The 60,948-nt window shown below is 45.0% G+C and overlaps 1 protein-coding gene and 1 long non-coding RNA gene across 6 annotated transcripts; both read right to left on the reverse strand.

Moving 5' to 3' along the window:
* Positions 1-18,197: 18,197 nt before the first annotated feature.
* Positions 18,198-23,688, reverse strand: LOC310693414. 2 transcript variants are annotated; one of them, XR_014519151.1, is made up of 2 exons: positions 23,650-23,688; positions 18,198-18,637 (listed from the first exon to the last, which is right to left on the reverse strand). It is a non-coding gene; the product is annotated as an uncharacterized lncRNA (long non-coding RNA). The 2 variants fall into 2 exon arrangements; XR_014519152.1 differs by lacking the exon at positions 23,650-23,688 and adding an exon at positions 18,745-20,131.
* Positions 23,689-28,906: 5,218 nt separating this feature from the next.
* On the reverse strand, positions 28,907-58,005 carry SLC30A4 (solute carrier family 30 member 4). Of its 4 annotated transcripts, none has more exons than XM_083475357.1 (8): positions 57,855-57,977; positions 55,686-56,230; positions 49,573-49,719; positions 43,729-43,882; positions 40,657-40,861; positions 36,849-36,954; positions 32,571-32,705; positions 28,907-31,751 (listed from the first exon to the last, which is right to left on the reverse strand). In XM_083475357.1, the coding sequence occupies exons 2-8, from the start codon at positions 56,065-56,067 to the stop codon at positions 31,597-31,599; spliced, it is 1,284 nt and encodes a 427-aa protein (XP_083331483.1). In that variant the 5' UTR covers positions 56,068-56,230; positions 57,855-57,977; the 3' UTR covers positions 28,907-31,596. The 4 variants fall into 4 exon arrangements, 3 of the variants coding, with proteins under 3 accessions (XP_083331483.1, XP_083331485.1, XP_083331484.1); XM_083475359.1 differs by lacking the exon at positions 57,855-57,977 and adding an exon at positions 57,690-57,801; XM_083475358.1 differs by lacking the exon at positions 57,855-57,977 and adding an exon at positions 57,143-57,628.
* Between the last annotated feature and the right edge of the window lie 2,943 nt (positions 58,006-60,948).

The following is a 60,948-nucleotide window of genomic DNA, read 5'->3' on the forward strand; positions in this document are numbered from 1 at the left end:
TCGCTTTATTGGTCGAGGGAGCCGGTGTACAGCTTCCAGGTCATATGGCCAGCATGACTAAGCCGCTTCTGACGAACCAGAGCAGCGCACGGAAACGCCGTTTACCTTCCCGCTGGAGCGGTACCTATTTATCTACTTGTACTTTGACGTGCTTTCGAACTGCTGGGTTGGCAGGAGCAGGGACCGAGCAACGGGAGCTCACCCCGTTGCGGAGATTCGAACCGCCAACCTTCTGATCGGCAAGTCCTAGGCTCTGTGGTTTAACCCACAGTGCCCTGCATTCCAAACAAATACATGATTATGGAGCAATATTTTCATATCCGGATGGTCAATACAATTTTCCCATCACAATGTTTTTGGTTCCAAAGGACTCTTTGTACCAATCAATGAAAGTCGGTAGCAACTGATGTACAGAAAGAAAGACTGATAAAGAATGCAACCATGTATTTTCCAATGACTGTGGGCAATTTTGGAAATGTTTAGAGGAGTTGTGGTTTTTTTAAGAGAGAGAGAGGGAGAGAGAAGAACAGAGATAGCAAGACTGATGGGAAAGATCAGAAACCAGGAAGATCAAGTATTTCTAAAAGACTGGAATAACTTTTTAACATACTTAAAAGACCACTGTAAACTGTTAAAATCATTGGCAGGGATACGACACTTGTAACGTGAAAAGAACTTTGGAAACTATGAATATAAAACAAATAGACAATGGTAAAAGATGCAGAAAAATTATATATTTTCTTTGAAAATAGAACCCATAGAAGGAGGGGGGGAGGTCCGAAGATTCAATAGAACCTTTTTATTTTAATGTTTTGAAATGGTTAAAGTTAAAATGTATAAAACTATGTAAAGCCAATAAAAAATTATTGAAAAAATAGAACAGTAATACTAGTTTCAGATGCAGGAAGTCATTTTCAGACAGATCTATTACACTCTCTCAGCATTATAGTCCAGTCTCTGCTTTTTCTGCTGCTTTGCTCCCCACCCTGTGGCATTATCTGTACTTTTAAAAACAAATTAGAAAAAGATGAGTATTACGGCCAATTCTCAGAGAGCATATGGCTCTGAAAATATTGCATTATTTGCCTGATAAAAACAGAGTCACCACAGCAAATGAAGCCTGGGGAAAATTACAGACACAGTGAACTGGCAATTTTTGAATACACCACATTTTTACAGCTCAGCAATATATAAATGATGAGCTATTAGACTATAATAATAGTTACTGAAATGGAGGAGAAATTCAGTTCAGTACACACTTGAAGCCAAATCTGTTGACTTTGCCCTTTCCAAAACACTATGTGAACCAAAACAGCTTTCCTTTGAAATCCACTTTTCCAAATTTTGCAACACAGCTCTCTAAACAATGTTCACAAAAATGCATATATTAGGGGGGAGTGTGCATTTAAAAATGTAGGTATTAGTGAAAATAACCTACAAGCAAAGAACAGGAAGGGTTTAGGGCAGAGGAGTGTTGTTGTTCCAGTTCAATTCATGAAACAACGCAGTTTTGCCTTCTGGTATCTAGTAGCGTCTAGATTTTGACAAAAGAGTTTCTGGAAGCCTTGCAACATAGGTGGATCTGAAATTCGAGATGCCAAGATCTGCTACTGCTTGCAAACAAATAATAATAATAATAATAATAAAATTCTGAAGGCTATTATAATGTCAAATGTGGAAGAAGCCATATTTAACATGTCAAACCTACTCAAGTCGTTTAAGACTGAATGATATTTACCCCACCCTGATCACAAGGAAAAGAAAACCACAACCCAAGTTTCACATGGTCAAGCCCGGTGCACAAATTGTGCAATTCGATTCTTCTGTGCAAGGTGTGCTTTTCCTGTAACAGCCTTGGTTTTCTGCAGCGGGGTGAAATCCAGGGTTGCTCAACTTCTTGAACTTGAAAGAAGGAAATGAGACAGAGGAAGGAAGCTACCGTTTTAGAGGTTCCTAGTCTGGTATTCAGATGCTGTTTCTGAACATGGAATTGGTCATATTTCTCTACACTTTTAAGAATTGGCAGTTCAGAACATTAAGAGCACCTATGCCCATCATACTATTGTTTTTTGGTAAAATCTTGGTGTTTTATTGACAGACCCTTAAGAACAGCCATATCAAGTGTAACTTTTAAAAGTTCCAAAGGATTGACATGAAATACAAGGTTTTTTAAAAATTAAAAACATAGATTAGAACTATCCAACCAGGGAAACACAGTGTGCATTCTCCTGGGTTTAAAAAACAAACCAGCCCTGCAGTGTGGGATAAAGCAGGAGCAAGGCTTCAGCCAGTGAAAAAAATAAATAAATCAATGTTTCAGCAGCTAAAATCAATACTTTTCAGCCAACACACTTTCTGCAGCAAGCAAAGCTTTTTTTGTCCGGCATTCACTGTTATGTTGAGTGGTCTTTTCATGACAGACATAGAGAAAACGTTTGTCAAACTCTTCCAAAAATACAACAACAAAAAACACAGTCGCTGGGTTTGTTTGCTTTTTGTTTAAAGGTGCTATAGCTAAAACCAGTGCTTTTTACTAAAAATAAATAAATGTTTAGGTGTACTCTCATTTTCCTACTCATATTGAAATACTGCCCCTCAATGAGGCCAAGGTTAGATTCACAAAATGTTTGGGAGTATGCGTCCCCCCAGGAAAAAAGCACTGGCTAAAACATAAAGAAGGCTGATCGCCGAAGAATTGATGCTTTTGAATTCTGGTGCTGGAGGAGACTCTTGAGAGTCCCATGGACTGCAAGAAGAACAAACCTATCCATTCTGAAGGAAACAGCCCTGAGTGCTCACTGGAAGGACAGATCGTGAAGCTGAGGCTCCAATACTTTGGCCACCTCATGAGAAGAGAAGACTCCCTGGAAAAGACCCTGATATTGGGAAAGATGGAGGGCACAAGGAGAAGGGGACAACAGAGGATGAGATGGTGGGACAGTGTTCTCGAAGCTACAAACATGAGTCTGACCGAACTGCGGGAGGCAGTGGAAGTCAGGAGTGCCTGGCGTGCTCTGGTCCATGGAGTCACGAAGAGTCGGACACGACTAAACGACTAAACAACAATAACAACACCCGACAGCTGGGTGTGTCCCAAGTCACATAGCCTGGAGAAGACACACAGTAGAGCATGGGTAGGCAACCTAAGGCTCAGGGGCCGGATGCGGCCCAAATCGCCTTCTCAATCCTGATGTTGGGAAAGATGGAGGGCACAAAGAGAAAGGGACGACAGAGGACGAGATGGTTGGACAGTGTTCTTGAACCTACCAGCATGAGTTTAACCAAACTGCGTGAGGCAGTGGAAGACAGGAGTGCCTGGCGTGCTCTGGTCCATGGGGTCACAAAGAGTAGGACATGACTAAACGACTAAACAACAACAAAACATAGGGAAAGGCACAAGCACATTGTTTTTCTGGTTTCTCTGGCAATGGCCATCAGAAAAACAGGATGTGGAGCTCTGGCTCGTAGAGCATGTAGTGAACCCAGCCCTGGCTCTCCTGGACCACCCAGGTTCTGCCACTCTGACTCAGACATGAGGTGGGTCTTTGGGACCAACTTGGCAATGTCCTTGGGAAGCATCCCGTGCCTTTCCTTCCAAGGAGGCCAAGATGGAGCCATCAGACTATTCGTTGATCTAATTCAGTATTAACTACACCGGCTGGTTGTGGTTCTCCAAGGTTGATGTTCTCCAAGGTTGATGTGAGCAGTTGAACCTGGGACCTTATTCCTATAGAAATGTTATGGATAGTAGGGACGGATATATTGAATAAGTTTTATCCTTCCTTCACCCACGTGAGTGAGTGATGTGGCAGGGCAGAGTCCCCTCAATATAGCAGGAAGCTAGTTTGCAGATTCATTTGAATCTCTTTAGTTAAGTAATCCAACCTGGCTTGCCCAGATAATGATGATGGTGATAATAATAATAATAATAATAATAATAATAATTTTTATTTATACCCCGCCCTCCCCAGCCAAGGCCGGGCTCAGGGTGGCTAACAAGCAATAATAAAAATAAGTGGAATGAATACAACTTAAAAACAAAATTAAAATACAACATTAAAATATTGAAACATTGAAATATTAAAATGTAGCCTCATCGCAGGAGGAGAAAGGAAAAGAAAAAAGAAAGAGGGGGAGGAAATCAAATTGACTCCAAGCCAAAGGCCAGGCGGAACAACTCTGTCTTACAGACCCTGCGGAAAGAAATCAGATCCTGCAGGGCCTTGGTTTCATGAGGCAGAGCATTCCACCAGACCGGAGCCAGTGCTGAGAAGGCCCTGGCTCTGGCTGAGGCTAATCTAACTTCCTTAGGGCCCGGGACCTCTAGAATATTGCTATTTGTGGACCTTGAGGCTCTCCGTGGGGCATACCAGGAGAGGCGGTCCCGTAGGTATGAGGGTCCTAGGTCCAGATGGGTTATTCCTGGTGTCCCCCTTGATCACTCTTAAAAAAATAAAGACACAAGTAACAAGTAACAAGAAGTCCTTAAAAAGTAACAAGAAGTTTACCCACATTTCCATTTTTTTGAATAAATATTAATAATAATAATAAATGAGCTATCAATGTCATGGTTTTTGCCAAAATATGATGTCATCCAATTCACTCGGAAATGGTGCCAATCACCAGCAAATTGCCCCCTGCAACGTTTGGAGGTGCAAACACCGTGTTTCCAGGTAGGCCAAAAAATAAGCCCTCAGCGCCCTTACAACTTCTCATTCCATTTTCAGTCTTGGAGAATCCTGGCAATCATGTAGTGCAGGGATGTCCAAGCGGTTGATTGGGATTGACAGATCGATCCACGGGTGACAGCAGTCGATCGCTGGCTATAGAAGGAATTTACCCGCCCCGCCCCCTAGTGGTGTTTTTCATTTTTGCATGATCGCTCAAACAGAAGATGGAGCTTTAGCTGCCTTTTTTGTGTTCTGCTGAGTGGTTCGCCCTACAGTCAACAACTTTGACTTGCTCTCCTAAAAAAGGTCAACAACATAATGCCACTGTAATGGAATGGAAGAGTAAAGATTTAACAATGCAAAGGTGAAGAATGAATGACAGTCTGCTAGACAATATGTAGCACCCTGCTTGTGGTTAACGCTTAGCTGGAATGAAATATTCAACGCAGCAATAGAGAAATTAAAATAATTATTTATTTGTCAGACAAATAAATGAGAGGCACAGTGGTATATGGTTACCAAGCTCTGGCCTGGCTCCTGCCATTATGGCCAGCCCTTATATTCCCTTAATCCAGCCCCCTTTGCTCCTCCTGTGGCTGCCTCTGTCCAATCAGCCTAGTTGGATTTCCTATTGGCTGATTGCTAGAACCAATCACAAAAAGATACACCCATATCCTTCTGTCCTTATATGGAAGACAAACAGCTATATATTGTTACATCTATAAATGACAAATAAGTAGTAATATATCTTACATGTGTCTCAACAAGGAATCTTAATTACCAGCTCACCTCTTGCCCTCCCTGCCCTATTGCCTTCTAAAACAAATGGTTAATCTTAAATTTTTATCTTAAACATATGTCAAGGATCTTGAGTTTCACATCAACATTGAAAGATATCCTTCATTTGAAGGTTTCTAAACAAATGTCTGACAGCTAATATATCAGGACAGCATTTGATGGCGTCTTCTTGTCTGGCAAGAGGCTGGACTGGTGGCTGACTTAATTTCAAGATAAATACAACTCTTCTAGCATTTGTTAAATCCTTTGCATAATTACATTTAAGCCAACATATTTAATACACAACACAGATAGCCTCTTAAAAGGAATAAGGCCTTTTTAAAGTAGAGAGAGAAAGAAAGAAAAGGACTCAGTTTAAAACAGTTTCAGAAGAAGCCTCCCCCCCTGCAGCAAGCTGCTTTTCCCATTATCTGTTTAAGGAAGAAACAGCTTTAAAAAGACTTCCCAGCTAGATGCTTTAAAAAGACTTCCCAAAAAAGCCTCTCTTTCTCTGTCAGCTAGATGTTTTTTCTCCCATTTACCTCTGGCCTTAGAAAATACAACTCAAGGTTTAAGAGAGGCCCATGGTATCATTTTACTATTTGCCCATTCCTAATTATGTTTATCTCTGTTTTTTTATCTTCTGTAACATGTAGGGTCAATGTCCTGCTTTTAGTCTGTAATTTCAGCTTTTACGACTTTGAGAATTGTTTTCTGCTATCAATCAAAAAGGGGCCCCTTGTCTAAGAGGAAGAAAACACTATCAGTGTTTTCTTAAGCAGCTAGCCTTCTTGCCTGGCATGAAACATTTGAAAATCTTTTAGGCTCTCTCTAATATACAAGTCCTGATCAAACATTAATAAAATGCAGGCTTATGCCTGATGCCTCATTCCCCCCTTTCAAGCTCAAGGACCTTCGTCCCAAGTGTCCTTGATAGCTTGACCTTCATCATATTCCTGAGGTAAAGCTCTGTATAGGGCCATGATATGAGGTAGAGTTTCATTTGAAACCATCTTGCTAATTGTACTTCTAAAACATGAAATGATACATGGCATCATACATAAAACCATTACCACTACTGTCAAGAAAAACAAGCAAGACAATAGTATCCCTTTGAGTCCTGTGACATTAGGTAACCAATTGGTGAGCCATCCCATATCCCATCCTTCCCATGTTTGTACTGGGACATGTGCTATATTCTCCATCTTTGTGGCCAACACACGGATTGCCTCACCATTATCTGAAATGTTAAAGCAACAGGCATTCCCTGTCAAGTTCAAGACTCCACATAGGCCTCCCTGCTTGGCAAGTACATAATCCATTCCCATTTTCAGCTGCAAAATGGCGGCTCTACTTTCATCCAATTGTTGTGCAATAAGTCTCAAACTCCGGGCCGTTGCATTGGTTACAAGTTCCACTACTGCTTGCAATCGAATTATTCTGTTTAGATTATAAATAGGATCCCGTGCCCCTTGTATGAGCTCACCAGGATTCCAGGAGGCAGGATCATAATAGGCTATAATGCGTTCTGGTGGCCAATCATCAGTACCGCTCCAACTTTGGGTACTTCCTCCTGCTATATGAGAAATATCAGCGTTTCTTCGTGTTCGCTTGGGCAAATTAGTAGGCATAATCCACATTGGTGGTAATACCCATCCCAGGAAACAAGTCCCACTCCATTTGGAGGGGAGTTTCTTGTATGCCCATTCTCCACATATCCACCACAACCATCGGGTCTGAGGTCTTTGGTACGTGGAGTACAGAAGGCGAAATAGCAAAAGAGGTAGAGAGTTCACAGTGCAGTATGTTAGATTGCCCTTTTCTGTCACAGTTATGTTCCATACCACTTTCCATGCATGAATAAAAGGAGGTGCACAGGGCAAGGCATCCCGAGTTCGATAGGTAGTATCGTGTGCCCAGGTATTCTTAATATTATCCCAAGTATAGTGACAATGAGAAGAGCCTATCATGGTAGAATCAGCTGCATCTGATGATTTATGTACACAGAATTCCCCTTGTACAGGTATAACTCGTAATGGTTTAGTTGAGTTCCATCCAGGGAAATTCTGTACTTCTGTTTGGTGTGGTATTTCGCTTACCATACCAATGGCATCTAATGGTATCGGTAATAAGGGCATACCTCCCTCTGAATCATCTGGCCCAAGAGAGCAAACAAGGCAATTGGTCCTATTTGCAACATTGGCTACCATTTCAGCTAAACCTACCCACATATTGTGGTCATGGTGGAATCCATATTTAGTCAATTTGGCCAGATTCAAGGACCCTTCCCCTTCCCAAGGGATCAGGATTAATAATAGAATCATGTTGATGTCTAGCATATGCATTCCTTCCACAAAAGATTACCTTATAGTGATAGCAAATAAATATTAGTCCCAATATAATTCCCCCAGTGACAGAAATGGGGAACCACCAAGACCAAAACATATATCCCGAGGATCCCCAATGAGTAATATCTCTGATAATTGTTCCACAAGGGGGTGGGCAGTCAATCAATTGTATAAGAGAATCTTTCCTTTCACAATCGCTGGTTCAGATGCTCCTCAAGCTTCAGGCGTGCGCAGGTCAGCCAGCTTCCAGGTTGTGGCTGCAGCAGGCCGGTCGTCTAATGTTGCCCGTGACCTAGCCCGTTCCCGGTAGGGCTAGATACAGGGGTTTTTGGAGAGAGTCAGTTTAAGAGGATTAGAGGGGTCACCTTTGCACGTCCAACTGCCTTCGGACTTCTTCAAACGAGAGTGATGAATCCAGGGGGTCACCTCAGCTACCTTCACCGCTGTTGGAGTAGAGAGCAAGACGGTGTAAGGTCCACGCCACTTAGGTGCAAGTGGATCACGTTTCCACTCTTTCACCCATACGCTATCGCCAGCCTGGAACTGATGAATCGGCTCGGCAATGCTGCACGGCGTGCGCTCGAGGACCCACCTGTTAAGAGAAACAAAAACACGGGAGAGAGATTGCACTTGTCCCTGTGTCACATGGTCTCCTATTTGTTTAAGATCAGCTGGAATATCCTGAACAAAGGAGGGCGGTCTCCCATACAGGAGCTCAAAAGGTGACAACTTAAGTCTTTTTGTGGGTGCACACCGAACACGAAACAGTGTTATGGGTAACACATCTACCCATCCCAATCCCGTTTCCTGGGTTAATTTTGCCAATTGGGTTTTCAGAGTCCGATTCATTATTTCAGTTTTCCCTGAACTCTGAGGCCTATAGGCTGCATGCAGTCTCCATTTCACTTGTAGGACTCGACATACTTCTTGTACTACTTGATCAATGAACGCTGGCCCATTGTCACTTCCAATGCATCTAGGTAATCCAAACCTCGGGATCAATTCAGTGAGGAGTCTCTTAGTTACCTCTCGTGCCTTTTCAGTTCGGGTGGGAAAAGCTTCAACCCATCCGGTAAGAGTATCTACAAACACAAGGAGATACTTGAATCCCTTAGAAGGGACCAGCTCTGTGAAGTCCACAATTAGGCTTTCCATGGGGACATATCCCACATGTTGGATTCCAGGAGGTTGTACCGGTCCCTGCCTGGGATTGTTTTTAGCACAAAGAACACATTTCTGTGAAATGCAAGTTGCTAATTGTGATAGGTTAATAATATACAACTTCCGACTGAGACTCTCTCTGGTTGCAGTACCGCCAAGGTGAGTAGATTCATGATAATTTCTTACAATTGTGCCTGCTAGATGATGAGGTACATAAATCCTATTGTCTGGCAGGATCATCCAACCGTCCTTCACAACTGCTCCTTCCTGTTCAGCCCACTTCCTCTCTTCTGGGGTATAGTGAGGTTTAACTTCTTCTGGAGCTACCTCTGGTATGAGGGCTGCTATAAATCCTCCCACAGGCTTTTGGGCTGCCTCTCGAGCTGCTTTGTCAGCAGCATGATTTCCTCTGGTTATTGGATCCCTTCCTCGTCCATGACCTTTGCAGTGCATTACAGCAATCTGTTCTGGAGCCCATACTGCTTCTAACAGGATTTCTACTTCAGGTCCATATTTCAAGGCCTTCCCGTGGGCTCCTATTAGACCTCTTTCTTTCCATAGAGCACCATGTGCATGCAGGGTTAAGAAGGCATATTTAGAATCAGTATAGATGTTTGCCTTACATCCGGCTGCCAATTGCAGAGCTCTAGTTAAACCTATAAGTTCAGCTTTTTGTGCTGAGGTGCCAGCAGGCAAAGCTTCAGCTTCCACAACTTCCTCATTGGTGACCACAGCATATCCTGCTCGTCTGGCACCTTCATGCAGGTAACTGCTACCATCAGTATAATATACAACATCTGGATTTTTCAATGGTTCATCTTTCAGATCGGGTCTACTGGAATAAACTTCATCCATTATTTGGAGACAATCATGTGATTCTTCATCATCTACCTCTGGTAGGGGCAGCAAAGTCGCTGGATTGAGCATATTCACTACTCGTAGATGAATCCTGGGATTTTCACACAATAGGCCTTGGTACCTAGCCATCCTTGGGTTCGTTAGCCAATAACTACCCTTATATTCCATGAGTGTCAGAACAGCATGAGGTACATTCACATACATTGTCTGGCCGAAGGTAAATTTATCAGCTTCTTTGACAAGGCTTGCAGTGGCCGCTACTGCCCTTAGGCATGGAGGCCATCCTTTTGCTACTGAGTCCAATTGTTTTGACAAATAAGCTACTGGACGGTTCCAACTTCCTAATCTCTGGGTCAGGACTGCCGCTGCAATCCCATTCTGTTCATGTACATACAGCTGAAAGGGTTTTTCCGAATTAGGCAGTCCAAGGGCTGGGGCCTCCATAAGTCGTTGTTTGATAACTAAAAAGGCTTGTTGCTGCTCAGGTCCCCATACAAATGGGTCCTTTTCTGCACCTCGAGTGCTTTCATGTAAGGGCTTGGCCAAACTGCTGAAATCAGGTATCCATAGTCTACAAAACCCTGCTGTTCCCAGGAATCCTCTGAGTTGTTTCCTTGTGGTAGGTTCCTTGATAAGGCAAATAGCTTCTTTCCTCTCTGGCCTCAATGCTCGTTGTTGGTGTGAGATGTCAAAGCCCAAATATTTGACCTTTTCTAAACATAACTGTGCCTTTTTCTGGGAAACTCGGTAGCCAGCTTCCCAGAGCAAGTGGAGCAGTTCCTCTGTACCTTCTTTACAGGTATCAAAATCCTTTGCTGCTAGTATAAGGTCATCTACATATTGCAGAACCACCTTTTCTCCAGGTATTGAGGGGTAACTTGTTAGATCCTTCGCCAAGGCAGTGCCAAATAAAGTTGGGGAATTTTTGAATCCCTGGGGCAATCTCGTCCAAGTTAGCTGGCCTTTTGTTCCTGTTAAAGGGTCTTCCCACTGGAAGGCAAATATAGGTTGGCTCTGTGGTGCCAGCCGGCAACAGAAGAATGCATCTTTCAAGTCCAATACAGTAAAAAATGTTGCTTCTGGTGGGATCAAACTCAGCAGGGTGTATGGGTTTGGTACATTTGGGTGCAAGGTCTCGATAGCCTGGTTTACGAGCCTCAAGTCCTGCACTGGCCTGTATTCATCTGTCCCAGGTTTTCGAACAGGCAAAAGGGGTGTGTTCCATTCTGATTGGCAGGGCTTAAGCAGACCATATTTTAATAGGCGGTCCAAATGTTTCTGGATGCCCTCTGCTGCTCGCCGGGGTAAAGGATATTGCTTTACAGATACAGGGGTAGCCATAGGTTTTAAGGTTACTACAATTGGAGCTATATTCTTGGCCATTCCTGGTGGGCTATTTTCGGCCCATACTCCTGGTGGCACCTGTAGAGTTCGGAGGAGCTTGTTTAACTCTGTATCCAATGTAGGTTGGACTTGCAGGGCTGACATTAGGCGCCATGATTGTTCCTTAGGTACGGAGAGGGAAATTATTCCTGCTGCCTTTGATGGCAGTTTCATTTCTGGACCTCGAGGAGTGAAGGTGATTTGGGCCTGCAATTTGGACAGCATATCTCTACCTAAGAGAGGTATTGGACACTCAGGTATATACAAAAACTGATGGGTTAAACGATGTCCCCCAATCTGGCATTCCAAAGGTTGGAGGAAAGACCTCTTAGCTGACTGACCAGTGGCACTTTTAATGACTACACTTTTGGATGCCTTTTTCTGCAATAGTTCTGGGAGTACTGAGTATTCAGCCCCAGTATCAATCATAAAGTCTATTAAATGGCTTCCTAATTGGATCGTGACCGTGGGCTCCTGGAAGCCTAACTTTATGGAGTCCGGTCTTTCCTAGTCTTGGGTAAAATCCTCCTCTGCCAGTCCAATGACATTGTCCCTACTCCGTCCTTGTCCAGGTCTCTGATATCTTCCATCTCGGATCATTCCCCGTCCCCGTCCCTGGTTTCTTGGGCCGGAGCCTGGGCCTGAGCCTGGGCCTGGGCGTACTTCTTCCAACCTCAGGGGTTCAGGACACTCCCGCTTCCAATGACCCTCCTTCTTGCAATTTGCACATTGATTCCTTCCCAGTGGTGGATTCCTTCCCCGCCCTCTTCCTCCATTTAAGGGGCGGTAGTCTTGCTTCACTGCTGTGGCTAGCATTACCATCTTTTCCTTCTGCCACTTCTTCTTCTCTTGTTTCTCAGCCTCATCCCTATTCCGATAAACTCGGCGTGCAATGGCCATAATTTGGCTCATCAGCATCCCTTCCCATCCTTCTGATTTCTGAATTTTCTTACGAATGTCAGAAGCGCACTGGGCCACAAATGTAGCAGTAATCATTCTGCTGTTTTCAGGGGCTTCAGGGTCAAAAGGAGTCCATATACGATAGGCTTCTTGCAGCCTCTCTAAAAAGTCTCCTGGACTCTCATTTGGTTTCTGTTCTACTTCTGAGACTTTAGACATATTAGTGGGCTTCTGGCATGCCCTGCGGATACCTTGCACAAGCGTCTGGCGATAGGTGGTAAGCCTGGCCAGGTGAATTACATTGTTTGGATCCCAATTAGGATCTTCCAAGGGAAAGTTGTCTTGGAGATGACGGTCAATATTAAAAATATTTCCCACTCTGGCCTGCTCACGCAAATATATCTGTGCCTTTTCAATTATGTCTCTCCTTTCCTCAGTGGTGAACAGAGTATTCAGGAGCTGGCGGCAATCTGTCCAAGTAGGACTATGAGTATTTATTATTGAAGTCACCAAGTCCATCATAGCCTGAGGTTTTTCTGCGAAAGATGGGGTGTGTGTTTTCCAATTCATCAGATCTGTAGTCGTGAATGGAATATATTGCAGGGTCGAAGTTCGAGGTGGCCTTGGTCCAGGTAGCCCGTTAACCAGCACAGGCTCCTCAAGTGCATCAAATACTCTTCTGAGAGGGGCTACTACGTGATCTTTCTCTTCGCTTTGCTCTAGGGGCCTTAAATCATAGGGGATGGTATTTGTCCCAAGGCGTTCTTTTAGCAGCTTTATACGCCTGGCTGTATTGCTTGCTGACCGATTAAGGTCTCCCTGTAACTTCTGTAATAATTCTCTAGGACTTGGATGTACAGGAGTTTGGGGTAGGCAATCAGTTGTTTCACTAAAAGAGACTGTAGATGGAGTTCTACTGGGACTCACAGATGGAATAACCACTTCTGCTTGGGCTTTATTATAGGCCTCCAATGCCTCCTGAAGATATTTATCATAATCTATCAAGGAATCAAGTTCTGTGACTCCAGCCCCATTATTCATTCCACTTTCTTGCCTTGGGGTTACAACTGGTGGAGTGTTTGGATTAGGCTCCCTTCGATGTGGAGCATAGGGTGGAGGTGGAAGCAGCTCTTCCTCTGGTCCCTCAAAAATGGGTTTGAGTTTATTTGGCAAGATTCCTTTCCTAGCTTCGGCTTTTACAGCCAATAATTTGCATCGTTGGACTTTGCATTCCCTTATCCATGGAGGATTTTTATTTAATGTGCTCAGCCAGGAATCTATATATGAAAATTGTTCTGGGCACCCTCCAATTTCTTTGGCGATGTTAGACCAAAGTTTGCTTACTAAATTTATATCAAAAGTTCCCTGAGATGGCCATCCAGTATTTTGCTTCGGCCACTCTAATTCACATAACGTTCTCAGGCGCTCTGGCGTCATTTTGACTCCATATGCCCCTGAGAAGGCTTTCTTAAAATTATTTAACATACATTCAAGAGGTGTATTTTCCCCTTTTGAACCCCCAACTCCCATTGTATGGCCCTGTGAAGTATCCACTCAGTCACTCACACACACGCTTCGTGGATTTCCTTGCCCAGATGGAGTCGCCTCACTGGGAACCGAAGTACTACCCACTCCACACTCAGGTCAGCTACAGATTGCTCTGTACTTTCTCACACATACAATGCGCTGGATACTTCACCACACACTACCTCCCAACTTCCCCTTTTCCCCCACCAGACCACCATCTGATATACCCAACCACCTAGCGTACTCAGTTCCCACTTACTGAGACGCAGAAGTTTGATCAAGACTTCTCTTCCTCCCAATTAATTGGAGGGCCAAAAATCCCTTTGTGCACTTACCCCTGGTTGGTTCCGTTTCCCCCCGGTCCGTCGCCGCCAGTGAGCAGGGTATCAGACAGACGAGACTTCTGCGTTCCCCCTGGAAAAATTTACCAGTGCGCGCTTGGGTAAGCAGTTTAGAGATCCTCTCTCTTGTACCCTGCTCAGTAGAGCGAAGGGGCTGCGTTCCAGCAGACCACTTATCCGAGTCACAGGGCACCATAAAATGTAGCACCCTGCTTGTGGTTAACGCTTAGCTGGAATGAAATATTCAACGCAGCAATAGAGAAATTAAAATAATTATTTATTTGTCAGACAAATAAATGAGAGGCACAGTGGTATATGGTTACCAAGCTCTGGCCTGGCTCCTGCCATTATGGCCAGCCCTTATATTCCCTTAATCCAGCCCCCTTTGCTCCTCCTGTGGCTGCCTCTGTCCAATCAGCCTAGTTGGATTTCCTATTGGCTGATTGCTAGAACCAATCACAAAAAGATACACCCATATCCTTCTGTCCTTATATGGAAGACAAACAGCTATATATTGTTACATCTATAAATGACAAATAAGTAGTAATATATCTTACATGTGTCTCAACAAGGAATCTTAATTACCAGCTCACCTCTTGCCCTCCCTGCCCTATTGCCTTCTAAAACAAATGGTTAATCTTAAATTTTTATCTTAAACATATGTCAAGGATCTTGAGTTTCACATCAACATTGAAAGATATCCTTCATTTGAAGGTTTCTAAACAAATGTCTGACAGCTAATATATCAGGACAGCATTTGATGGCGTCTTCTTGTCTGGCAAGAGGCTGGACTGGTGGCTGACTTAATTTCAAGATAAATACAACTCTTCTAGCATTTGTTAAATCCTTTGCATAATTACATTTAAGCCAACATATTTAATACACAACACAGATAGCCTCTTAAAAGGAATAAGGCCTTTTTAAAGTAGAGAGAGAAAGAAAGAAAAGGACTCAGTTTAAAACAGTTTCAGAAGAAGCCTCCCCCCCTTCAGCAAGCTGCTTTTCCCATTATCTGTTTAAGGAAGAAACAGCTTTAAAAAGACTTCCCAGCTAGATGCTTTAAAAAGACTTCCCAAAAAAGCCTCTCTTTCTCTGTCAGCTAGATGTTTTTTCTCCCATTTACCTCTGGCCTTAGAAAATACAACTCAAGGTTTAAGAGAGGCCCATGGTATCATTTTACTATTTGCCCATTCCTAATTATGTTTATCTCTGTTTTTTTTATCTTCTGTAACATGTAGGGTCAATGTCCTGCTTTTAGTCTGTAATTTCAGCTTTTACGACTTTGAGAATTGTTTTCTGCTATCAATCAAAAAGGGGCCCCTTGTCTAAGAGGAAGAAAACACTATCAGTGTTTTCTTAAGCAGCTAGCCTTCTTGCCTGGCATGAAACATTTGAAAATCTTTTAGGCTCTCTCTAATATACAAGTCCTGATCAAACATTAATAAAATGCAGGCTTATGCCTGATGCCTCAAATACAGAGATATTTGATAGAACTAAGAAACATCTAAATTCATATTTTGAACTAAACTTAAATAAAGGTACTGACATCAATGTGGCATGGGACGCAAGCAAGACTGTTATGCGAAGATTATTCCTGCAACAGAACTGTATTAAGAAAGGTTAAGAAAAGTGATGGATAAGAAGAAGCAAAATGTATAAGGAAACTAATATAACAGTAGTGGTAAATGAATACAGACAAACAAGAAGAATTGTATAAACATGAGGACTTATTTGGTTATGGATACACTATGGACAAAAATGGAAAATGAATAACAATATATAAAATGGAAGAAAATAATGCGATAAAATTAAATGTGATATAAAAAACCAGAAGAAGGAAGGAGGGAAGTCAGCTCTGGAGAGCAAGTATAAATGTAAAATGTAATACAATATGTGTATGCAGCTTATCTAATTGAAAAACTAATAAAGATTATTTGAAAAAGAAAAAAGTCAACAACTTTGACCTGCCCCCCCTGAAAAAAGGTCAACAACTTTGACTCCCCCCCCCCAAAAAAAAATGGTAGCTCACTGGCAGTATTTTTTTCTGTAAGTAGATCGCAGTCCCTTGTGAGTTGGACATCCCTGTTTGTGTTCAGGGTGAGAGAACAATGACACACAGTCATTCTCAGCAGAGCCGCCTCCTTGCAGGAGTAAGGAAGCCAAGGAGAACCAGATGCCCACAAGAGCATCTTGGATGAGATGGCTTTCAAAGAGGGTGAGACAATTGCATGGAGGAGAGGCCTATCCATGGCAGCTATCCGTGATCGCTATGCTCAGCCTCCACAGATAAAACTGTGGTGCTCGAGCGACAGCTATCCTGAGGGAAACTTCGGAGGGAGCTACTAGATGGTTCGAACCTCTAATCATTCGCTTTACCAGATAAAACTGGGTGATAAGAAAAACCCTGCCAATTATAGACCCATTAGTTTGTTAGATGTAGCCTCTAAACTATATGCCAGGCTCCTTCTTGGGAGACTGGAAGAATGAGCAGTGAAATATACTCAGAGTCGCAAAGTGATTTCATGCTCTTTATTCAGCTCATAGTAGTGAGGAGGAATGAATGAAAGTCCCCTCACAGTATCTGCTTTATATACATTATTTACACAATGGGCTGCACATGATTGGCTAATTCCGGAATTCTACTGTAAGCCAATCAGGTTGTGGATTCACTTCTATCTGGAGCAGGATTGGGTGGTTCCTGCCAACCAATCATACTGCTGCATTGTTCTAGGACCAATCAGACTGCTGCATTCTGAATCCTATTGTTCTAGGACCAATCAGACTGCTGCATTTTGGATCCTATTGTTCTAGGACCAATCAGACTGCTGCAGTTTGGATCCTATTCAGCTCAGTACATAACAGGCAGATACAAATAAGGTGATATCTGAAGTCCAGGCAGGTTTCCAAAGAGGGAAATCCACACTGGACCAGTGTTTTGTGATGAACTTTCTGCTATGTAAATACATCCATAATTTGAAGCAAAAATTATATGTCGCTTTTATCGATCTAAAGTCAGCTTTCGATACGGTCCCAAGACATGCATTGTGGCAAAAATTGGAAAAGACAAATATAGACCTCCATCTATTATTTCTCATCAAAACATTATATACTGACACATCAATACAAGTAAAGGTGGATCTGGCTGGCCATCTCACCACTAGAATTAAGACCATTACTGGAGTCAAATAGGGATGCATTTTGGCACCTTTCCTGTTTAATTTTTATATTAATGACATGGTTAAAGAACTGAAGGGCCTACAGTTTGCCCCTGTCACAATTCTCGACCAAAAACTCTTCAGTATTAATGTATGCTGATGACCTAGTACTTGTATCTAGAACCCCGGTGGGCCTGAGGCGGCTGCTTGCAAAATTAAGTTCAGCCTCCACAGTTGGAGGGAGCAATGTTTCTGAAAAGCACTTCCTGGAAGTGTTGCAGGAATTTATGTATAGGTTGGGGGGGGTTGCCCCTCCAGCAGATATCATGCACTTACAGCCCACTACCAAAATCAGCACAATCACTTTTGCGATTTGTCCCCACAAAACACTTCATCACAGTTTCTTCCTATCTATTCAAAGGGCCTTTGCTGCACGATACCAAATGTAACAATTCACTGGCTCGCAGGGAAAACTTCAAACTTCAGAAATTCATATAGACGTGTGAGCTCAGCTACTCCGCAGCCCCACTGCCTGAGTGATAATTCCTGGCATCCTGATACCTGAGTGCCAGACAGGTAGCCATCCCAGAAATAACAAACCCAGATGAAGACAAAAGGGTGTGATTAACTTGGCTGGGAAACAGGGAAATGTAAATATCTCTTTTGTTACACTTGATGAATGTTTGGTGGAGGGCAAGGAGAACCATGGGGCAGGGTCCAGGATGCTCAGATTACTGCCACCAGAGCTCCCCTTTCATGATGTAACCATGATGTATTAGTGATGTAGTTTGGGGGTGTAACATGGGGATTAGCAGCTAATAAAAGTTTGAGGGTTCTTTTGTTCGAGGCTTCCATCTTGTTCCACCTTGTGGCAGGTGTGAGTCCTGTTGTGACAGTCTTCAATAAAGACCAAGCCTACTGCCTGCTGTTTTGCTCTGGTATTCCTGACTGGTGCCCTTGTTTTTTGTCCAAGGGAGCCCTCAGATTTCTCCATTAACAGTAGCCACAGGTGGGGAGAGTGTTCCTACAACTCCCCAAGCGTGTTTCACAAGGACCCCTTCCTTCCCTCTGCCCCAGTTCCTGAGGCTTGTCACGTCTCTCCAGGGATTTGGCCAGAGCAAGTTAAATGCTGGGGAAAGGCTCCACCCTTGCAAAGAAAACAGAGACATCAGCAGGCGCCTGGCTCCCAGCCATGCTAGCACCAGTGGCACATGAGGGTGGGGGACATGGAAAGGAAGCATTCCCATAATATAGGGCACTCAATTGGCATTTCCTCCTACCTGATCTTAGAAGGTTTCCCCACTTTGCCTCCCTGCAGGCATCTCGGCTCCGTCCTAGCCAGCTTAGCTCAGAAGCAGCAGCCAAAGTCTCCTCTTTCTCTGAGCTGCTCTCTTAATTAGAAGAAACTTTGGCTGCTGCTTCTGCATCAAAGATGTGGGGAAGAGGCGCAAGGGATGGCAGCCGGGAACCACTGGGATGTTCTCTGGTCCTTCATCCTGGGAGCTGAAGCCATGGCCCTGTGAAGGAAGCAGGATATAGTATGGGTTCTCATGTGAATGGGCTCTAACTGTCCACGGGTTCCCCAATTATCGCGTTGCCACACCATGCTGCTGTGCAAACTCACAGGGCATAAAATCGCTGACGGCGCCTGAGTTTTGTAATGCTCACAGTTGTACTCTGCGTCCATCTGGGAACTATAGCACCGCACACAAACTGAGACTGGGAAGGTGGTGGAGGAGGCCCTGTGTTGTTACAGAGGTTACAGAACTTTCCTGCATGAGAGCAGAAAGAAGATGCTCTCGTCTGGAAGTGGGTGGGCCAAGCTTTCTTTGGGTGGGCAGGGGCATTGGGCATCCATTCCCCACATCTGCCAGGAGGATACCAGGTCCTTCTTCCTCCACAGGGCCATGCTTCTCCATCGCCACTTCCCAAGCTGATGGACAAGAGCAAAACTCCGTCATCTGTGGCATTCTAGTCCAGCCTTTGTGGGTTGTAAAGTCCTTCCAATTCGTTGAAGGAATCCATGCTACTCAGTGCCTTGCATGTCTTCTGGGATGTCCCGGTTGCTGTCTGAATGTGCCAGTCCCTGACAAGAGGAGAACAACATGACTGGCACATGTCAAAACTAACTAAATAAATTGGAGCAACTGATTGCTTTTGATATGCCGGCGATCAAATAATATTTCGTAATAAACATTGTTAAAAAGGGAAAAATAACAAGCAGTTTTTTTCCTTCTCTGCCTTCTCTGGCTTTGAGGTCTGCTTAAGAAGGCTGCAGCCAGCTGGTTCTCATCAGTGCCTTCTCCGCGGAGTCCTTGGAGCTGCAGGTGAAGTCACTACACCTTCTCCCGGTTCAGGTTGCTGTTCAGCAGGTGAAGCTGATTCATGCCCCATGACGCTATTCCCTGCCCCAAGATGCCCCTCCACCTGCCAGATGGGTGCTGGCTTTCGGGAAGTAAGACGGTGGAAGTGTTGGACCAACTAGGGGGAGGGGGAGTATGCACATGAGAGGCAGATTCCCAAGAGCATTCCATGAAGTCCATGTCCATGAAATTTGCCGTAGACCCCAAATCTATCATCTTCTTCTTTGGTGATCACTTGTAGCCGAGTAAGATTGTCTTCCATGAACATGGTCTTAACAGTGAGCCCATAAGTGACTGTGGAGGCCAATTCTGGATCCACACAACTTTCCACAGTGGGGACATAAGTTTCTGGGCGGGAGTTGGTCACGGTGAGGGTTTGCCAAGCATGCCTTCCTCTTAGCTTGTTTCTTCCTTTCGTCCTGAGTTCAAGCGTCTTCAAAGTCCATGGCACCTTTGGTAAAGGCTGTTACACAATTGGAGCACTCGCAGGCCAGTGTTTCTCGATTGTTGGAGTTTATACTACATTTTAAAAGATTTGCCTTGAGCAGGGGTCAGCAAACTTTTTCAGGAGGGGGCCGGTCCACTGTCCCTCAGAACTTTGGGGGGCTGGACCCACCCTCTCCCGAAAGCACCCCCTCCCAAAAGGACACCCCCCTGCACCACCACTCATGCCGCAGCTGCCAACACCACCTCGTCTTCAGCAGTGTCGTCATTGTCCTCTGCCTTGGCCAGGGATCCACGGGGCGCAGAGCCCATGCCTCTGTCCTGGGTGATGGAGGCAGCCTCCCTGCCACTGCCGCTTCCTCCCGCTCGGCTCTTGGCCATATGCGGCCGCCTCAGCAGGAAGGAAGGGGCGTCACCCAGAGGTGTCCACGGCTTTGGATTGGCTGCAGGAGGTTTGTGCGCCAGCGTCTTGGAAGTCACTGCCATGCTGGTTTAGCACAGGGACTGACCAAGTGGGCGGCAGGTTCGCGGGTCGGATTAACAAGCCTGGTGGCCCACATCCGGCCCCCGGGCCTTAGTTTGCCGACCCCTGGCCTTGAGAGAGCCTTTAAACCTCTTTTGTTTGTTTGTTTTGTTTCCATTTTTAAGTTGCTTGGGAAGATGGTAATCAGGCATAGCCCAGGTCTGCTTTCCAGGGGCTTGGAGGGGGTGGCATGAGGCATGTGGGCATTAGGAATACAAGCCAAGCCCTGGCTCCATGTCCCTCCTAAATCGAGGCAATTCCGTTTCCTGGACAGCTGGCAGAGCCCCTCTTCACTGGGCATGGGACTGCCACATGCCCTGGCCTCCGCAGGAGACTCACAGTCCCTCTCTGTGTCTCCGTTCCTTTTCAGCCACCGTCAAACAATGGCGATGATTACTGTCCTACTGATCCTATGCTGAATAGCTGCCCAGCCCAGCTTCAGGTCCCCCACCAAGTGCCCCCCCTCCAGAACCCACCGCTCTCAACCGACTCTCAACTGCCTCTCCTCTAGCATTCAAACTCCCTTTCCAAGCCTCCTCCAACCTTCCCTCACCACTAGAATTCCACTCTCTCTCTCTTTCCCCCTTCCTCCCTGCATGACATTCTAATAGAATTACCTTAATTACCCTATTACACACACTACTGTTATAGATTTAGGGGGGATCCCACTAAGAAACAATTCAAGCCCCCTGAGAGACTAAGTGGAAATGCAAGAGAACTCCTTCTCCCTTGCCTAGAGGTGTGAACAGAGATGGGGGATTTGCAAGGGGGGCAGGATAACTGGGTGTGAGGGGACAGGAAAAGAGAGGCTTTGAGTAAGGGGTGCTGAGGAGGAGGAAGAGCAGGAGAGGAGTCTGGAATCCAACTTGGGAAGGCTGGCTACCCTGCTGTAAGGCTGCAAGTCCCTCTTGCAATGATTCTGCTATAAGACCTGGACTCCCTCCGTGCAAACTGAAGGTGTAAACATGTGAATAAACCGTATTTCTTAAAGCTACGACAGTCTCTGCCACGTCTCAGTTCTCTAAAGGTGAGAGCCTGAAACCCCATGGGCTCTTGCCACCTCTTCGCTTTGGCCGAATTTCAATTTCAATTTAATCCCAAATTCGATCGGTTCCCCTACTCACGGGTTGTTGCCTTTTAGCCGAATGTTCCCAGGAAAAGGGTCAGCGCTCACCGACAGCAGCTTTGCGGCTTCACTCCACAGAAAGAGCGATCGACTCACAGCACCGCGCCAGCCCTTTCGCGCTCCGGAGCCCCTTACGGGGTTCCTTCAACGTTTCAGGGGGCGCTGATGGTGCCCGCCGAGTCCCACGGCCACAGGCTATCGCTGCCTGTGGTTTTTCAGCAAGGGTCTCCGCTTCGCCGTAGCGGACGACCTGTTTCTGCGGAGCTTCCCCTTTACAAGGCAAAGAGGACCGCCATTGTCGTTCGCGCCGCCCCCGGAATTCGGAGAGGCACCCAACTTTTGGTACAATATTTTATATACCCTGCTGCCTAAAATCATCCTGTTAGAAGCACTGGAGCTTTGCGTTTCTGGTTCCTAGGAAATCAGGGAAAGCAAGCTGCAGGTTCCTCATCCCTGTTGTAAAAAGCAGGTGTCTTCCCTCAAACGATCCTGGGAATTGTGGTTTGTTAGGAGTTCTGGGAATTGTATGTCTGTATGAGGGAAGCACTTTAAATCGTAGGATGATAGAATTGCACAGTTGGGAGGGACCCCAAGGCGGTGGCGAAGGAAGCCTCGAGGGCACCTGGGGCGGTGTGCCCAGGGGCGGGGCGAACTGACCATAGGGGCGGGGCACGATGTGCTGCACGGTGCGGCGCCCATAGAGACTAGGGGTGGGGCGTGTTGGGGCGTGCCACTCCAATAGGGACAGGCAGAGGTGGAGCTAGAGGCAGCGCACGTCCTGGGGGGGGGCACCACCCGTGGCGATGTCACTTTCCCTCAGGGATGACACCTGGGGTGGACCGCCCTCACCGCCCCCACCTTGCTCTGCCTCTGCAACCAAGGGTCATCTAGTCCAATCCCCTGCAATTCAAGAATCTCAGCTAAAGCGTCCATGGCAGATGGCCTTCCCACTTCTGCTGAAAAACCTCCAAGGAAGGAGAGTCTACCACCTTCTGAGGGATTTCTTCCCACTGTCAAACAGATCTTACTGTCAGAAAGTTCTTCCTGAAGTTGAGTTGGAATCTCCTTTCTTGTATCTTGAAGCCGTGGCTTCCGTTCCCAGCCTCTGGAGCTGGAGAAAACAAGCTTCCTCCCTCCTTCCCTGTGACGGCCCTTGAGATATTTACAGGGCTGCATGGTGTGGCTCTAATATCCATGTTCTGAGAGAGATAGCAAAACGTTTCTCTGTCCCCTTTCTTCACCCCATTCAGAACTGCAAGGGGTTGGTGCATCTGGTTCATGGGTAGGCAAATTAAGGCCCGGGGGCCAAATGCAGCCCAATCGCCTTCTCAATCTGGCCCACGGACAGTCCGGGAATTATCGTGTTTTTACATGAGTAGAATGTGTGCTTTTATTTAAAATGCATCTCTGGGTTATTTGTGGGGCATTGGAATTGGTTCGGGTTGTTTTTTTCTTCTTCAAAATATAGTCCGCCCCCCCACAAGGTCTGAGGGAGTGTGGACCAGCCCATAGCTGAAAAAGTTTGCTGACCCCTGATCTGGTTGGTAAAAAGATGGTCAGAGTTTGGAGCCCAGCCAGGGCTGGCTGTGGGCAAGATCCTGGCATTGCCAGGGGTTTGACTACATGACCTTTGGGATCCCTTCCAACTCTACCATGCTATGATTCTATCAAGCAGCTAAGGAAGGGGCCAGGGAGCAAGATGCAGAACACGGAGAGGCCCAACCACATACCACAACAGGACACTCTGACCTGACCCACAGTGGCCTCATCCCAGCACACTTTGGACCCCCCCCCCCCCGATTTTATTTTTCTTAATTCAGCTGCCTGACAAACCAACAGCCTGGCCCCAGTTTGCCAGCTGATGTCACAAAGTGCAAGCAAGCCCTATATTGCCCTGCAATGCCTGTCAGATGATGGTGAGAGACTTACTGAGACAAATCATGATGAGAAAGAACTGTGAAGGTAGGAGGAGCTCCGATGCCCAGAGAAGAGGAGTGGCTGCTGCTGCTTCTTCTTCTTCTTCTTCATTATTATTATTATTATTATTATTATTATTATTATTATTATTATCACCTGTAAGTGGTGCATGTGGCTTGGCTCCCTGGCTTGACTCAGTGGCGTAGCGTGGGTTGTCAGCACCCGGGGCAAGGCAAGTAATTTGCGCCCCCTAACCCGTGGATTTGCGCCCCCTAACCCTAACCCCCAGATGTTGCGCCCAGTGCGGCCGGCCCCCCCTGCACCCCCCACGCTACGCCACTGGCTTGACTTGTCCGCAGCTGTTGAGAAACTTGGCAGGTCCTCAGCTGTGGTCCCCGGACGATATTTTCTGTTGTCAATATCTGGTTGGTGACAAGGTTGAACCATATGGCCTTTCCATGCCTCTATTCTCTTAACTCTAAGGCTGTGTAGACATCACACCTTGAAGTCACGAGTCGTTCCATTAAATGTCAAACTACTTTCCTAAATATGTTCTAGATCATTTTCAAGAGAATTTCCCAAAGTTTCACGATCTTGCCACTGTGTGGGATGGGTTTGAACAGGAAGGAGAGTATATGTTAATTGAAATGTATCCCTCCACATACCCACAAATGTGAGCTGAACATGGTTTTAAAAACCCCTCCTTGACAGCAAAACTAAAAGCTTAGGGATTAGGCTGCAAAACCTTGTTTTGAGCAAGTCCAGCTATGAAGTCAGCTGCCTTCTGTGATGGAAAGGTTTGTTGAGTCACTGTTTTTTCCCCTTCCAGCAAACAGTTACCTAGCAACAGCTTCTGATTGGCCAGAGTTCCAAGGGAGGCAGTTGGAGTGGAGTGAGAAACTGTGAGAGATTCATTTGGTCCATAGCTGTCAACTTTTCCCTTTTCTTGCGAGGAATCCTATTCAGAATAAGGGAATTTCCCTTAAAAAAGGGAAAAAGTTGACGGCTATGATTTGGTCTGTGAGGGGAATTCTGTCAGGAGAGTTCGTTCTGTCAGGGAAGTTCCTGGGGAAAAACTGGGAAAATGGGGGACGACTGTATTTCCCCCAATTTTTCTGGGTTTTTTCCAGGCCTTCCCATCTCTAGTCAGACAGATGGTATAGCTGAGCAGCGCCGATGTCTCTCAGTATATACTCTAAGGTTCTGAATCACAGATCACTGTTAAAATAGACAAGACACAGTCCCACATGGTATTTTACAGGGAAAAGGGTCCTCAGAGGGAATACTCTGACAGGAAAGGGCAGTAGTGATTCCAAGGCCAAGGAGGATTTGGCGGTCTGCAAGGAAACAGTCCAGCTGAAATCCTAAGTTCCTGAAGTGTGTGTGGAGAAGTCTGATCTATGAAAGTTGTGTAAAAGAAAGGAACCTTAAGCCTGAACAGCATATAGCATATATCTTGAGACATTGCAGTGGTACCTTGGGTTACATATGCTTCAGGTTACATACGCTTCAGGTTACAGACTCTGCTAACCCAGAAATAGTACCTCGGGTTAAGAACTTTGCTTCAGGATGAGAACAGAAATTGTGCTCCGGCGACGCGGCAGCAGCAGGAGGCCCCATTAGCTAAAGTGGTGCTTCAGGTTAAGTACAGTTTCAGGTTAAGAACAGACCTCCAGAACGAATTAAATACTTAACCCGAGGTACCACTGTATACGTTCATAATAAGCAACAGCAGTGTTTGTTACATTTCTGTGGAAGAAGAAGAACACAAAACTCCTGGTTTTGTTGTTGTCATTTAGTCGTGTCCGACTCTTTGTGACCCCATGGGCTCATGTCTTCCACTGCCTCCTGCAGTTTGGTCAAATAAAGTTTGCTTGCAAAAAGCTTTCGCCAAACTTTTCGCAAAAGAAAAACCCACCGTGGCTCGTGATTCATTCTCCATTGAAAGATTTCACCTGAGGGAAAGGGAAACAGATAGAAGTTGTGGTATGTTAATTCCATGGGGAATCCATTCCCCACATGTGCCAGGAGGTTGTGGTGCCAACCTGAGCGAAATAGGGCTGGGCTGGAGTGGGGGAGCAGGTCCGTCTAGCCCCAACCCCTTGGGGGCACCTTCCGTGCCAGGGGTCAGGCCGTCGTGTGCCCAGGCAGGAGCAGCAAGCATTGACAACTAGTGGCGATGTGGGCATGGGCAGAATGGCAGAGGTGCTTGTTCTGCCCCCCTCCTTCCCTTGGCCAGCTGGCCAAGCACCCTCAGCAGCAGTCAGGCTGTCTCCACAGTAGTCACGGTTTTTGCCAAAATTCTGACATCCTCCCATTCACTCTAAAACTGTGCCAAACACCTGCAAATTGCCCCCTGCAACGCTTGGTGATGCAAACTCTGTGTTTCCAAGTAGGCCAAAAATGAGCTCTTGGCGACCTTACCCACGGGTCACAGTTTTCGCTAAAATTCCTAGGTCTTCCTATTCACTAAAAAACAGTGCCAAACACCTGCAAATTGCCCCCTACAACGTTTCGCGGTGCAAATGCCGCGTTTCCAGGTACGCCAAAAAATGAGCCCTCAACGCAGTGTGAATAACACCCTGTAATGTTGTTTTTGAAACAATTCACTTGCAAAACAAGTTCAGCCCTGTTTTCCTGCAATTCTGTGAGAAATCATTAACTTCCTCAAGGCTTTGCCTTTTAGCTCTCCTATCGGAAAGAAAGCCAAGTCACCATTTCGGACGGTGTGGATTATGTTTTTTGAGGAACAGCAGAGGATTTCCTCTGGGTGGCACCAAACGCACAGAGAGGCAAAGAGGAATACTTTTGCCACCGTTAAGTGGCAATCGCACATTACAATAGCATCACACATTGTTGTCAGAGGCAGTATGCCTGTATAGAATTTTACAGATCACTCGGGAAGACAGGCGAACTAATGCCAGTGTACTGGAAGAAGCAAAGTTCACCAGTGTCAAAGCAGTGATTTTTCAACATCAACTTTTTTGGACTGAATAAAAAAATTCCTTCCAGTAGCACCTTAAAGACCAACTAAGTTAGTTCTTGGTATGAGCTTTCGTGTGCATGCACACTTCTTCAGATTTTCAGTTTTTTGGACTGGTTATGTTGTGCAGATGTCTGATTATCATCTTCCAAAGCAACTACTCTATTCCGAACTTAAAAACGGAAAGCATAATGATGGTAGTCAACAAAAGAGCTTTAAAGACGCTCTCAAGGCAAATCTTTAAAAATGTAGTATAAACACCAACAACTGGGAAACACTGGCCTGCGAGAGTTCCAGTTGGAAAACAGCCATTACCAAAGGTGTCATGGGCTTTGAAGATGCTTGAACTCAGGACGAAAGGGAGAAACACGCTAAGAGGAAGGGATGATTGGCAAACCCTCACCATAATCAACTCCCACCCGGACACCAATGTCCCCACTGTGGAAGGATGTGTGGGTCCAGAATTGGCTTCCACAGTCACTTACGGACTCACTGTTAAGACTGTGTTAATGGAAGACAATCTTACTCAGCTACGAGGGATTGCCAAAGAAGAAGATATACCTTAACTAGTAGCTGGCAATTGCAAATGGAGAGTGCTGTTGCTTACAGGTCACCTTGACAGGCCTCCTCTGACCTTATCAAGAAGGACAGTTCTTCTTGTTCTTTGTGGGGTGGTTTTGGCATGTTGAGCTTGCCATTGTACTGGCTTTTTCTGCCGTAAACAATGGAACAGGAAGGAGGAAGCTTTCTCTGCGATGTAAATTGCAATAATCTGTTGACCTTGGCTCCCTAATAAGAGTACAGTGGTACCTCGGGTTAAGAACTTAATTCGTTCCGGAGGCCTGTTCTTAACCTGAAACTGTTCTTAACCTGAAGCACCACTTTAGCTAATGGGGCCTCCTGCTGCTGCCGTGCCACCGGAGCATGATTTCTGTTCTCATCCTGAAGCAAAGTTCTTAACCCGAGGTACTATTTCTGGGTTAGCGGCGTCTGTAACCTGAAGTGTCTGTAACTTGAAGCGTATGTAACCCAGGGTACCACTTTATCAGTCTTGGGGGCAGAATATCTGAGGTTCAAATTCCCAGCATCTCTAGGTAGGGCTGGGAGAGACTATTAACAACATGGCCACGGACTGAAATCTGGGAGTCGTTGCCAGTCAGTATAGACAATACAGTGGTACCACGGTTCTCAAATGCCTTGGTTCCCAAATGCTGAAAACCCGGAAGTGTTCTGGTTTGCGAATGTTTTTCGGAAACGAAACGTCCGATGCGGCTGTCAGCTATTGTTTCTGGGGCGCCTGCACCAATCAGAAGCTGAGCCTTGGTTTTCGAACATTTTGGAAATCAAACAGACTTCCGGAACAGATTAAGTTTGGCGCTGTCATTACTGGCCTTGCTGTGGAGGAACCCAAACATCTGTGCACTAGTGGCCAAAATTGTGGAAACCATTCGGGGGCAAAGTGTATTTCTGAGGTTTGATGGCTCATAACACCTGATTGGCTCTCCAAACACTCAGGCTCATTGGCTACACTCAAATGAAGGAAAGCTTACCGCATATCAACCTAAGCAAGTTGTGCTTCCTTTTTCTGGTTATTTGGCTATAACTTTTCATAGAATACAGATAATTCAACAAACGTTGTTGCATTCCATTCTCCATTAAATTATCTTTCCATTGATATATAATATTATGGTATTACTAAAAAAATAAAAGTGGTGTTATGAGCCATCAAGCTTCAGAAATACACTTTCCCCAAAAGTTTCCCACAATTGTGGCCACTAGTGTACGTACACACACTGCACTCTATGATTAAGCACAGGGCCTCACCTGTCCTTTGAATGAAATATAGAAATACTGTACGTAGATTGAAAACAGCAGTTTATGTATTTTTCGCTCTATAAGATGCACCAGACCACAAGACCCACCTGGTTTTTGGAGGAGGAAAACAAGAAAAAAAATATTCTGAATCTCAGAAGCCAGAACAGCAAGAGGGATTGCTACGCATGAAAGCAGCAATCCCTCTTGCTGTTCTGGCCTCTGGGATAGCTGCGCACCCTGCATTCGCTCCATAAGATGCACACACATTTCCTCTTACTTTTTAGGAGGGAAAAAGTGAGTCTTATAGAGCAAAAAATACTGTAACTCTCATTGCACAAATGCACACATACCACTGAGATAAAGAAACAGGGCTTATACTTCCAAGCAACGGTACAATACCTTTGGAATGCCCTCCGTATGGAGGTATGTCTGGCACTGACTCTACAACTGTTTCGGTGCCAGGTCAAAACTTAACTCTATTTGCCCAGGCACTTTAAAGTCTGCTCTTGGCTAGGCAAGCAAAAAAATAAAATAAAAATCATCACTTATCTATTCATCTGCACTCCAAAGTGAGCCCAGAGTTCACAAAAGAGTAATAAGAATAACTCAGACGTGGGCAGTATAATAATCAATTTAATAAATCCACAGTAAAGCAACACATTTGTTTCATTAAACAAATATATAGTATATAATTACAATTAAAAAAAACTCCAAGTACAGTACAGATCTACCAAACCCCCCGTTTCTAATTAGGTGTACTGTAAACCCCCAGTTTAATGAAATATCCATTATGAATATCCATTTGTGTGCAAAAATACCTGACTTCCGAAAAGGTCATAAAGAAGGGATACACAAAAAGTTTCACAAACTGAGATATGGCTTTGCGTTTCTATTGTCGTGTATCAAAACAACAGGGTCCCAAATATGCCAGTTCTTCATTTCGATATCATTTAGTGCAGCTTGCTCATTCTAATACTGAAATTTCGTCTTGGGGTTGAGCAAAAGGGGGGAAAGTTGGCTAGGCCCAAGCGACATAAAATCCAGCAAACGGGCATATTTTTATCCATCAGTGTACCATCTCCTAAGATACTTGGAGAGAGTTTGCTCTTCAAGGAATCGCTTGCTCTCTAGATCTTGTTGAACTCCAGATTCCATCAGTTTTAGCCAATTGTCAATGGGCACTAGAGTCCAATCAAATCTGAAGTCATCCTTCCTTTGAAAGCATTTGAATAATAATTTAAAGTTAAATAACTATGCATATTGCTTTCATGAAGTGTTAATTTTAAAAGTCACCCTTCATGAGAAGATATTGGTCCTTAAAAACAATAACAAGTATCTCTTCTGTGAAGGAAAAAAAAAACAGATTTCAAACTATTATGCTCCAAACAGCGAAATAGTTATCCAATTAGTCAAAACATGCTGGCAATTGTTAACGTTGATACTTATTTCTGTTGTTTGTTGGGATTGAGTGGGCTTATTTTCTTTTTTTGGCTTCTTTAGCCCTATTTACGGGCGATACAAAAACTACGGTGGAAAATAAAATGTGGCAAGCTAAGCTTTAAAATATTGATTGCTTCGAATTTCAGAGTTGAAGATCAAACCTTTCCAAGAAATTATACCATGTATTTGTTACACCGCAATCTTATTCACACCGATAGTTCTGTTTAGATGTAAAGAATCGGAGGTCAAATCCCTGGCATTTTTAAAATATAAATTTCTACCCCACTAATTCTCATGGTATCTGGCTTTGGATTAGCTATGCTCCAGAAGAAACATCTCTTGTCTTGCAGTTCTTTCTCCTGGTTTCACCTTCTCTATACTCAAAAAGTTTTAGGAAGAATCCAGCAATAATTTGGTGCCTGGAAAAGAGTTCTGAAGGCCTGCAATTCAACACAGGTCAAAAAAATGGAACATTTTACTTTTAGACTGCTAGGAGAAGAACGACAACCAAAAAAAAAATGGACAGTGGGTGTCCTTCTGTTTGACTAAAAGGCAGTACAGTTCACCAAATCACTAACATTTCACTGGCACACGTTAGCATATATTACCATGCAAAATCGATATTTATCGGGAGGAAATGTAAAGGTGAAATGGAAACCATATGTTCACAATTGTAAGTTTCGGGGGCTGCAGTGTATCTGAGGCCTTCGTTCTCTTTATTTCCTGAATGTCTACAACTTTCACCAACCCAGTGCCCTCCAGATGGACCACAATTCTGTGCTGGCTGGGGATGATGGCAGCTGTACAACACCTGCAGGGCACAGAGTTGGTGCAGGCTATTCTACAGTACATCTACTGATTGGATCTCTGCTTTAAATGTGGTTTCTATAAGCCCCCCCCCCCTCTCTTGCAAGAGGCAAATCAATCACAAAAAGTCCCCTACAACATATTTATTCACTAGAATTAAGGTTCATGCTTAACCAAACAGCCTCTTGAAGCAGGTTAAAATGTTAGATATCCAAGATGATCGATAAAAATAGTCTCAAAGTAAATTATATATATTTGAAAAGAAATTTAAATATGCTTTTTCTATGGTAAAAGTCCTACGCCGAAAGATACGAGAGAGAACTATTCCTTACAAACGTAGTGGGTCCAGCCCCAAAGTCTTCAGATAAACAACCGATAGCTTGTCCCAGGAAAAGACCTTTTCTGGTTTGGATCGTAGGTTAAAGCTAAAATTTCCAGGACTGGTTACTGCAAAAGCTATACTTCTCAATATGTATTCAAGTTTGAATGAAGAGAGACAACTTACAAAAAAATGTTCTGCTATACCTGCAGCATTGTTTTTTGTTTTAGGCAAGGTAGTAAAAAAAACCATAGCCGTTGGAGAGAGATAAAATACGGTGTAACCAGTTCAGGGATCATTAACCTTTTTGATCACAGACATGATCAACCTTGGCAACTCTTTTTAAACTCAAGTAGTTAATTCTTGGCGCCCTTTAGGAAAGCAGGCAAGCACTGTTGGAAGTTAACAAATGGCAACGAGGAAGTGTGCTCTACGAGGTATCCGCCAACCGCAACGTGATCTGTAAACAATTTGTTGGATATGTATAGATATTGGCATGAAAACCCTGGCCGAAAGGAACGGCAGAGAGAGAAAGTTACAACTCGTTTTCCCGGAAAGGGAAATTCTGACCCCGTTCCAAACCCTTCTTGTTGCAAGAGGATTGCCAATACTAGTCCAGCCCCAAGGGATTCCGTTCCGTTTGCAAATCTTGCATTTATTGCTTCGTGGTCTTTTGGCTGCAAAGGTTAAGAAGAATAAGGCAGCAAGCCCTCCCAAAAAGAAAAATAGCATGGAAAAATTAGGCACTGGAATTCTGGCAGCTTGCGCACGGTTTGTTCTCTTCTCGCCTGTAACTCTGAAGCTGGATTGAACATTGATAGACTCCGAATGTGCTCAGCAACAACCGCCGGGCCTTCGACTGGATTTCCTCCCACTTTGATGAACTGCCAGGAACTGGAAAGCAAGGAAGACACAGTAAGTACCACCAAAACATGGGCAGAGCGATCGTATCGGTGGGTTGGAGGGGGGAGGAAAATGGCAGATATCTCCAAAGCACTTCTGGGCAGGGGGCTGTGGGAAGAGAGGCTACTTTCAAACCACACATCTAAAGCACTGGGATGCCACTTTCAAGAGTGACGGCTTCCCCCAAATAATTATGGGAGCTATAATGTGCTGAGAGGGAAATTGTAGCTCTGCCAGGGGAATAATGGTCAATTGTCAAGGATGATGGCAACTGAAGTGCAGCAACATTTAAATGACCCCAGATTCCCATCCCTGATCTAGAAACAGAACACAGGGAAAAATAAATTAATTTATGGTTAAAGGTAAAGGTAAAGGGACCCCTGACCATTAGGTCCAGTCGCGGACGACTCTGGGGTTGTGATGGGGTTGTGATGCTCATCTCGCTTTATTGGCCGAGGGAGCCGACGTACAGTTCCGGGTCATATGGGCATAAACGCTGTTTACCTTCCCACCGGAGTGGTACCTATTTATCTTCTTCACTTTGACGTGCTTTCGAACTGCTAGGTTGGCAGGAGCAGGGACTGAACAACGGGAGCTCACACCGTCGCAGGGATTCAAACCGCCGACCTTCTGATCGGCAAGTCCTAGGCTCTGTGGTTTAACCCACAGCACCACCCGCATCCCTTAATTTATGGTTAACAAACCACAATTATGAAAAAAAACACCAAAAAATAATTTATTGATTGAATTTAATCACATGATTCTGCTTCATTAACACAACCGTTAGCTCTGACTGCTTCCCAGTTTTACCTAATTGCAAGTGGACTATGGCAATGGTTTTTCCTGCAGTCAACGACCAAATATTCAGGCTTTCCACTGAAAACACATCTTCAATTTTCATTAGCTCCTCTTTAATGCGATCCACATTCAAATGCCTTGGAACTCCTACAAAGGAGGACATGAGTTTTAGATGTTTAGAATTATTATTGATTATTATGTGATACCATTATATTAAACTTAAGCAGAGTATTTAAAAAAGGATAAAAAGCAGCCATTTAGTCACATTGTGATAGTGCCTCAAGGGAAAACACTCGTGTAAACATTTTCATCTTCTGCATTTCTAGGAACTGAAATGTTATCATAAAAAAATTCCTTCCAGTAGCACCTTAAAGACCAACTAAGTTAGTTCTTGGTATGAGCTTTCGTGTGCATAGCTGAGATGAGCCTGTTGACGACTGTATCAAATGCCATCAAATGCCAACAGTGTCCTTCAGCTCTCTATATTGGACAAACAGGCCAAACCTTACGCCAAACAATAAACAGACATAAATCAGACATCAAGAATCACAAAACAGAGAAACCAGTAGGAGAACACTTCAATCTCCCAGGACATTCTATACAAGATCTCAAAGTAGCTGTTTTACTACAAAGGAATTTCAGAAATAGACTGGAAAGAGAAGCTGCTGAATTGCAACTCATTACCAGACTTAAAACCATGGAGAGACCTGGTCTGAACAGAGACATTGGATTCTTATCTCATTATACATGACTAAGCCATTTTTCACCTTCTCACCCCTTGCCTTTTCCTGTAAGACCTATTGCAGTCGTTAAGAGTCGTCAACAGGCTCATCTCAGCTATCTGCCAATCTCCCATTCCCACCACCCTTCTGAGTAATACCCCTCCCCACCTTCTCACTATATAGAAGGATCTGGCAACTTCTGTTTCAGTGTATCTGAAGAAGTGTGCATGCACACGAAAGCTCATACCAAGAACTAACTTAGTTGGTCTTTAAGGTGCTACTGGAAGGAATTTTTTTTATTTTGACTATGGCAGACCAACACGGCTACCTATCTGTAACTGAAATGTTATCAGTCACTTTGAAGTGATAACATTTATTCGGAAATAGTAGTGCACTGGTTCTTAACAATTTTGGGGAACCATTGACAAATTGGCCCAGTTTTCACTTAGCACTGAAGAAGCCACAGGTGCCCCTTCCATCCAGTGGCATAGTTGCAACAAAGAGATGGGCAGTGCCGCTTGGCACATTTTAACATCATATTCAAAAACTAAACTGTGGCTAATCTTAACTAAAGTTTGTTGAAGCAAGGCTCCTTCTAAAATAATGTTATAAAGCCCTGGAAGCTGTCCCAACTAAAGAAGAATGGAAAGTTAAGCTGACAAAATATGCGCAGCTTGCAGACTTAACATATAGAACAAGAAGAACATACCGTATTGGCCTGAATATAAGCCTCATTTTATTTTATTTTCCAAATTTCTACCGTGAAAAGTTAAAGTGCGGCTTAAATTCGTGACAAAAACTGGCTTTTATGATGTCGCTGCTGAAACAGACATACGGTAAAACGGAAAGAACGGGTGTGAGTGCCTATGGAATTTTAAAGGTGCGTCTTATATTCGGGCCAATACGGTATGTTTAGAGAAGATTAGGAAAAGTTTATTGAATATATGGGGGGAAATTGTGTACACTTGAAAACACGGGCAGCATTGAGATAAATTCAACAGTGTAAATAAGTTTTGATGGATGCAAAAATGGAATACTGAATGGTATGGTTTTTGTAACATAACCAGAGATTTGTGATATGCAAAATGAACCATGGAAAGAGAAGAAGGGAAGTCATTGATACTTTAAGGATGTTTAAATGAGTATTCTAAATTGTAAAACAGAAAAATTAATTAAAAATATTTTTTCAAAAAGGCTCTGGGAATTTGTTAAGTGTTCACCTTTTGTTTACAGGTATATTGCCTTGTTGAAACACTTATCAGGATGTGATTTCAATAGCATGATATGGTGATTTATCACACAGCCCTACACCTGAGTAAACACAAGAAGGAAAATCTAGAATTGGGTTGAGATTGCAAAAGACCTGCATGAAGCTGTTAACATAAGATGAAAACAATTCATGGCAGCTGGCTAGGAATTTGATGGATGAGTTCTTGTTAATCTGCAGTATAAAAGGGAATCAACATTCAGTAAAGAAGAATGGGAGAGCCATTTGCATCATTTGGAACTGCCTTATTAGGGTTATCCGTCGACAACAGCTAGCACAGCTTCTGACACTGTTGGCTGATAACTGGTAACTTGTGGAATCTCCCAGAAAAACATGTGTTTCAGTTGACAGCATAATAGAAAGTTAAAGTCCTCTGGGTGAAGTACAACCAGTGCTATTTTTCTAGAAAAAGAGGTGCCAGAACTCACCCTGAACACCTCCCTCATTCTCTGAAATCGCTTTTATTTCATTTTACAAAAACCAAGTTATAACAATACGAAATACATATTCATATACAGTGGTGCCTCGCAAGATGAAAAGAATCCGTTCTGTGATTCTCTTCGTCTAGCGGTTTTTTTGTCTTGCGAAGCAAGCCCATTGACGGATTAGCGCTATTAGCGTCTTATAGCGGCTTATCGGCTTATCGGATCAGCTGATAAGCAGCTTAGCGGCTTAGAAAAGGGGGGGGGGAACCCGCAGGAACTCGCAAGACATTTTCGTCTTGCGAAGCAAGCCCATAGGAGATTCGTTTTGCGAAGCACCTCCAAAACGGAAAACTCTTTCATCTAGCGAGTTTTCCGTCTTGCGAGGCATTCGTCTTGCGGGGCACCACTGTACAGTGGTACCTCGGGTTACGAACTTAATTCGTTTCAGAGGTCCGTTCTTAACCCGCAATCGTTCTTAACCTGAGGTGCGCTTTCGCTAATGGGGCCTCCCGCTGCTGCCACACCACCGGTGCACTTTTTCCATTCTCATCCTGGGGCAAAGTTCGCAACCCGAGGTAACTACTTCCAGGTTAGGTTCCAGGTTAGAGTTTGTAACCCAAAGTGTTTGTAACCCAAAGTGTTTGTAACCCGAGGTACCACTGTATAGAGATTTCTCTGAATCTCAAGACTTCCCACCATCCCCTCCCTGGGTCCTATTGTCAACATTTTCAACTGCATATTATTTTATAATCTATATTTTGTATCTGTCCATATTGTCCATATTATTTGTTACATTACAAGTGTTATTAAAATCCTGCTAATGTTTTCATCTGCTTACAGCGGTTTCCTAAATAAATTATAATTCCCCCCCCCCCATTCTTTCTTGAAGTTTTTGTCTTCTGGGTTCCTGTGCTTTCCAGTCAATTTTGCTATTTTGGCACAATCCAACAGCTTAGTTTGCCATTCCTCTCTGGTAGGGAGTCTTTCTTCTTTCCACACCTCCCTCATTCTCTTAGCATGGCAATGGCAACCACCTGAGAGGTGCCAGAACTGAGTTTCACTGAGTTCTGGCTTGGGGGGGGGGGGGAGCCCTGAGCACGACTGAAATGATCAACGAAGATTTTGAGTAAATCTCAGATGCCCGGCTGAGATTCAGTGCCAAATCACCACGTAAGACAACCACATACAGTGAAATGCATAAATCTTTCAAAACTATTGATCAAGATTTTGAAAGTTATTTAGAAAATCAAAGTACTGTATTTGTCGCTCTATAGGACACACCCGACCATAGGACGCACCTTGTTTTAGAGGGGAGAAGAAGGGAAAAAAATTCTCCCCCTCTCTGCTCAGCGCCCCTTCAGCGAAGCAGCAGGAGAAACGGAGCCCCTTCCATTTCTCCTCCCGCTTGGCTGAAGGGGCGCTGCGCAGCTCTCCCTCTCTGCTGAAGCCAGGAGAGTCTTGCTCTCCCTGCTTCAGCAAAAGGAACCCGAAGCCTGCGAAGTGCAGCGGGAACCTCCCGCTGCGCTCCGGAGGCTTCAGGCGACTATCCCTGAAGCCTGGAGAGCGAGAGGGGTTGTTGCGCACTGACCCCTCTTGCTCTCCAGGCTTCAGCGAAAGCAACACAAAGCCTCCAGAGCGCGGAGGGAGCGCTCCCTCTGCGGTTCGGAGGCTTCGCGTTGCTACCGCTGAAGCCAAGGAGCCTGCATTTGCTCTATAGGACGCACACACATTTCACCTTAATTTTTAGAGGGGGGAAATGCATCCTATAGAGCGAAAAATACGGTAAGTAGTACAGCCATTGCTGCTTCCACTTGCTCATTGCTTCTATCTGCTCTTGAAAGGGCACCTCAAATATAGGAGTTCGATCAGTCATTACCTTCAAGTACAATTATTCCGGTGTCCCGGATGATCCGAAATGTTGTGAAAGCCACCAGGACTGAGAATACATATGTACATATAGGGTCCGCAATCTTGTATTCTGGCTGAAACAAAGGAGGTTAAAGCCTGGTAAGATTACATCTGCATAAATAACTATAATATAATAATTTTTAATTTATATCCCACCCATCTGGCTGGGTTTCCACAGCCACTCTGGGCGGCTTACAACATATAAAACACAACAAAACATCAAACATTTAAAAACTAATATCCAATACAAGCGACAAACAAACCAATAAATCAATAAAAAAACACAATAGTTTATAGTTATACCCAAACTAAAATAACCGTCAACCCCAACTAAACATTTAACCAACACCAACCCAACAAAAATGAAACGGAGGAACCAAAGTTAGAACCGTTTAAAACTTTTTAGTCAGTTGTGTTGTTCCAGCAATGTCCCAGGGCCCTCGCAGGAGCCTTTTAGCTATTCAGGATGAGTCTGGGCCCTCCTCCCCAGGCCAGGTGGAAATGGGCCTTGCAGCAGGGAGCAGATTAAGATAGCTTAATCTATTATTATTATTTATTTTTCAAATAAATAAATAAATAAATCTGTATACTGCCCTTCATCTCATTCTCTCATATATATATATATATATATGCAGGTTTTGGTGTCTTCGGGTGTCTTCCCGTGTAAGAGTTGGGGTGTCTAGGCGACGTTTCGACGAGGTCTCACTCGTCATCTTCAGGCTGGTGCTTTCGGCTTCTTGTTACTGGAACAGAGCAGGATCTCAGTGTTTGAGTTCCTATAAATACTGTTGAGGGGGTGTGGTGTATAGCCTCCAACGTTCTGGGCAGAGAGGAAGTTCCCAGGTTAGTGTGCCTTTTCTTCTTTTGTTCCTTAATTACTTGAGGGATATCTTGAGTGATTTCTTGAGTGATATTCTGAGTACCACTTAGGTGGGTCATTAGGTGTGGATTAGTTGCTAAAGCTTTCGTGTCTTGACCTCTTGAGCTTGTGAAGAGTTTTTCTGAGAAGATGGCTGTACTGCACTTAGTTGTGCTCTGGCTTGGCTTCGTGTGTAGGGGCGAGCTGTGGTTTTGTGCCCTGTGCCAGCCAGATCTGTGTAGGGATTGCAGGGGGGTGCAGCATCCGGAGGTGCCACTATGGTTTGGTTACTGGATGGTGTCTGTAATTTATCTGTGGAGAGGGTCTGGGTTTGGGTCTGGTGTGGTTGATTGGTGATGGCGTTCTGTGTGCCTCTGGTTCTGGTGTCGGTTTTTGTGGGGAGGGCTAATTTCCAGATGTCTGGCAGGCGGGACGTGTCGTCACGCTTGTTCATGTTGTGAGGGTGTTTCTCTATCTCGATGGCTTCCATGATTATTCTCTTGTGGTGATGTTCCTTGCTCTTTAACATGGAACATCACCAGATAATCCACACCTAATGACCCACCTAAGTGGTACTCAGAATATCACTCAAGAAATCACTCAAGATATCCCTCAAGTAATTAAGGAACAAAAGAAGAAAAGGCACACTAACCTGGGAACTTCCTCTCTGCCCAGAACGTTGGAGGCTATACACCACACCCCCTCAACAGTATTTATAGGAACTCAAACACTGAGATCCTGCTCTGTTCCAGTAACAAGAAGCCGAAAGCACCAGCCTGAAGATGACGAGTGAGACCTCGTCGAAACGTCGCCTAGACACCCCAACTCTTACACGGGAAGACACCCGAAGACACCAAAACCTGCATTCCTGTACCCGTGAAAATCTACGAAAGCAAATATATATATATATATATATATATATATATATATATATATATATATATATATATAATAATGAATATATATATGTGTGTGTACAGTGCTGCCTTGCAAGACGAAAAGAATCCGTTCCGTGATTCTCTTCGTCTAGCGGTTTTTTCGTCTTGCGAAGCAAGCCCATTGACGGATTAGAGGATTAGCGCTATTAGCGGCTTTTAGTGGCTTATCAGCTTATCGGATCAGCTGATAAGCGGCTTAGCGGCTTAGAAAAGGGGGGGGAGGAAAAAAAACCCCGCAGGAACTCGCAAGACATTTTCGTCTTGCGAAGCAAGCCCATAGGAGATTCGTTTTGCGAAGCACCTCCAAAACGGAAAACTCTTTCGTCTAGCGAGTTTTCCGTCTTGCGAGGCATTCGTCTTGCGGGGCACCACTGTATGTGTGTGTATGTGTGTGTGTGTGTGTGTGTATAATATATATATAAATTTTCTATATAGAGATAAGAGAGAGAGAATCTTTTTGATTAAGTGGCTTACAACTGTTTCTAAATAACATTTTAAAAATCTACGCTGGTTTTAAAATATAAATATGTATCGAGTACTACAATGCATAGAAAGGTAGGTTGACAATGATTCTACACATCAATTGTTTTGAGCATTCACAGGCTTCTCTTGGAAGAAGCTCCGCTGAACTGGCCCAAAAGAAAAAAAGGCCCTGCCTCTCATCACTGCAGATGACATTCCCTGCGGTTCCCAAACAAAAAGGAGAGCTTTCCTTGCCTATTTCAGTAAGCAGGTGTGGGGCAAAGCATTTTTCAGCTAGGCAAACTCCCATCAGAGGATTGCACCCAGAGGACATACATCATGCTAAGCCAAGAAAACGTAGCGGGGGGGGGGGCAGGCGCTCAGCTCAGTTGGTTAGAGCGTGGTGCTGGTGACGCCAAGGTTGCAGGTTCGATTCCATTGCAGGGGGTTGAATTAGCTGATCCGTGGGGTGCCTTTCCAACTCTACAATTCTATGATTCTATATACAGAATCTGATATTTCGTGTGCCGCTAGGCTGATTTAAGCAAGGCAAGCTGTCCAAATTTTCCATCTCCCATAGTTACAGGGAACAAGGCAGAGGGCCTTCTTGGTGGTGGCACCCGCCCTATGGAACGCCTTCCCATCAGATGCCAAGGAAATAAACAACTATCTGATTTTTAGAAGACATCTGAAGGCAGCCCTGTTTCGGGAAGTTTTTAATGTTTGATGTTTTGTCGTGTTTTTAGTATTCTCTTGGGAACTGCCCAAAGTATATGGGGAAACCCAGCAAGATGGGTGGAGTATAAATATATTATTAGTAGTAAAGGTAAAGGACCTCTGACCATTAGGTCCAGTCGTGGCCGACTCCAGGGTTGTGGCGCTCATCTCGCTTTATTGGACGAGGTTGTCGGCATACAGCTTCCGGGTCATGTGGCCAGCATGTTGAAGCCGCTTCTGGCAAACCAGAGCAGCGCACGGAAACGCCGTTTACCTTCCCTCCGGAGCAGTACCTATTTATCTACTTGCACTTTGACGTGCTTTCGAACTGCTAGGTTGGCAGGAGCTGGGACCGAACAATGGGCACTCACCCCGTTGCGGGGATTCGAACCGCCGACCTTCTGATCGGCAAGTCCTAGGCTCTGTGGTTTAACCCACAGCGCCACCCGCGTCCCTATATTATTATTATTATTATTATTATTATTATTATTATTATTATTGACACACTCCCCCTCCCCACTGCTAAAAATTAAATATGTAAGAGCATGCCACTGAAATGCGTCACCTGTATACCCCCAGCACCTAGCCCCCTGATCCTAATTTGTCCAACTCTGTAGTTCCTGGAAGCGCTTGAAGCTCCACAATAATTTCCCCGCTGAGCTAAGCAGAACTACAGTTCTGCATGCAAATCCCTGCACGCTGGGAAAAAAAGTTAAGAGCACATATAGGTTCCTGTGGAGTTCAAGCGCTGGCCAGCCCAAGGTGAGAAATGTCTTTGCAAGTCTAAAGAAAAGCCCTACCTTGAAACGAATGATGTATGCAGCTACAAGAACGCCTATGCTTTGCACCAGGTCTCCCAGGGCATGCACAAAGGCGGCTCTCACTGCCAGGCTGCCGTGCCCGTGCCCAGGAGTTGCGGCAGAAGAGGAACTGGAGGGAGGAACAGGGGCAGGGGAATGCGAATGGGAGTGCAGGTGGCCAGACTGGTTCAGCAGAAAGCCCATGCTGAAAGGAAAGCAGAAGGAAAGAGGTTGAGAACAAAACAGAGATAAGGTAGAAGACCCAACCCCAGATGTTAGCACATTTCATCCTTTTCATAAGCATGAAGAGAGCAAACCACAAATGCAAGCTGCTAGGACAGTGGTACCTTGGGTTAACGCTTCAGGTTACAAACGCTTCAGGTTACGGACTCCACTAACCTGGAAGTAGTACCTCGGGTTAAGAACTTTACCTCAGGATGAGAACAGAAATTGCGCGGCGGCAGCGGGAGGCCCCATTAGCTAAAGTGGTACCTCAGGTTAAGAACGGTTTCAGGTTAAGAACGGATCTCCAGAACAAATTAAGTTCTTAACCAGAGCGCCTGGAAACGCCGTTTACCTTCCCGCCACAGGGGTCCCTATTTATTTACTTGCGCTGGTGTGCTTTCGAACTGCTAGGTTGGCAGAAGCTGGGATAGAGCAACATGAGCTCATTCCATCGCGGGGATTCGAACCACCAACCTTCCGATCGGCAAGCCCAAGGGCAGGCATTGGCAAACTTGGCCCTCCAGATGTTTTGGGACTACAACTCCCCTCATCCCTAGCTAACAGGCCCAGTGGTCAGGAATGATGCGAGTTGTAGTCCCAAAACATCTGGAGGGCCGAGTTTGCCTATGCCTGCCCAAGAGGCTCAGTGGTTTAGACCACAGGGCTACCTGCATCCCCCCCATGTAGCTAGAATTAAATGTACAGCTGATGATGGTCTACCGTGCTTTTTACTGCTAGGCCACCGTAAACAGAGGGAAAGAACACACATAACATATATTGAAAAGTGATTAAACTCTAGTAGACCAAAAACAATATACAGCAGAACCTCAGTTGTCGAAGGTAATCTGTTCCAGAAGACAGTTTGACTTCTGAAACGTTTGACAACTGAGGCGCAATTGCTGGTCGGCAAAATCCATTGAAAAAATGGAGAAATGCGCCTCAGAAGTCAGTCGACTTCCAAGGCGTGTTTGAAAACGGAAGCATTCATAGGCACCCCATCACAGGGATTCGAACCATCGGCCTTCTGATTGGCAAGCCCAAGAGGCTCAGTGGTTTCGACCACAGCGCCACCCGCAGTCAGTAAGGTAGCACAGAAAGGGAACCGTTGTTCTCCTGGCTTACCAACAAAGCTGGTTGCGAGTGGTCAGTAAGAAGGGAGAGGTGTGACACACTTGACTCTTGATAAAAGCCAACAAGTGACCGGATTGTGAAGCCAGGAGAGCAACGGTGGTCACACTCGCGCTGCCTCATTGGCCGGCAGATCAAATCATCCCACCAAGAGAAAGGCTCGTCCTCTTCCTGCTTTTGCACTGATCCTATACTTCCAGTACCAGGAATTCTAAGTGTCCAGGTACATGGGGATGCTAAACCCTCGAAGCTGGCAATCGCATCCACTGCAGTGGTGAAATTAGGAGACTTCGCTAAAAATGAAAGGTAGAGGGAAAGCAGGCAAGAGCCAGAATACAAAATAAACCAGAGCACAGCGGCTCCCAAAAGAGGACTAAGAAGAATCCACAGAATCTCCTGGACTTCCCTCCTGCCCTTTTACATCTCATGTCCAAAGTTCACCATGATATGATAGCCATGTTCAAATATATAAAAGGATGTCACATAGAGGAGGGAGAAAGGTTGTTTTCTGCTGCTCCAGAGAAGCGGACACGGAGCAATGGATCCAAACTATAAGAAAGAAGATTCCACCTAAACATTAGGAAGAACTTCCTGACAGTAAGAGCTGTTCGACAGTGGAATTTGCTGCCAAGGAGTGTGGTGGAGTCTCCTACTTTGGAGGTCTTTAAGCAGAGGCTTGACAACCATATGTCAGGAGTGCTCTGATGGTGTTTCCTGCTTGGCAGGGGGTTGGACTCGATGGCCCTTGTGGTCTCTTCCAACTCTAGGATTCTATGATTCTATGTTATTCAAATCCCACTCACAATTTTAACTGTTTACAATGGTTTTTAAGATAGATTATAAATTTTCCCCATTCCTTATTAAAATTTTGGTCTTCCCGATTTCTGATTCTTCCGGTCACTTTTGCCATTTCAGCATAGTCCATCAACTTGATCTGACATTCTTCTCTGGTAGAGATATTTTATTCTTTCCATCTCTGGGCTAACAGCAATCGCATAGCCGTGATTGCGTACATAGATAAACCTTTCTGCTCCCTTGGGATTTCAGCACCTAAAATTCCCAAACTGGACTAATTCTAGCCTATTGACTACACCATAGTCGTGAGGCTAGTCAGCTTCATAGAAAGTCCATTCTGAAACCCTGATGGCAGCAGGGGAACATTGAGGGCAGATGAGTTTTTTTGAACCTCTCTTCTGAAAGATGTGACTTCTGGCTAAGGTTACCAGACGTCCCCGTTTCCCGGGGACAGTCCCCGGATTTACAAATCAGTCCCCATACAAAATCCTATCATTCCTACTGAAGTTGAAAAGTGTCCCCAGATTCACTGAAAAAAATCTGGTAACCTTACTTCTGGCTCTTTCTGACAAATGAGATCCAGTTGGTACCCTTTTTGGCAATTGAAGAGGATTGACAGGAGATACGTGACAGACCAGCATAAAGAAACGGTGGGCCAAAGGAGCAAATTAAATGAATTTGGATATGCAGAAGATATTTAAAAAAGCAAAAAAATTAAGGAGCTGCAGAAAGAGGGGGAAGGAAGTCAAATTTTGAAATGATAAAGCGATTGTAAAACTAATGAAATGTTTAAACTTGAAAAGTATAAATAAAAATTTAAATGATAAAAAAAGAGAAACGCTGGGGCGGTTCTGGGACTTTCTTCACAGGAGTCCCTTGCTAAGAAGGGGGCAAACTTTCAACAAAAGGAAAAGGAACACTTACATAAGGTTGACCGCTACCCCAATGGCTGCTGTAATCAGCATAATATCCCCATTGATTTCGTAGTCCATGTGGATGGTCCTTTGAACAGCTTCGTACAAGAGGAAAACCATGAGGATATAAATCAGCAAGACGCTGAACATGGCAGACAACACCTCTGGGAAAGAGAAAGAAAAACAGCAGCACTGTTACAAGAGCATCTGCGCACAAACATCATTCAGCGTTTAGCATTTCTACGGTACTTTTAATTACACTGAATCCAGGCTGGGTTAAGTAAATGTTAATAATGTAAGTTTAAACATTTCTAATGTTTTCTTAACAAAGGCTTTTCTATTAGGAATTTTAGGTGCTGATATTCCAAAGGACTCCTGCCAAACTAGCAGTTCGAAAGCACGCAGTACAAGTAGATAAACAGGTACCGCTCTGGCGGGAAGGTAAATGGCGTTTCCGTGCGCTGCTCTGGTTCGCCAGAAGTGGCTTAGTCATGCTGGCCACATGACCTGGAAGCTGTACGTCGGCTCCCTCGGCCAATAAAGCAAGATGAGCGCCGCAACCCCAGAGTTGTCTGCGACTGGACCTAATGGTCAGGGGTCCCTTTACCTTTTATTCCAAAGGAACAGAAAAGACTTTTTATGTACGTGATGACAGCCGCACGGATATTACTAGCCCAGAGATGGAAAGAAGACAAAGTCCCTACCAGAGAAGAATGGCAAATTAATTTGTTGGCAAAATTGACTGGAAAGCTCAGGGACCAAGAAGACCAAAACTTTCACAAAGAGGGGGGGGGGGGATAATTTATCTTGGAGACCACTGTAAGCAGATGAAAACATTAGCAGGATTGCCAAAACACTTGTAATGTAGCAAATACAGTCGTACCTTGGAAGTCGAATGGAATCCGTTCCGGAAGTCCGTTCAACTTCCAAAACGTTCGGAAACCAAAGCACGGCTTCTGATTGGCTGCAGGAAACTCCTGCAGCCAATTGGAAGCCACGTTGGACGTTTGGCTTCTAAAAAAAGTTCGAAAACCGGAACATTCACTTCTGGGTTTCGATCGTTCAGGAGCCAAAACGTATGAGTACCAAGGCGTTCGACAACCAAGGTACAACTGTACTATGGAGATAATGGAGTGACATAAAATATGGACTACTGAATAATATGCAGTTGAAAAGGCTGACAAGAGGATCCATTGAGGGGAAGGTGGGAAGTCCAGAGATTCGGAGGAATCTTTAAATATGGATGTGTATGGTTGTATTATTATAATTTTATACTTGTAAAATCAGATAAAAATTATTTCAAAAGAAAATAATATTGTGAGAAGAGGCTGATGGATCAGGCTGATTCTCCAACTATTCCAGCATCTTCTTCTCACAAAGCCACTTCCGACATAAGGAGGAGGTGGGGTTGCGGGCTTCACGCCCCTTCCCCACACTGGGGGGGGGGGGCGGGCTGGCTCTGATAACAGAGGGAATCCTCGGCTGCATCATACTCTAGGCCAGCCAATCGGGCGTGGCCTCAGCTACTTAGGTCTGCTGCAGCCGAGGCTCCCCCTCTTTCCCTCGCTACAGCTGACCCGGTTTTCCCTCCTTTCCCACCCTTTAGGTTAGGTTCTTTGACGTTGCTATGAACTTCGGTTGGTCGCCGTCAAGGGGCCTGGTAGGAATTTTTCCAAACGGCAGATCGGCACCAGCCATTTGGTTTTCGCCTACCTCGTAGCAAACCGTCACAACTCCTCGGTATTGGCAGTTAGGCATTGGTGGGGGTACTCTTCTATTGTTATGCAGATGAAGGGGGGAAAGGAGCGCCATCACCTGCCCCCAAAGCGAAGGGTAGTCCGGTAAAGGATTCCGGGGGGCGTGGCCTTGTCCTAAGCCTAAGGAGGTGTGGGCCCAGGGCACGCCCCCACGCGGTGATGCCGGGGGGAGGTCCTAGTTGATGTGCCTCAGCAGGACTCCTCCCACTGGTGGTTAACCCTTACCAGCCTTCAAGCCGGTTAGTCGTTAGGACCAATGCCTAAGCCAATACCACTCAATTCCTGTAATCAAGAAAGTTGTGGCCTAATTCGACCCATTAACCTGAATTCTTGTGTCCCGTGTCTTTATTTCAATGGGGGGAGGCGGGAACTCGCCACGCAATGGCTGTGACCATATGCCTGGGGGAAACCAACAGATAAGCTATGGAGAAATCCCATTTAAGCTTTTGAGGAATCTAAAGATTCCCTGGAACCCTCAGTTTGGAAAGTCCATGCCGTACAACATCACAAGCTCCTTTCTTTAGCAAAAACTGCACCACGGATTAGCTGGCTGCAAGACAGCTACTCTGCAAAGCTGTCACAGGTTCTTTAAAAAAGCACACACACAACAGTAATAGGCTATCGTATTAGGAGAAACTGAACTCAAAATCCTTCAGCTGCTTCCCAGTCTTATGAGCCCAATATAAGCTATTTTTCCTACTATCTTTTAAAAAACCAACCAGGGTGACTTGGAGGACATGTATACATCAAAAATACAACAATACTGTATTTTATTGATTTCTGATTTTGTTATACTGTTTTGCTGTTTGTATTTCTGTACGCCACTTAAATACATTTTCAATACTGAGTGGTTTAGAAATTTAGAAATAAAAATGAACAAATATTAAGGCAGTAATCTAAGTAGCTTTTCCAGGAAAAAGCCCTATTGAATAGCTGGGAGTTACTTCCGAGTAATCATGCATAGGACAGTGTGGTAAAACCATGTAATACAAAAGAAAAGAAGCATTTATTAGGATAAAAGTAACTGGTGCTGTCATATAGTAATGCCTGAGTGTTCTCAAAGCAATTTGCCTTCAGTTTGGTTTTAATTATTTTTCTAAAGTTGTTGTAATGCCTAAACAAAACAAAAAGCAAAAAATGGAAAAAAAGAAAAGAAAGAAAACCATGTAATACATGCAAACAGAACATAAAAGCAGCATGAAAATTGAAGAGCGAAACTATTAACGGGCCCTGTGAGGGAAAAAATATTTCCAAAGTCTCCTTTTACTCCATCTAGGAGGGGGGTTAAATTTCATAACTGAGCCTGCCAAGTTTTTATTCCTAGATAGAGACATTTCCCTGCACACTGGGCTTACAGTATCAGCCCATCAATTCATTATAAAGCCATACTGTACTATACTGTACGGTAGCAAGTCTTCCTCCGTCTCAAGCGATAAGGAGTTTGGCAGCAACGAACCTTTTCTTTCAAGAGTTTTTAATTTTGTGGCATGAGTATCCTTATGACTGAAATATAACCCACCGGGGCCAGGAGTCGTTTTCAAAGGCATTTAAATACACCCCATTGCTTAGGGTTATTATGTGAATCTCCCATGGGGCCCCCATTACAATTTGGAACTAAAAACAAAAAGCACGACTGAAAAAAAATCTAATTATAGTTTTAAAGAAGCAGTCGTCGTCATGTGAACAGTGAATTAAATAATCTGATCAGAGACTAACCTAACACAGGCTTGAAGCAGAGCTGAGTCAGTGCATTTTTTAACTGCAACACACTTTTTTGTTTCGCAACTTTGCTTTCTAAGAGTTGATAAATGTTCTTGGAAACTTTTGATGGGTGCTGCCCTGGCTTTAGGAGATAAACTGAAATAGTTTCTAAAGACACTGAGGTCCAGCGCCGAGGGCCTTCTGGCAGTTCCCTCACTGCAAGAAGCCAAATTACAGGGAACCAGGCAGAGGGCCTTCTCGGTAGCGGCACCCGCCTTGTGGAACGCCCTCCCACCAGATGTCAAAGAGAAAAATAACTACCAAACTTTTAGAAGACATCTAAAGGCAGCCCTGTTAGGGAAACTTTGAATGTTTAATAGGTTATTGTATTTTACTGTTTTGTTGGAAGCCACCCAGAGTGGCTGGGGAAACCCAGCCAGATAGGCGGGGTATAAATAATAAATTGTTGTTGTTGTTGTTGTTGTTGTTGTTGTTGTTGTTGTTGTTGTTATCTAACCACAATCCAATACACAGCTCCTCTGAAATCAATGGGCCTAATTCAGCATTTATTATTAAGAACGTTACATTGTTTGCTTGTTCATTTGTTACATTTATATCCCACTTTTTTTCTTCCAAGTGGTGGCAGACTCGATTCTCCCCCTCCTCATCTAATCTCAACAACAACCCTGTGAAGCAGCCTAGGCTAAGAGGCAGTGACTGGCCCAAGGTGAGCTACATGGCCAAGCGGGGATTTGAATCCTGGTCTCTCAAGTCCTAATCTGACATTCTAACCAAGAAGCACAAAGCTACACATGATTATGGGCTTCCCACAGGTATTTGGTTGGTCGCTGGGCGAACAGAACAGTGCTGTAGCATGAGGAGGCCCCATGCGTAGATTTGTTAGCGGGTGGAAATCTGAAAATGGCTTCTCCATGCAAACCAGGAAGTGACCTCTCCGTACAATGGAACAGCTCTTCTTTTCTTTATCTCTGTGGGTATGATCTGCTGGGTGATGCAGAGGCCATTAGGCAATTGAATGTGCATGCATACTCTGTTCATGTCCCTCCCACCACCCTCCATATGGCCGCGGGTTCTGGCAACCCACGCTACGCCACTGGAACAGAATGCTAAACTGGGCAGACCTTTGGTCTCTGATGGTGGGGCTGTTATGTTCTTAGGTTGCAAGTCAGAAGGAGGAACTGTTTACGGCAAGAGTATTGTTAGCCCAGAAATGGAAACAAGAAGAAATTCCGACGAGAGAAGAATGGCAGACGAAATTAATGGACTATGCAGAATTGGACAAAATGACAGGAAGGATTCGAAACCTGCGGGACCAGAGATTTACAGAAGATTGGAAGAAGTATATGAATTACTTGAAGAGCAACTGCAATCAACAAATTACGCAAGAAGCTTTGTATGGAGAAATATACGAAGTGTTACAAAGTAGAAAAAGATAGAGATATTGGTTATGAGTTTGAAATGTAATAGGGAAGATAAGAAATGCATACTGAGAGATTAGATTGGAAAATTTACAGACAGGATTGATGGAAGTCAAAAATTTGAATAAGATGTAAAAGTATGTTTAATTACTGTTGAAAATGATACGTTAAAAAAACTAATAAAAAATTATATATATTGGGGGGGGGAGAAGGAGGAGCTGTGTGAGACTGGCCCAAGATCCCCCCGTGGGCTTGATGGCTGGGTGGGGATGCGATCCAGTTTTAAGACTGACACGCTGACCTGGCAATGGGGAAAACCTGTGGCCCTCTAGATGATGTGGGAGTCAGCATGGCCGAAGGTCAAGGTGGATGGGACTTGTAGTCTAGTAACAGCTGATGGATCACAGGTTCCCCAGCACTGCTCTAACCAGTGCAGCACAGCAGCTGTCTTAGAAGGTATGCCTTAGACCTGTGCTTACTCACAGGGAAGCAAATGTGGGATGGCTGCCTTATATCTTCAAAACATGGGAAGCTGCCCTAAACCACATCAGTCAGACCCTTCATCGACTGAGCGCAGAATTTTCAACACTGACTGGCAACAGCTTTCCAGGATATGAGACAGGGTTCTCTCCCAGCCCTACCTAGTAAAAAAGGTAAAAAGTAAAGGACCCCTAGACGGCTGAGTCCACTCAAAGGAGACTATGAGGTTGTGGCGCTCATCTCGCTTTCAGGCCGAGGGAGCCAGCGTTTGTCCACAGACAGCTTTCCAGGTCTTGTGACCAGCAGGACTAAATCGCTTCTGGCACAACGGGACACCGTGATGGAAACCAGAGCACATGGAAGTGCCATTTACCTTCCTACCGCAGTGGTACCTATTTATCTACTTGCACTGGTGTGCTTTCGAACTGCTAGGTTGGCAGGAGCTGGGACAGAGCAACGGGTGCAAAGATTACGTACCTAAGCGGTGAAATCCGAAGGTGAATTTTTTGGTCGGTGATTTTGCAGATAGCCACAAAGCAAGCAGGGTCAAAATAATGCCACTGAGGTCAGTTAACATATGAAGCGCATCCGTCATGATTGCTAGGCTGTTGGCAACGTATCCACCTTGACGTGCAAATTTAAAAGGAAAATATATGTTAGGTCTATAATACTGAGGGGTCTCTGCTAGAGAGAAGTAAAACCAAGTGTACCCTCAAAAGGGAGCAGCCGCCAATCACACGCAAGCACATCATTTGCCATATCCACACATTACAATTTAAAATGTATATCAACAAATGAATAAATGCAGCTGCGCCGGGGTCGTAATAATTCTAGGCCATTATAGCATAGGAAGCCCTTAGCAGAAAAAAACATCTCGTACAATGCACATACAGTGGTACCTCAGGTTACATACGCTTCAGGTTACATATGCTTCAGGTTACATACGCTTCAGGTTACAGACTCCACTAACCCAGAAATATTACCTCAGGTTAAGAACTTTGCTTCAGGATAAGAACAGAAATCGTGCTCCGGCGGCGCGGCGGCAGCAGGAGGCCCCATTAGCTAAAGTGGTGCTTCAGGTTAAGAACAGTTTCAGGTTAAGTACGGACCTCCGGAACGAATTAAGTACTTAACCTGAGGTACCACTGTATATAAAACATGGTTTATAGCCCTGGTGTAAATATGCTATGGTGTGTTTTAAAAGACCTGTAGCAAGAAGCACATACAAGTTAATAGAGTGGAACCTCTGTTTTCAAGCATCTCGGAAGCTGAACAATTCGGAACTCGAACACTGAAAACCCGGAAGTAATTGCTTCCGTTTTCGGACACGTTTTTGGAAATCAAACGGCTTCCACTGCATGTTTTTCCATTTTTCAATGGATTTTGCCGACTGCCCATTGATCCTTGGTTTTCAGAAGTCGAACGGTCTTCCGGAATGGATTACATTCGAAAACCGAGGTTCCACTCTATTAGGCAGCGAAACTACCCCACTTCCCCCCACAGCTCAGGGTAGGCAGGAGTCACGGGCAGGCAGCGCGCCGAATGTCACCCCCCTTGGTGATGACCCACCACCACCACCTTGCTCCGCTCCGATAATTTCTTTTGGAGACCACTGTAAGCAGGTGAAAACATTAGCAGGATTGCAGCAACACTTGTAATGTAGCAAGTACTATGGAGTTATATAAAACTCAGATTATTGGAAAAGATGCAGTAGAAAAGGTTTAATAAGAAGGACCCATGAAGGGGAGGTGGGAAGTCCAGAGATTCGGAGGAATATGTAAATGCGGATGTGTATGGATGTATTGTTATGATGTTATACTTCTAAAAACAAGTAAAAACTATTTCAAAAAAAGAAGCACTACTTGCAGTGGTGGGACGCAACCATCGTAGCCTTGGAACTACACTGAAAAACAGACAAACCTTTTCCATGGCTTTTTTCCAGGGCCAACAATAGTCACATGTACCGATCTGTTGTGTGGGATTAATGTGCCTCTTCTGCCCCTGTGATTAGATGGCGGAACCTGGGCATGGAGGAAGAATGTGGGCATATGCATAGTACCTTGAAAATGAAGTACAGATCCTAAAATAAAGTTCCTCCTCCTCTAGGTCTTTAGCCCTGCTCTAAATAAGTGCTTGGGACGTGGGTGGCACTGTGGGTTAAACCACAGAGCCTAGGACTTGCCAATCAGAAGGTCGACGGTTCGAATCCTCGCGACGGGGTGAGCTCCCGTTGCTCAGTCCCTGCTCCTGCCAACCTAGCAGTTCGAAAGCACATCAAAGTGCAAGTAGATAAATAGGTACCGTTCTGGTAGGAAGGTAAACGGTGTTTCCGTGCGCTGCTCTGGTTCGCCAGAAGCGTCTTAGTCATACTGGCCACATGACCTGGAAGCTGTATGCCGGCTTCCTCAGCCAAAAAAGCGAGATGAATGCCGCAACCCCAAAATCATCCGTGACCGGACCTAACAGTCAGGGGTCCCTTTACCTTTACTTTTAAATAAGCGCTTGGCTGACAAACTATTCTTCCTGTTCTCCCTTCCTCCACCGGGAAGCGCCTCTCCACCCTGCCACTGCTGCCACCACTACCTCCCTGCTCCTGCCGCTGCCCGCTTTGCCACCACTGTGCACCCCGTCGCCATCGCACCAATTTTGGGTGCGATCTTGCCCCCAGTGGGCACGATGTTGCCCCAAATCAGTGCCAACAGCAGAGGCACTTCTCTGCCGATGGAAGCGGCAGGGTGAGGTGTGTCCGCAGCAACCCAATTACCATAGGCGAGTAAGAAAAAAGAAGTCTCCTCATTGCCTCCTCTGTAGAAGAAATTTCAAAAAGTGCATGTTAACATCCCGGTCAATAATGGGCCTGATGTCTGTCTCATTGCCGCCTTCAATGAGCCATGAAGGACAAAGGCTCATCTCATGGCTGGCTGATCACAAATCTTTGTGCAAGCAGCTTAGGAGGTTCAGAGCTGAAAACTGGTGCGGCGTGGGGGGAAATAATAGGCCAGGTGGCATTTTTTCCTGCGGAGACTGAGAACTCAGCCACTGCACCCAGGTATCCAAAAATATTATTTATGTATGCTACTACTGCGGCCCGTGTGTTTTGCTAACCCAAAAATGGAAAATGAGTGAGGTCCCAACCAAAGAAGAATGGCAACTTAAACTGATGGAATATGCACAGCTTGCAGATTTAACATACAGAATAAGGGAAAAGAAGAATATATGTTTACTGATTATTTAGGTGAAAATTGTGTTCATTTAAAAACGCTGGTAGCATTAAGATAAATTCAGCAGGTTAAAGAAGTTAAACCACAGAGCCTCTTGGGCTTGCCGATCAGAAGGTCGGCGGTTCGAATCCCTGCGACGGGGTGAGCTCCCGTTGCTAGGTCCCTGGTCCTGCCAACCTAGCAGTTCGAAAGCACGCCAGCGCAAGTAGATAAATAGGTACCGCTCCGGCGGGAAGGTCCACGACTGGACCTAATGGTCAGGGGTACCTTTACCTTTACTAACAATGGATTACTGAATGGTTTAGTTCATCTAAAATATGCAGGGATGTATTGTATGCAAAATGAACCATGGAAAGAGAAGGAGAGTCATTGATTTAAGGTTGTCTAAAGGAATATCTTGAAATGTAAATTAGAAAAATTTAATAAAAACTATTTAAAAAAACTACTGCATTTGGCATTTCCATTAAGTCCAAGGAAGCTGCAAGCGTCCAGCCCAAGAGTTTTATTAACCATATTTGCCCACAACAAGTATATGCCAAGTTATTTATGAAACTGAACATCTAAACGGGAAACACTTCCCACGCTGAAAGCACAACACAGGCCTTTGAAACCATATTCAAAACCACATCAACAAAGTTTGGGTTGACTGGAAACAACCCTCATTTGCCGTCATTGACCAAATGGCAACTTTATACGGGGAACTTTATGCAACAAAACTTTTCACATGACTTTTAGAAACATGCGGAGAAAAGTAGAATAGATCCAGTTGCTGGACTGCAGGGCAAAGGGTTTTATTAAAAAATCCAAACACTGCTTAAATAAATCCTCTTGTTTTTTGGTAATTTATCTGAAAAGTTTCATTGCTTAGTTACAGATACCTAACAAGGGTGCTGCTAGCTGCGAGAACTCAGAATGTTAGAATAATTAACCCAAGAGATATTAATCTGAACGGAAAGTCCAGGAATACAAATTATAGCAGGAAGAATACGTCCAAGTAATCACACCGATTTAAGGGATTGCTCAGTTGGTACAGCATGAGACTCTTAATCTCACGGGTCATGGGTTCGAATCCCACGTTGGGCAAAAAGATTCCTGCATTGCAAGGGGGTTGGACTAGATGACTCTTGCGGTCCCTTCCAACTCTACAATTCTACAAATTCTATGGATTATAATTTGCAGCTACTTAAGGCTTTTGTGGGACGCGGGTGGCGCTGTGGGTTAAACCACAGAGCCTAGGACTTGCTGATCAGAAAGTCGGCGGTTCGAATCCCCGTGACGGGGTGAGCTCCTGTTGCTCGGTCCCTGCTCGTGCCAACCTAGCAGTTCGAAAGCACCTCAAAGTGCAAGTAGATAAATAGGTACCACTCCGGCGGGAAGGTAAACGGTGTTTCCGTGCTTCTCTGGTTCGCCAGAAGCGGCTTAGTCATGCTGGCCACATGACCTGGAAGCTGAACGCTGGCTCCCTCGCCCAGTAAAGCAAGATGAGCGCTGCAACCCCAGAGTCATTTGCGAGTGGACCAAATGGTCAGGGGTCCCTTTACCTTTACCTTTAAGGCTTTTGTAATATCTGTACCTGTGAAAGTTCATGGTTGTGCATACTTTGAATGATGTCGATATGAATGGGGTTTAGGAATGCCTATGTCTGCTAGATTATGGCCGGTAATTTGATGATTTGACGGATTTGTTTTTTCAAAATGAAAAAACCTAACCATGTGATTTTATTCTGGGCTTTAAATCTTGACATGTATTTATGCAAGCATTACACAAACAAACATACATAATGTTCACAGTTGGCATAAATCCAACTGTGGTGGGTGGAACATTCAACATAAGAAGTAGCTAGTGGGGAAAACATTGTGGTTTTGAAACAAAAGCACATGGTCCAGAATAACCACACAATTTTAGACAGGATGAATGTCAGATAAAGAGCTTGAACTATGCATGTAACAAATACAACGGTCACAATCCATTATGATCATCCCAGTTAAAACAATGGAATGGGACTAAGCTGTGGCCCATTGATTTTCACAGAATTTAGCTGCAACTAACTTTTTCGGAAGTGTCACCATCAGAGGGATAGTTTCCGTGTAAATTCTACACAGTTCAAGAGAAAGCCTCAAGGCTGTTACTTCTGGGCAGTGGCGTAGCGTGGGTTGTCAGCACCCGGGGCAAGGCAAGTAATTTGCGCCCCCTAACCCGTGGATTTGCGCCCCCTAACCCGTGGATTTGCACCCCCTAACCCTAACCCCCAGATGTTGCGCCCGGTGCGGCCGGCCCCCCCTGCACCCCCCACGCTACGCCACTGCTTCTGGGCATGTGACATACAGCTAACAGATCACAGAATCATAGAAGTGTACAATTGGAAGGGACCACAAGAATCATCCAGTCTAACTCCTGCAATGCAGGAAACTTTCATGACCCTGGAAATCGGAGTCTCACACACTACCGACCGAGCTACGTAGTGCCCCATTGTTGTTGTTTATTGAATTTATATACCACCCTATACCCGAGGGTCTCAGGGCGGTTCACAGAATAAAATCAAGATATAAAACCACAAAATACCTAATATAAATAAAAACAGCAACCTAATTACTCCCCGCCCCCCAAAACCCCACATTTTAAAAGGGCATAGGATGTAAATTGGCTGTAACCAAGGCCTGGTTAAAGAGGAAGGTTTTTGCCTGGCACCTAAAGGTAAATAATGAAGGCACCAGGTGAACTTCCCTGGGGAGAGCATTCCACAGACGGGGAGCCACTGCAGAGAAGGCCCTGTTCTCATGTTGCCACCCTCTGAACCTCTCGAGGAGGTTAAAAAGAGAGAGAAAGGGAGTTTTATTATAATTACGACTACAGTGGTACCTTGGGTTAAGAACTTAATTCGTTCTGGAGGTCTGTTCTTAACCTGAAACTGTTCTTAACCTGAGGTACCACTTTAGCTAATGGGGCCTCCTGCTGCTGTCGCCGCGCGATTTCTGTTCTCATCCTGAAGCAAAGTTCTTAACCCGAGGCACTATTTCTGGGTTAGCGGAGTCTGTAACCTGAAGCGTCTGCCACTGTACTACTAAACTTCTTTTATCCCTTTCAGAAAAGCATCAGCAACAGGAACACGAAATCTCCACTTTGCAAATGGAGACGTACTATTCCGGAGAATCGGTGAATGTTACAGTAATTTGCAAAGGTGGCAATGCCACCCTGTTTCCCCTGCACATTGATTTGACTTACTCAAGATGCCCTCTGAGCTTGCCGCCTCTTCATAATGAGATATGCCACCCGACGGTCCCAAAGAGTAAATAATTAAAAGACTGTCCCCGAAGGCACAGCGAAGCAATTGAAAGATCTCCTTCTCAGGAGAGATCAAGGCATTCTTACCTATCAGCTCCCCTGTCATAAAGAGGAGATAGAGGACGGCTGCTAGAACCAGCCGCCTCTTCACCTTCTTCTGCTTCGAGAGTTCCCTTTGCTTGTTGCAATTGTTACAAGGTTCTGCGCCGGGTCCGGTCTGCGCGTTCCGCAGAGCAATGTCTCTGTCCAGCAAGGACTCGTCGTCGGAGTGGGGGCCCAGGTGGGCCCCGTTGGCCGAAGCGTCCGCCGCATCCTCCGAAACCACCACCCGCAGCTTGTTGAACCTGGGGAAGTCCTCCTCGCCAACTTCGTCGGAGAAGTCAAAGGCACTGCAGTCGTTCAGGAACAAGGGGTCATTGTTCTTCCTCAGCACAGACTTGAGGCTGTTCCAGATGCTGGAATGAGCCATGGTAAGGTTGCCGGCCGGCACCGCAGCCAAAAGCCGGCCCAATCGGCCCTTTTCTCCTCAGGCAACTTCCCCTCGCAGGCCAGAGGGCTTCATTTTGCTATTCACCCGGGTCATCTCTCACCTGGGAGGAGCCAGATGCGCCGAGTTCACCAAGAGATCAAAACTGCAGCACGGAAAAAGAAGAGGGCGGGTTAGGAACTGAGGTAAACTTCTGCCCGTTGATATTGTGCCAGGATTGCAATAAGCTGCCCGGCCTGACGGGTTACAAAGTCTAAGGAGGTGTAGCCCAGTTTCCTCATACTCATCCCATGCCTCTCCCATCTGTCTAATCCCTTTAACTGTAAGCGCCTTGAGGCAGGGAACTGCTTCCATTAACAATTATGCCCAAAAAAAGTGCCATGGATGTTGGTGCCACCCTGTGACTCATCAGATCAGGATGTTATAGGGAAGGAAATATTTGTAAGAAGCAGCTGGGGAAAGGGTTCGAGGAGCACTGGTGACCTATTTATTATTATTATTACAGTGGTACCTCGGGTTAAGTACTTAATTCGTTCCCGAGGTCCGTACTTAACCTGAAACTGTTCTTAAAACCTGAAGCACCACTTTAGCTAATGGGGCCTCCTGCTGCCGCCGGAGCACAATTTCTGTTCTCATCCTGAAGCAAAGTTCTTAACCTGAGGTAATATTTCTGGGTTAGCGGAGTAACCTGAAGCGTATGGAACCTGAAGCGTATGGAACCCGAGGTACCACTGTATTAATTTCATTTCTATACCATTTTGTATTTTAAAGAAAAATCTCAAAGCGCTTTACAGCCTATTAAAATATCAATGAAACAATCCAGAATCAAATATTTCTGAAGAAATTCAAATATAAAGTATACAGTCAAAGCAACATAATCAACAGGATTATTACCCCCTCCCTCATCCACCCCCGGGGTCCCCCCTACAAAAGCAGAGTGGCGACCCTGCAACTGACAGAGGGAAGCGCAATTCCTATGCCTCCCTGCGCGGAACAAAAAACAATAGCGCGCAGTGGCACAGCTGGCGTGCCTCGGGGACAATGGCATGTTTCCTACCGCCAGGGAAAACCGCAGCCGCTATCCCGATGCGGAGCGGGGACATCGCGGCACGTCTGCACAGGAACAGGGTCCCTAACAGCAGCGCGTAAAGACTACCGTGGAGAAGACGCCCTGCGCTTTGCGCGCGATCCAGCGCTTCAGGATACGTCCCTCGAGTCGGAGAGAATAGATTCCTGCGCTCTTCTCCCCCGCCGGCAGCCAACTGAGGAGAGCCAGCTTGCAAAGGGATTAGCAAAAAAAGAGGGTGTGGGCTTCTGGGGAAGAATATGCATGCCTGAATATTCATCCAAGCAGCTTCGCCTCCCCCTGGAAAGGGAAGGTTTCTCCGCCGATCGCGCCATCCCCCCCATTCACCTCCCAAAACAGGGGGGGGACACCCAAAAACCAGCCAGTCCAGAGGCGCACAGCTTCCGAGAGGCCTTTGTAAAATCAAATTTTTGCTTTAGATTTCCCGATGGCGGATGTGAAAGCCGCTGTCCCAGCGTCCGGGTCCCGGGTGCTGCGCCCAGGTGCCCCTCTCGCCCCCCAGCAATTCGTCCCCGACCATTTTTTATTTGCTGTTTTCTTTGGGAAGCTGGCTGATCGGTTACAGAAAGGCGAGACACGTTCTCACGACGCGGGTCCGGGGATCACGGAGTTACAGCAAGAAAAAAGGAGAAAAAAGCGGAGGTTGCAATGCACATACACACACGCACACACGCAAACGCACCGCCTTTCCGAGACGAAGAAAAGCCAGCTGCCGTTTCACGTGCCTGGATTCTCTTGACACCCATCTGAGCTCCGAATCTCAACCGCTGCAGCAACGGCGCCCAGGATTCGAAAGGGTTAAGCGTGCACATGGAGTCGGAGCGCGGGGCAGGCTGGGAATTGTAGGCAGTTATAGAAGGGGAGTTGTTGCATTACCTCCTGCGCAATAAATGAGCCTCAAAGCAAATGCACGCATGCAGGTTGCTTTGTTGCTTTCCTGTCTGCATTCTGTTGTTTGTTTGTTTGTTTGTTTACTGTAACCTACAAGAGTTGTACAAGCTCATCTCCCCCAATTTTTCATCCTCGCAATAACCCTAAGAGGTAGGTCAAGCTGAGAGACTAGTGATTCCTCCCTGCATATTTTAAGTGAACAGACCCATTCAGTAATCTATTGTTATAGCCATCAAAACTTACTTACACTTGAAATTATCCTAATGCTACCAGCGTTTTTAAATGCACACAATTTTCACACGTATATTCAGTAAACATTTTCCAGTCTTCTCTAAACGTATGATTTTCTTGTTCTCTTATTCTATATCAGGCACATCCAAGAGACTGCGATCTACTCACAGTATAAAAAAACCGGCTATGATCTACCCCATTGTTGAGCTGTGTGTGTGTGTGTGTACTTTATATCATGATCAACCTGGGACATCCCCGTGATCAACTGTTGGGCATGCCTGTTCTATACGTTAAAACTGCAAAATGTGTGTATTCCATCAATTTCAGTTTTCCATTTGGGGGCCACAGTAGTAAAGTAAAGGTAAAGGGACCCCTGTAGCATACATAAATAGTCTTTTTTTGACAACTGGGAATTTCCCTCTGAATTATCCCCAACCAGAAGGACTCTGGATTTTTTTGGAAATGTGCTTTTAAACATCTATATACTTTACTCTCACTGAAATCAATGGGGTTTGGAAGTAAATCTTGCCTTATATTAATTATAGTTCTTACAAGATGCGTCACTTGGCATTCTGCACTGACAGTACAACTTGCTAGACCATCACCAAGAAACCTCGGTTGTGCTCCATGCCGCTTCCCACCAAATGTTTAACAAAACTGTTAATCATTTCTCATGAGAAGCAAGGACACTACCCTACGCAAACGGGAAATCTGCTGTTCTTTGTAGAGCACAAAAAAGTCACATTGTACATAACCAGCAGCTTTATCTTTCAACCACAAAAACTAGAATAGCAAAATGCTTGAGGTGGTCATTTGGTCATTAGCAGAAGTGCAAATTTTGCAATGCTTTTAAGAAGATTGGACAAAGCAATACTCTGCAATGAAAAAGTGCTGACATAACAGTACAAAATCCTCGCCGTAGATACCTTTTAAATTGCTCACAGCGTGATTAACAGCAGTCATTCTGGCTTGCAATCTGGATTCTTTGCTGTGCTAAATGCTGTGGCTTCCTAGGCTTAGCAAAGTGTTACCACCTTCTTATGGGCAGACATTCTGCACCTTCAAGAGCTATATGTTAGGCAGAAAATCAACAGGTGATGCCTGTTTCTTTCTTGCCTTTCCTGCAGAACTCAAAACAGTAAACAAGCTCTCCTATCTTGGCACTGAGCAAATCTGCTTATATTCAAACAAGTTTGTTGCTTCCCTTCCCTTTTTCAGCCCATCCTTATGCTAAAGGGAAAAAGGGGTTCCTGTATCTTTTAAAGTTGTGCAGAAGATTATTAACAGATTTAGGTAGGCGGAGAAAAGCTGCAGCTGCAGCTAGTGTAAAATCTAGGAGCCAAATTAATAGCTAGGGTCAGAGCATCACCTTATAGCACACCTGTTCTGGCCCAACTGCTCTGACAGCCTATACATTTCTGAGCACAATTCAAGAAGTTCTGGCTTTAATTCACAAAGACTTATGTGTGAGCGTCACGAGGTGGTTGGAGGATGGATGGCAGCTAACAGATTGAGGTTGAATCCTGACAAGACATAAGTACTGTTTTGGGGGGACTGGGCGAGCGAGTGTGGGGGAGTCCCTGGTCCTGAATGGAGTAACTGTGCCCCTGAAGGACCAGGTACGCAGCCTGGGAGTCATTTTGTACTCACAGCTGTCCATGGAGGCACAGGGCAATTCTGTGTCCAGGGCAGCTGTCTACCAGATCCATCTGGTATGCAGGCTGAGACCCTACCTGCCCGCAGACTGTCTTGCCAGAGTGGTGCATGCTCTAGTTAAATCTCCCACTTGGACTACTGCAACGCTCTCTACTTGGGGCTAGCTTTGAAGGTGACCTGGAAACTACAACTAATCCAGAATGCGGCAGCCAGACTGGTGACTGGGAGCGGCCACCGAGACCATATAACAACCTTACCCAAGGCGGTAAGGTCAAAGGGAAGGAGCTAGACAAAGAATGATCCAAGAAGTCCTCAACGGCAGAACAGGCAGATGATAACAAGCGGTATGTTACAACGGCTGTGAAGGCGGATGAAGGCTGCAGCAGATAGGATCTACCGGTTCGTCATGATTACTCATGCCATCGGAACAGAGCCCTACTATGAAGACTGTGCGTTGATCAGCATGCACTGATCTACACACATAAAACAAATTCACACACAGGCGTCTTCCAAAAACCCAGCCCAAACCCCAAAAGTCCCATGGCAATTGGCAAATGGTAATGGGGGCAGGACCGTGAAATATGGAAGCCCCTAGTCATGAACCGGCACATGGGTGGTGGATACAGATTCAGTCGTTCTGACTCAAGGAACGAGACAGCTGAGCAGCTCGGCAGCTGTAGCCATGACTGAGCAGCCATTTTTAGGATCCACTCTGCTCACCACGAAAAGTGGGAGGGGCTAGAAAAGGTGCCCTAAACATAGTCTGCCTCCCTTTTTCCCTGACTGAATTACCGCGCCCAGTGGGGCAACCACTTGGCAGTCGTAAAAGACAATTGAACTTTGGAACATGGCATATAAGACACTCAAACTCAGAACGCAAGGGAGAAACGTGCTAAGAGGAAGGCACGCTTGGCAAATCCACACCATGATCAACTCCTCCCCGGGAACCAATGTCCCCTCTGTATAGAAGGACCTGTGGGTCCAAAATTGGCCTCCAG

The sequence above is a fragment of the Podarcis liolepis genome (assembly GCF_965112155.1).
Source record: "Podarcis liolepis genome assembly, chromosome: 14".
Lineage (NCBI taxonomy): Eukaryota > Metazoa > Chordata > Lepidosauria > Squamata > Lacertidae > Podarcis > Podarcis liolepis.

Coding starts and splice junctions, on each gene's coding strand:
- SLC30A4 (XM_083475357.1), bottom strand. CDS start 56,067: ATGGCTCATTCCAGCATCTGGAACAGCCTCAAGTCTGTGCTGAGGAAG. Junction 49,720..55,685: donor TATGACAGGGGAGCTGATAG/GTAAGAATGCCT, acceptor TTGCACGTCAAG/GTGGATACGTTGCCAACAGC. Junction 32,706..36,848: donor CGGAATAATTGTACTTGAAG/GTAATGACTGAT, acceptor CCTCCTTTGTAG/GAGTTCCAAGGCATTTGAAT.